Consider the following 72,089-nt stretch of genomic DNA (forward strand, 5'->3'; position numbering starts at 1 on the left):
ACTTGTTTAATTGTTTTCAAAAAAATAGATTGCAGTAGGAATAGAGTACATACATTAAAAACTTCTAAATAAAAGAAAAAATCTCCTTAGTGCCTTCAGTCCTACTGACAAAATGAAAGGAAAAATAACTCTGCAAATTTAAATGTGCAACAGATAAGGTAAGACCTACATCTGAGATGTGATAATGTGTTGAGCCCAGTTCAATGTGTATTAAGGTCAATAAGTTCAGTCAAATAACAATATTTTCCAAACAGGAAAAAAAATCAAAGAGAAAGAGGTTTTTTACAGCTAGCACAATATACAAGCAGATATTTACAGTATATACAGTTATATACAGAAATATACAAGGCAAAAGGTAATACAGAAACACAACTCCCCTCCCAGAAACCTGAGTCCCCAGGAGGGGCTCTCAACCACCCCTGCACCTTCCCCCTGCCCCTTTCAACTTTACCCCAGTCCCAAGGAAGAATAGAGGTTTGGCCAAGAGGTTAAGAAGCAAAGGTGGGTTAGTCCAACTGGAGGGTGTGTTAGAGAGATGCAGCTCAGTCAGCAGCCCAAGCAAGAGCGAGAGAAAATAATCTAATGTTTTTGTTTCTTGTTCCCATACTCCTCAGTGAGACTGTGAGGGAAATAGACATCACCATTGTTTTCCTTTCACAGCCTGTAATCTAGTCCTTCTCACCAAAACATTCTAGCTAGCTTCAAACTAGCACAGACTGGAAAATTTATTGGAGAAAGACAGTAGAAGCTGATTCTGAGATACCTTTCAGATAAGATAATTACATGAAATAAATATTGTGACTGTTATCTGAGTAATTACATGTTTTTTTCTGTATCATTTTAAGAAGCACTAGTTAATGGTTATATACTTCTGGCACCAGACTGGGGCCCTAACATAGTGGCAGAGGGAACTTTTATTGCACATTCTGTCCCAGTCTGCCTGATGTCTTGTTGACATTACTGTGCTCTATGCACAGAGCTAGGGAATAGGAATCTGCTTTCACAGTGCAAAAAGACTATGGAGTTTAACTGCCTTAACAGTTAAGCAACACGCAATTCAGCACCCATCCATGTTAGCAGCTGAACTCATCTACTTTAATGTTACTGTGCTTGATAATTCAGCATGGTCTGTACCATTTTGCTTGTTTCTTTCCAGTGTACTAAATGAGATGAGAATTTTATCTTCCTTTGCACTTTATACACTGTAAAAGGAGAAATTCCATCAATAATACAAATGAATAATGGAAAACTCACTCTCAGTTTGCAGTTTGTTCATACCATTTTTAAAGCACCAGTATTTACAATGTATAATGCACAAATGTAGATAAAATTCTTTAGTCATGTGGTTGAAGCATTATTTTCATTTTGTTACAGACAATAGTAAGCCAAAAACAGAATGTTCAAATAAACAATATTCATTACAACGTTATTTGATGCTACAAAAAGTATGTTCTAATGCCATAGTCATATAAAATACACTCCATTGACTAGCATTTCAAATGATAGAACAAAATATAGGCACTTATACCTCAAAACAAGTTCCTTTCTTACAGACTGAGTAAATCTGGAGCTTCAGAATTGTTCCAAGCGACATCTTGATGAGCAGTGTCAAGAGAAAAGATACAGGATCTATCTGTAATGCAGTAAAGATGGCCGGAGTTTCCTTCCCACTGTGCTTGGAGAAATTATACCAGGCTTATTTTCTACAAACTTAATTGTAGTCCTTGTACTGAATGCTGGAAATGTTGTCATGTGCCAGTAGTGTTCTTTGTGAAGACTGCTATTAGAGCAAGCAGGGGAGATGTACTGATGTAATTATGTAGATATCCACAAATGAGAATGTGTGGAAGGAAAACCTAATCAGTATTTACAATAAACTTATCGCAGTCCTGTCACTACCTGAGATCCTAAAACATCCTTCCCCATCTTTTTTGTAGGCCCCCCTCAGATACTAGAATGCCACAACGAACAGCCCCAAACTCCTTCAGTCTGTCCTCATAGGAGATGTGCTCCAGCCCTCTGATCATCCTTCTCAGGACACACTCCAGCATGTCCATATCCCTCTTGTAATAGCGGCTCCAGAACTGGATGCAGTACTCCAGGTGGGGTCTCACCAGAGCAGAGTAGAGGGGAGAATCACCTCCCTCGACCTGCTGGCCACACTTCTGATGAAGCTCAGAATCTGGTTGGCTTTCTGAGTTGCAAGTGCACACTGCTGGCTCATGTTGAGCTTCTCATCTACCAGTACCCCCAAGTCTCTCTCCTCAGCGTTGCTCTCCAGTCAGTCACTGCTCAGCCTGTATTTGTGCCTAGAATTGCCTTGACCCAGATGCAGGACCTTGTATTTGGTCTTGTTGAACCTCATGAGATTGGCTTGTGCTGACTGCTCCAGCCTGTCCAGGTCCCTCTGTATGGCATCCCTTCCCTCCAGCATGCCTGCTGCACCACACAGCTTGGTGTTGACAGCAAACTTACTGACTCTATGCCTCTGTCCATATCACCAACAAATGTTGGACTGATCCCTGAGGGACTCCACTTGTCACTGGATTCCATTTGGATATGGACCCATTGACAGCCACTCTTTGGGTGCAGCCATTAAGTCAGTTTTTTTATCCATCTAGTGGTCCACCCATCATGCTGGCGTTGCACCCCAGAGTAACAATTCAACCACCAATATGGTTATTCAGAGTAATAATTCGAGCACCAATATGGTTATATCATTGTTCTCCGAAAATCGTTTATTGCAGTGATACAGCAACTTATATGCCAACTTGGAAGAGACATGCATAGCTAGCTTAGTTAAGATTGGTACATGTGGAAGGTACAGATAGGCTTAAGGTTATGTGTGAGGTACAGATAGGTTAAGCTTATACAAACAACTTGTAGGGTCAGCCTCCTGTAGCCAGCAGACCCTGCCTCCTCACAGCTGGACATGGGGGGTTTGAGTCACTGTCTTAGTTCCTGCCTCTGGGATGGACTCAAGAACACTCTGCAGCACAGGTTGCTCATGTTTATAAATTCATGTCCTCTGTTAGCAAGAAATCCATCCACACATTTGTCAAAGTCCTGAGAAGCAGAGATGAACAGTATCTCTGTCCAGAGGAGCAAGACCAGTTCTTATGGATTTACGTGTTGTGAAATTAAGGTGCAAATGAGACCAGATATCACCATGAAACTATTTATTAAAGGATAAGGTTGGGCAAAACAGAGGGAGAGAGGGGAGAAGGGGGAGAGAGAGAGAGATAAAGAGAACGATGGAGAAGAGAAGAAGGAGCAGGGAAGGAAAAGAGCTGTGATCATATTACCCTCAATCACAGATGGAGGGGAGAGAGAGAGAGATGGGTGTGTGGCCCAGGGGTGATCTTCTGTGGAGTCTGTCAGAGGCGCTTCAGGTGATGTGCAGCTCTGGTAGTCTGGTGGTGGTCCACCCTCAGTGGTCCGGTGGAGCTGCCACACTTTGGCAGGCATTCCTCCTGCCTTTTATAGTTTTCTGCTCAGTGTCCAGCTGCAGCTCCCCAGGGGTCCGGCGCCACCGTGGGGAGGGCCTCTGCCCCCTCCCTGGCTACACCTGTCCATACCCTGAATACACATAAACCTTTTCCCTTGGGGGTAGCTGAGACAAGATGTAGGCCTCCTGGGCATTCCAGCCAGGCTGAGGTCCAGGAGTTTCCAAGGCGTTGTCTGTTGTTTTGCATCCCTGAGCTTTAGGCCAAGCACCAAGTCTGAGTCCTGGAAGTTAATAAAGACAATCTGTATCTTTGTTGATTAGGGAGAAACGATGCAATCTTTATCTTTGTTGATGAATGAGAGAGAGGATTTAGACTCTTACAACATCAAACCCATGTTTCACCAGCTTGGAGGCCAGGATGTGGTATAGGACAGTGTCAAAGGGTGCACTCATTGACGCAAACAATGATCCAGACAACATAAAGCAAAGAGTGCAAACAGGAGTAGAAAATCTCTATTCTGCCATTCTGTGATTCTGTAAAGTCATAATGATTTTTTTTTTTTCTGAGTAATACTTTTAGCCATGGTAAATCAAACAGATCAAGTTATGAAGTCTTCTAAATCAAATACTTAGTTTCATGGAACTGCCACATTTCTAGCTAAGCTACATAAACCTTATAAAACAGTATCTTTCAGTTTCTATAAGGATACATGGTTAATGGTTCATATTTAGCACATTGCCTGTATTTGGTTATGTTGCTTGCTTTCTCTTTTGTTACATATGCATGCATACAAGCACACATACACACATAAATGCAGCAATAAAAAGAAACACAGATGTATATAGCAAATTTCACCTTAGAAAAACAATAGTTATCATCTCTCTACTTCCATAAGACATTTTACATCTTATGGAAGTAAGTGATCTTTACAGAGCCACAGTTTGCCATGTACCAATAATAGTAGGACAACTGTTTCAGTCTCAAGGTGTCAATACTTTTTCAAATATCCATCTACTTGCTCATACCAAAGGGTCACAAAAGAAATTCGAGCTGTGCAGGTAATAATGAAAATGTGACAGGATTATTTTTTTTTTCTGGGTGGCATATCTCACATTTGTGGTGTGCATGAGAAAAACAGATTCAAACTGTTGATGATTTTGGTTATTGAATACATTAATTTCCAAAGCATTTTGCTGTTGCTTGTATGAATGATGTACAGGGCTAAGAAGGTGATTAGAGGACTAGGACATCTCTCTTGTGAAAAAGGCTGAGACTTGGGACTTTTTACCCTAGAGAAGAGACAAATGGAGGCGGGGGAGGGAATCTTATCAATGCTTATAAATACTTAAAGGGTGGGTGTCAGGAGGATGGGGCCAGTCTTTTGCAGTGGTGCCCAATGACAAGACAAGATGCAAATGTGAGCACAGGAAGCTCCATCTAAACATGTGGAGGAACTTCCTTACTTTGAGGGTGGTAGAGCACTGGAATGGACTGCCCAAAGAGTGCTGGAGTCTCCACCTTTGGAGCCATGCAAAAGCCACTTGAACACTATCTTGTCCAACTTAGTAGATAAATCTAGCAAGCAGTTTGGACTAGATGATCTCTGGATGTCCCTTCCAACCTCTGTCATTGTGTGATTCTGTCAGATGAGACCTATACAGCTAATTTAACTTTTAAATATTCCAAAAGGAAAGGCATTTCAGCTCACAGTAGTTATTTTGGCTGCAAAATAGGTGATACTTAGATTTGTAGTCCAGATCTTGATTCATTTTGTCTTGACTCTTACCACTTGCCCTACTATTAGAGCAGAGTCAGAGACAAAATTAAATGTAAGAAGCATGCTATAAGCAAGTAGGGGAAATACTGCTTCAGCACAAGTATAAAATCATGTGTTTAAAAATACTGTATTCTTAAAAATTCATTTCAGGATAGTAAGAAATACAGATCAAAATGTGTTTCACATATTGAAAGATAGTTCAGACATTCTGAATGGACTCATTATTAGGCAATAATGCACAGAAGGCTATTGACTTGTCAATCAAAATAAATTCTCTTGATCCTAATATCAGTTATTCTAATGCAGGTATAGTTTATGTAGTAATAAGATCAAATATGCCTGTATTTGCTAATGATGGATGTTGTCCCAGTGCATAGTTATTTCCAGACTGCTTCTAAAAGCAGTGATGTCTGACACACACAGTATATAGAAGAGTAATGATCTGTTAAGGAGAATGTCTGCAACCTGTGACTCAAATCACCTGCCACACCTGGCATGTCATTCATCTCAAATAAATATTTCTCACTTCATTGATAGTAGTTCAAATAACTGCAATGCAGACAGAAAGCTGGTCTATAATCAATAGAGGGGGGAAAAAGGGACTCAAACCTTTTACAGAAACCAAAGGATTGCACAGGTAGGTGAATTGCGTGCTCTCATGCTAGCAGCAGAGCATGGAGCAACGACCATTTACACTGATTCCTACTCCACGTTCAAAGGCACCACTGAGTGGATTTGCCAGTGGGAAGCGAATCAGTGGAAGGTGTCAAATGTGGAAGTTTGGAGAGCTGATGACTGGAAAAGGCTATTGGAGATAGGCCGATCCAGACCCCGTAAAGTAGGTTGGGTTAAAGGGCATTCCAAGCAGCAAACCCCAGATGCAACCTGGAATGATCAGGCAGATTACCTGGCGAAAATAAACATGTGCAATAGTGAGAAAGATGATTGGTGGAGATTAGCTGAATGGCTACATATTAAAAGAGGTCATTCAGGAAAGGCAGACCTCTACTACAAATGTAGATCTAGAGGATGGCCAATTTCTATGACTACCTGTGAGGAAATCATTTCAGCCTGTCCACAGTGCAAAATTAGGCTAAAAGCCAATCACCCCAACCTAGCACCAGCTCAGCACATCAGAGGAGACAAGAAATTATGGAGCACATGGCAAATTGACTATGTGGGCCCATTTAAACCCTCACATGGGAAGAAATACATATTGTTGGGGGTGGAAGTGGTCTCAGGATTAGTCATGGCTACAGCCACTAATGGTGCCACAGGCACTCAAACTATTGAGGCTTTGAGGCAGTGGTTTAGTTTTCTGCCAATGCCAGAATACATCCAAAGTGATAACAGATCTCACTTTACAGCATCATCTGTACAAGACTGGGCTAAGGGTGAGGGAGTTACATGGATATTCCATACTCTCTACTATCCTCAAGCTAATGGTATTGTAGAAAGGACAAATGCTCTAATTAAAAAGCATGCCATCATATCAAAAGGTAACTGGGATAAACGTTTACCACATGCAGTCTTTATTGTGAATAACCGATGGGGTAATTACGGTAGTTCAAAAATCAAAGCATTTTGTCCTGATAAGCCAGTGGAAAATGTTAACCATACACCAGATAAATCTCAACACCCTCAACCATCGTTACATAAGTTACAGGTGGGACAACCAGTAATGGTAAACTTGCCTTTGATTGGAGTTGTGCCTATGACATTACCAAAACCAAATGGGTTTTATGCATGGGAAGCAACTGATGTAAGTGGGAAAACTCATCGCATCAGTGTACGATGGATTCTCCCAGACTTCTGAAATTGCTTTCACATATAACAGGTTTTCTTATTTTGTAAATATTCAATAAAGCTATATGTTATTCAGGGGGTGGATATATGGGATTGATCTGTCTTAATTGGTTTAGGTTATAGTTATGCTTATGTATAATCTGTGTATTTCATCTCATTTTTCGATTTTTGGCTTAATGTGAGCCAGGAGGTGGAATATGTCATGGAAGGTAGCAAGGCCTTTAGCAGGCTTCATTTCTGAACAGTGCGATGGCTCACATGAAGCCATATAATCGCAAAAACCAAAACAATATTTCCAGCAGCTACAAGGCCCCTGGGAAGATTCCTCCCTAGGAAGGGTAAAAGGTAAACATTGGCTATGTTTTGAGCAAAAGGCCTTGATTCCTAGGGCACCGCTGGACACCTGTTGGGGTTGACCCCTGGGTGGTCTTACAGATTGTTTATGGTAAGAATTGTCCAATTATATTAATTGATTATAACTTTGTACCAATCTGTAAAAATAATGTAAAATTGCCTGAACTGGCTGAGCACACCCCTCTTAAACATTATAAAATGGTGTGCTTGCCTTAATCAGGAGCCCTCTCTCACTCCACACTCCCTACTCTTGCACCTCGAAACTTCTCAACCCTGCTCGGCACAAAATCAACAACGCCCGATCCTTGGAGGCCAGGGCTTACCTCAGCCCAAACCTGCAGAAGGCTCAGACAATGCCTTGAACTCAATAATACTTCAAACCCTGTTGAAACTGCTTTGAACAGTGAGTAACCAACAGACTTTTACTTAAAGACTGAGCAACTTATCAAGACTCAAAAGAACTCTCATAAAAAAACACAGACTCTCTTTATTTTAGTCATTCCTGCATTTTAATCTGCACCGTGGACCAAAGAATTTACATGGGATAGTTATAGAGAAGTTTGGGGAAGGGGATTTTCCATATTTTAGCAATAAATTATTTAATCTTTTACAAATTGGCCTCGCATGTTTTCCCCATAAATTCCCCTAAACTGCATTTTGCAACATAAAGTATCATCAAGGTTGGAAGAAACCTCATAGATCATCAAGTCCAACCCTTTATCACAGAGCTCAAGGCTAGACCATGGCACCAAGTGCCATGTCCAATCCTGCCGTGAACAGCTCCAGGGACAACGACTCCACCACCTCTCCGGGCAGCCCATTCCAGTGTCCAATGACTCTCTCAGTGAAGAACTTTCTCCTCACCTCAAGCCTAAATTTCCCCTGGCGCAGCCTGAGGCTTTGTCCTCTCGTTCTGACGCTGGCCACCTGAGAGAAGAGAGCAACCTCCTCCTGGCCACAACCTCCCCTCAGGTAGTTGTAGACAGCAATAAGGTCACCCCTGAGCCTCCTCTTTTCTAGGCTAAACAATTCCAGCTCGTTCAGCCTTTCCTCATAGGGCTTGTGCTCAAGGCCTCTCACCAGCCTCATCGCCCTTCTCTGGACATGCTCAAGCATCTCAATGTCCCTCCTAAACTGGGGGGCCCAGAACTGAACACAGTACTCAAGGTGTGGTCTAACCAGTGCAGAGTACAGGGGCAGAATGAATCATAGAATCATAGAATCATAGAATCAACCAGGTTGGAAGAGACCTCAAAGATCATCCAGTCCAACCTATCACCCTGCCCTATCCAATCAACTAGACCATGGCCCTAAGTGCCTCACCCAGTCTTTTCTTGAAGACCCCCAGGGACGGTGCCTCCACCACCTCCCTGGGGACCTCCCTGTTGCAGCTGACCACACCATTCCTGATGCAGGCCAGTATGCCACCGGCTCTCTTGGTCACCTGGGCACACTGCTGGCTCATGTTCAGGCGGGTATCGATCAGCACCCCCAGATCCCTTTCTGTTTGGCTGCTCTCCAGCCACTCCAACCCCAGCCTGTATCTCTGCATGGGGTTGTTGTGGCCAAAGTGCAGCACCCGGCACTTGGAGTTATTGAACGCCATCCCATTGGACTCTGCCCATCTGTCCAGGTGGTCAATGTCCCGCTGCAGAGCCCTTCTGCCATCCAACCCAGCCACATCTGCCCCCATATATATATGTGCAGGCTTAAATGAGCATTGCAAGAAAGGTACGCAGGCAGGTGAGCTGCGAATGAATCAGAGCATGAGGTCTGGGCCTCTGAGCATCTGAGTGGCTGAGCTATGCAGGGTCCATGCCTGAGGGTCTGAGCTGAGCTGTGCAGGTGAATCAGAGCTGAGCTGCAAGTGAGGGTCAGAGCACGTGTCTGAGCTGAGCTGAGCAGGTGAGTCAGAGCTGAGCACGTTGTTTACCTGTGCACCCCTATTTATTGGATGTGGGCCAAGATTAATGGGCCCTTTGTCCACTAGAATGACCAATCAGTTTGGCAATCAGCCAAACCTTACCATAATAGGCAAAAGGCACTTGCCTGGACTATCCCAAATATGGGGATCACATGGACTTACCTCAGGGAGACTTGATCTGGGTGTGGGGGGGCTTACACAACCTGTTTACAACCAGGGGTCCTGGCAGAAAAACATGACCAGGCAAGTCAAGTAATAAATAAGCCTCCTTTTGGGTCTACAGGCCCTCCACGACAATGTCACTGAATTTTTAAATGATTGACAGTATGTGTGTTTAAGACCAGGTACTTATTGAAATAGACTATTCAGACATTGCTAGCCTTCAGTCTTCTAAGTATTTGTTCCATTTTTTCCCTCTCTTGCCCTTGCAATAGCTATTAGATAATGCTTGCAATGAAACATACCCTATTGTTGCAGAATGGTTAAAGGAAAATGGACATGACTTAGAGGTGGGCAAGCAGGATGAGTATATGGAACTAAATTAAGGCTGTGCTAGGCCACACTGAAACAAAGGCCACATTGAAGTAACAAAGACATATTGAATAAACAAAGGCAGCATTTAATATAGCTAGCTAGGGAGGCGCTGTCCTTGATGAGTCAGCGGACAACTCAAGCAGAGCAGGATACAGCTAACTCTGAATAAGATAAGAAGTAGTTTGCTGCTTGCAGCTGCACATAGCAAGTAGGTGCACCATACAAATGGGGTATTTAGAAATTCAGCCATTTAGCTTCTTACATGTATGCATATATTATCTGTAACACATATAAGCGCGCGTCTATTAAATAAAGTTGTCACTCGCTTTTGATCCACATTGGATTGTGCGGTGTCCTTGCATATTGAGTTCAGCCCTTCTCCGTGAGATCTGCCTCACCACACCCTATAACAGAGACCTTGTGATGTGTGCATTACAAATTAATACATCTGTACCTCTACCACCTGCATCAATTCAGTATCTGCCTTTAAATACTGAAATATATTGATTTTAGCTACAGAATTTAAATCTAAACAGGCATCCTGCTTCAACTTTTCCTTTTCTTATCCCAGCCCTTTTGACTTTCACAGAACCCCAAGTAGAAGTTCATGTACCTTCAACTTCTACATGATGTAATCAGATTCTACTTTGTGGCATTACAGTCTGTAATGAGATCAAACAAAAATTAATCAAATCCAAACCTCAGTTGCTTGTCAATGCAAATCCATAGACTTCTTGTGGATCACCACATGGCCCCTGGCAGGAGCATGGGAATACTGAGTGAGCTGCAATGAGGAGGTTTTCCCTTATTTAATGCAAATATAATTACTTTAAGGAACAAGAGACAAAATGGTTTGCTTTACTTGAAATTCTGTTTAAGAAGAGTTGTGACTGCCCTGTACCCACAACAAATCTTCTGATTACCAGTTGCATGGCTTGATGACAGCAACTTGATGGAACTGAGTATATGACTTAATTATATTAGCAGTCAGAGCTGGAAGCTTGCAGACTGCACAGTGCCACAGAAATCTGTTTTCTCACATGGGAAAAAAAATAAACAACAACAACAAAAAAACCCAACAAACTGAGTGTTTAAGTACAAGCAGAAATGATCATGACAACTGCCTAAAGCCACAGTCTCAGAGGTTAAAAGCTCAGCCACCCAAAATCTCTGTGTGTAAAAATGGTCAAGCAACAAGTAAAACATATCTATATATAGATGAGTGAGGAGGAAAACAACAGAGATTTCTGGAAAATCGAAGAAGTCTAAGATTATTTCTTTGCAGGAATCTATGTGTATATTGGTTTGGGGCAGTTGGTTTGTTTGGGTTTTGGAGTTTGCTGTTGTTTGGGTTTGGGGTAGGTTTTTAGGTCCTCCTGTGTTTGAAGGGGTTTTGTTTGGGTTTTGGGGTTTTGTTTGATTTGTTCTGATTAATTTTCTGTAGATCATGGCTCTTGTTAAGTAAAGTTCTTCATCATTTTGTAAGGTACATTTTGTAAGGCACATTTTGTAAGGCAGACACTCACATCATTCCATCAAAAAGTTAATTTCTGCCTGAAGGAAATGTGCTGTTCCTTGCTTTTCTTGGGATCTGTTCTGGAATTCTTTGAAGATAGTGAAATACAATGATGATGTCTTCAAGCTAATGCAAGAAAGGTGGGCTTTAATTACATTCTCATAGCTAACTTGGTTCCACTTGCTTGGCTTTTTCTTTGACAATTCTGTGTATAGAAGATGAAAATTACCAGTTGATGTTTTGTCAGTAGAGTACCCCTTCTTACATATGGGAGGGATGAGCTTTCCCAGAGGGGATCAACTATGTTTCAAAATATTTAGAAAGTTTATCTGGTATTTTCTGACTGAGCATCAGGACATATTTTCTCTCTTCTGATGAATCCAGCAATAAGTTTTAACAATAAGATGTGTGAAAATTGACCAAAAAAAAGTAACAATCTGAAGGTTGTTAATATTAACCATGTAAATGATAACTACTCATGGATTATATCAGAGTTTGTTAATGATAGCGTGGAACAGGACAATTTTTTTTCTTCAACAAATAGTTTAATAATTTGCAATATTGTGGTCTCACCACTTTGGTAAAAGCCCCAGCTGTTACACTAAACAGCCTAATATTAATTTTCTGATAAATATTTCTGCCACTGCTGATGGCACTATGCAATATTTTTACAAACATTTAGACTAAACCTACCATAAAAATGGGGAAGGGCAGAATAGATATAAATGTTATGGTCAGTGGTTCAGGAACAAAGAAGTAAAAATTGGCAGGCTGCTGTATGACAAGGTTATGAATCTTCCTACATTTTCTGTCAAATCATACTCCTTTTTCTCTTCCAGTATCTTGTATCTTGACTTACAGCTGCTTTCCTTGGATTGCTTATTTGTTTCAGCAAGTCCAGGATAAAGACCACTTTGTAACTTCCACCATGTACAGAGTTAACCATCCTGGACGAGTGGTCTTAACTCTGACCCCAGGTGGTCTTGACCTCTCCCTGGGGATGGGTCTGAACACGACCAGGTTTGGTGGTTAGCCCACTCCCACTTTCTGTCTAAGATCCATAAAATCAGGGGCACTTCCTGTTCTTTCTTGCCCTGCTGCCCTGTCTGCCTGCTCGTCAGCAATCACCATTCCTGTTTCCTGCTGCTCTTTCTTTTACCACATGGCCATAACTCACGAGGTGCACAAAACCCATTACCATCAAATCTGGTTGTATTTTACATATTTTCTGTCTTGTTTTTCTCTTCCCTATACCTTTGTAACTTCCCTATCTCATATACCTTTTATTTATTGCTAAACTTTTCTTCTTTAAACTTCCAAATTGGAGTGAGATTATTTATTTGGGTGTACTTGCCTTTCCTCTCTCTACATCTAATTCCTTTCCTTTGGGAAAGAAGGAGGAGGAGGAAAAGGACATCCTTTAAATTGTTATTGGTTCTATCAACTACATTTGAGGCCCTGGGAAATTTAAATTAGAACTGAGACACACCAAGATGGGGTTGATCATATTTTAGCTTACTTGCACATGATGTGAATGAAACCTAAGCTTATTTTCTGTAAACTGTATAAATCCAGGCCATAGGTGTGCTGGGTTAAAGAACATGCTTCACATCCTGTCTGCACTAAAAAGAATAAATAATTATGCCTGCAACAGACATATTTTTGTTTTTTTAGTTATACCTCAGTCCAGGAAGATACAACTGACAGAACATCTTTGTCACTTCTTAGACTTCTTTTTAAAATACTAGATCCTTAGATTTCTTTCAAAAATAACTTAATGTTTCAAACTCACATTTTACTGAATTCACAACAGCAACATGAGAACAAGTCTTTCTCATATTAATAAAGAGCATTCTTAAATCAGAATTACAACAATGACAATCTAAGGACAACTTAACTTGCAGCAGATTTCCCAACAGTGTGTGTGAAGTTGGCAAAGCCAAACTTGAATTTCTTGTTTGCCATAATAGGCCTAAATAGGCCAGAACATTTCCTGGCTTGCCCAAACATATTTTTCTGTTCTCTCTTCTTCTGCTGATGGGAGAAGCAACCACGAGAATGAGGACAAAGAATCTGGGAGCCACTGAGTCTAAGGACTCTGGCTTGCCCAGAGTTGTTTTACTCCGTTTTACATCTTGTGGTAAACAAGGTACATACACTTGGATTGTGCCTGCCTTGTGCACAGCCTATGTTTTTCCCAAATTTGGGCATAGTAAACCTATGGCTTCACCTAATGGTTAAGCTCAGCTAGCTGTCATTCTGATTGGCTGTTCTGTGTCCAAAGGCCCATTAAATGTTCTGTGGAGAACAGCCTTATGCTACTAGCTTCAGTGGAAAATAAATTAAAGCTTGGGCTGGTCCTATGTTGTAGGGTTGCGAGCTGTGAGCCAGGAACAACTGATAACCTTGAAGGAGTTACACCATAAACCTTGGGCTAGAGCTGCGTAAAATGACACCTACTTAATTGATAAGAAAGAGGAATTTACGACACATTGACCTAATTTTATTGCAGGGTCTGTTGTACTGATAAGGAGTTAGAGCGTATGGTTTCTTGTACTGATAAGAGATCTTAGCTAAGCAGAAATTGTGAAATTTTAGCAAGAAGCTGAGTTGGAATAGCCAATCAGCAGTATACGCAAGAAGCTTAATGAACCAATCACTGAGAGCCTTCTATATGGAGTCAGAACTGTATTAACTATAAAAGATAGTGGATTTGCTACAATAAACGGAACTTTCTTGGCATCCAAGAGTCTCCCCGTCCCTCTGTTGCGACAAATGGTGACCCCTGACGTGATTGCGAAGGGAGCCTGACGTGACGACAGGCTATCAACTGTGAAAATAAGGCAGCCGGTCGCAAGTCTCCGAGGACCGAGGAGGAAGACTGGAAGAAGTCTTAAAGGGTGGCCACCCGTCTTGTCCCCGCCAAGGATTGGCAGGTGAGCTCGGAGAAACCGTTTAATATGGGTAATCATAGTTCCCATGAAGAAAGGGACGTTTATAAAATGATGAAAGAATTAATGAAGAAACATAATAAGGACATATCGGGCCATGAACTGAAATTGATACTAAACTGGGTCCGGGATAAATTTTCAGATGTCACCTCGGTAAACATCTTTGAGCATGATTTTTGGGATCGTGTGGGGGTTCAACTATGGGACCTTGGGACGAGGGGAGACTCTGATGCTCTAAAGCTGCTTTCCCCATGGCGGAAAGTGTACAAAGGAGTTAAACATCAGACTCTAGGAAAGGAGGCGACACCACCGTCAGCTCCTCCTTTAAGCGGTGAAAGTCCGAGTGAGGCTCTAAACCCCCCGGAGAAAAAGAAAGAGACCAAACACATAAATACGACTATTGCCGCTCAATCAACACCTAGTGAGAATCCCTTCGAACCCGATCCCTTTGATCCTGAGCAAGAGCCAGACTTGTTTCCTGATGACTACGACCCAGGCATGATGTGGGCTACGATTAAAAAACAAGCTCTGGAGGCTGGGGACGTGGACATGGCTTCTGCCATTCAGATCCCCCCGCGTCCTCCACGCCATAAGTTTGGCCGAAATAATCCTTTTGTGGCCCCAGTAACATACCCCGCCAGAGGAGACACTGTCTGGGGGCCGCTTAACTTTTCCATCACAAAAGAACTGAGGAGAGTTGCTGCCGAGAACGGCTTGGGCTCGCATTACTTCACGGGACTGTTAGAATCAGTTTGTGAAGAGACAGTCTTTCAGGGACCACTGCCAGAGGGAATGTTCGCCCTCGTAATAGGAAGATCGTCGACTACTTTAACGGGTCTTTTTGTGCTCCCCGGCATTATCGACAGCGATGCCTTGGAAATCAAGATCATGGCATGGACACCTACACCGCCCTGCGAGGTACCGGCAGGCAATAAGATCGCACAACTTATTTTGTTCCCCTTGGACAGTGTTTCTCCATCCACAGGTGTTACCAGACAAGGTGCTTTTGGTTCCACGGGCCAACCCCAGGTTCTATGGACACAAACAATATCAAAAGATCGACCTATGAAACAGTGTATAATGAAGCAGGATGGTCAGCAGGTTTCTGTTACAGGACTTATAGATACTGGAGCAGATGTTACAGTAATATCTCGAGCTAAATGGCCTCGTCAGTGGCCACTTACTCATACCTCTCAGCCATTAGCAGGGGTGGGGGGTGTGGGAAACAGCTATCAAAGTGTGGGGATTGTTCAAATTGTTGGACCTGAGGGTAGAATAGCTAACATTCGACCATATGTAATGCCCATACCACTGGTCTTGTGGGGAAGAGACGTTTTGTCTCAATGGGGAATACAACTGGAATCGCTTTTTTAATAGGGGCCACTGAAGAAGGGCGCGAGACCCCAAAATTAAAATGGAAAAAACAAGACCCAGTGTGGGTTAATCAGTGGCCCTTATCAAAAGAAAAGCTTAGCGCCCTGGAACAACTAGTCCAAATTCAATTGAAAAAAGGACATCTGATTCCTACTTTTAGTCCTTGGAACACCCCTGTTTTTGTAATACAGAAGAAAACAGGAAATTGGCGTTTAATCCAGGACTTGCGAAAAATAAATGAAACAATGGAAACCATGGGACCCTTACAGACGGGTCTCCCTTCTCCAACAATGATCCCCCGAGATTGGCATTTAATGGTGATTGATTTGAAAGATTGCTTTTTTGACATCCCACTGCACCCTGAGGACGCTCCTAGGTTTGCATTCTCAGTGCCAAGCATTAACATGGGAGAACCGCTAAAATGCTATCATTGGACTGTATTACCTCAGGGCATGAAAAATAGTCCCACTATATGTCAATGGTATGTGGCAAAGATACTCACTCCTGTACGTTCGGAGTATCCTACTGTTATATTGTATCATTACATGGATGATTTGCTCATTGCTGCAGCATCAGAAGACGAGTTAAAAAACGCTACACAAGCTACTATGCAGGCGATTCAGGGAGCAGGTCTACATGTTTCTTTAGAAAAGATCCAAAAGAAAGAACCGTACAATTATTTGGGGTGGAGGATCACAAATCAGTCAATTGTGCCACAAAAAATATACATAGATGTCCAAATTAAGACCCTTAATGATGTTCAAAAACTTTTGGGCTCTATAAATTGGATACGACCTCTTTTAGGGATCTCTAATCAGGAATTAGCCCCATTGTTTGACCTATTGAAAGGGGATACTAACTTGTTAGCCCCGAGGAAACTGACGCCTTCTGCAGAAACAGCATTGAGCAAGGTTCATGATGCGATTTCGGAACGAAAAGCTTTTCTGTGGGATACTGATTTAGCTGTTTACTTAATAGTCTTAAAAGACGATGACAAATTTTCAGGGATGATTTTTCAATGGGACGTTAAGGTGAAAGATCCTTTGTTGATAATAGAATGGGTCTTTTTACCCCATCAGTCTTCAAAGACAATTTGGCAACTCCCAGAAATGCTTTCACACATTGTTATGAAAGCCAGGAGCCGAGTGTTATCTCTTTCCGGCCAAGACTTTGCAATTATTTATGTGCCTGTGGTTGACTCATACCTCTCTTTTCTCATGCAGAACTCACTCCCTTTTCAGATTGCAGTTCAAGGATTTTCAGGACAGTTCTCTAATCATCCCTTGCCACATAAACTTTTCCACTTATCTTTTACTTTAGCTGAACATCCGAAAAGAAGTGAAACACCGTTGGAGGCTGTTACCCTTTTTACAGATGGGTCAGGAGCCTCTCATAAAGCAGTTGTCACCTGGAAGTGCTTTACTGATGAGAATTGGCAATCTGACATTACTTTTCATCCAGGCTCTCCACAAATCGTGGAATTGGCTGCAGTTGTTCGAGCCTTTACTTTGTTCCACGATCAGCCTTTTAACCTGGTAACGGACTCTGTGTACGTAGCAGGTATTGTAACAAGGGCGGAGGCTTCTGCCCTTAAAGAAGTCTCTAATTTACAGCTATTCCATCTGCTTAAAGATTTGATCACGCTTATTAACAACCGAAAATGTGCCTTTTTTGTGACGCACATTAGATCTCACACAAACCTTCCAGGATTTATAGCCGAAGGCAACAGAGTTGCTGACTCTTTAGCAATGCCGGTTTTGACAGCCTCTCCCCTACCTGATAGGTTAGGGCAAGCACGAGCGAGTCATACGTTCTTCCATACTAACGCGAAAGGATTAAGGAGGCAATTCGATCTAACCGTGCAACAGGCGGCAGATATCATTTCTGCCTGCCCAGAGTGCCAGCGCTTCAGTGTACAATCTCAAGCCACAGGGATCAACCCCAGAGGTTTGCAAAGCCTTGAGCTATGGCAAACTGATGTTACACATTTTTCTGAATTCGGCCGACTCAAATACATACATTCCTCCATAGATACCTTTTCAGGCGCACTTTTTGCCTCCTGTCATACAGGAGAAAGAGCTAAAGATGCTAAACGGCATTTCTTAAAAGCATTCGCCACTTTAGGTGTACCAAAAATGATAAAAACTGATAATGGTCCAGCTTACTCATCCCAGTTTTTGAAGAACTTTTTTATGGAATGGGGGATACGCCACGTTACCGGCATCCTGCACTCGCCTACAGGGCAATCCATCATTGAGAGATCACACCAAACACTAAAAACACTATTAGGAAAACAGAAAGGGGGAGGGGGTATGATAGACACACCAGAAGAACGGTTACAGAAAGCCATGTACACTTTCAATTTTTTGAATTGCTTTGCAGAAGATACCCCCCCTATTGCACGGCACTTTGCAAGTAATCACCTTTTCAAATTTCAGGAAAAACCCCCCGTCTTGGTAAGAAACATGGAATCAGGAAAAATAGAAGGACCATTCCCTCTAATAACATGGGGAAGGGGTTATGCTTGTGTTTCCACAGATTCAGGACCCAAATGGTTCCCGGCAAAGAACATACGTCCATATATAGAACCCTCATCTGATGCACAGACATCATCGACAAAATGAAAAATGTTACTGTGTTTTTAATTTGTATATGGGGAATTGAGTTAGGAGTTGGTATTTTTACCCTGTCTAAAACTAATGTTTGGATCACACTGGCCAATCTTACTGGATTACAATCGTTGTGTCTGGCTACAGCCACACCTCAGAATCCTTTTTCTACATGTCTAGTAGGGGTACCAGTAGATCAATGGCCAGTCCCTGGGTCACTGAGAGATATAATTCAGGGCAATGATGTTGTAGATAATTGGGATGGATGGGCGCCGTATTTACCTCCGGCATCCCTAGAACCCCAAGAACTTGAATTATTGGGATCAATAAAAGCAGATTATTGTCTTAGGTTTAACTACACAGGACAAAACAAAACTAAAGCTTGGAATGTTATCCCGATTCACGGTATATTTAGGAATGAATCAGCTTGGTGTAATTACACAACAAAAAACATTTCTAAATCTTCCAACAAGCCTCTTAAGTTACCTCCTGGTGTCTTTTTTTATTTGTGGTGATAGAGCTTGGCCATCTATCCCTTCTCGTATTATAGGAGGACCCTGTACAATTGGTAGGTTAACAATTTTAACACCCAATGACACCACTGTTCTGCGGTGGCGGAAACAGTATCAGAGGCACCCGCAAATTAGAGATAAAAGAGCTGCGCACGCTTTTGATCAATCTTGCGATGATAATGTTGATTTTTGGAATAGAGGAGAAATAGTTGCTGCATCAATTTTTGCACCAGGAGTTGCCTCTAGCAAATCATTAGCCACCTTGAATAAATTAGGCTGTTGGCTTGCAAAACAAAGCAATGCAACTAGTGTTGCACTGTCAGGACTATTAGTGGATGTAGATAGTGTTAGGCATGCTACATTACAAAATCGCGCTGCTATAGATTTCTTGCTTTTAGCTCAAGGACATGGTTGTGAAGACTTCGAAGGAATGTGCTGCATGAACTTGTCCGATCACTCTGAATCGATCCACGCCAGTATACAGAAGATACGGGATGGAGTGACGAGACTGCAACAGGAAGATAATTGGGACTGGCTTGACAAACTATTTCTGGGATGGGGTCTTTCAGGACGGATTAGAAGTCTTGTAAAAACATTTTGCTATGTTATTATTGTAGTGTTAGTAATGCTTTTACTATTGCCTTGTATATTCCAATGCATGCAAAGAATGATTAATAGAGCTACTGCTAAGATCTTTGTTGTACAACAGAAAGGGGGAGATGTAGGGTCGCGAGCTGTGAGCCAGGAACAACTGATAACCTTGAAGGAGTTACACCATAAACCTTGGGCTAGAGCTGCGTAAAATGACACCTACTTAATTGATAAGAAAGAGGAATTTACGACACATTGACCTAATTTTATTGCAGGGTCTGTTGTACTGATAAGGAGTTAGAGCGTATGGTTTCTTGTACTGATAAGAGATCTTAGCTAAGCAGAAATTGTGAAATTTTAGCAAGAAGCTGAGTTGGAATAGCCAATCAGCAGTATACGCAAGAAGCTTAATGAACCAATCACTGAGAGCCTTCTGTATGGAGTCAGAACTGTATTAACTATAAAAGATAGTGAATTTGCTACAATAAACGGAACTTTCTTGGCATCCAAGAGTCTCCCCGTCCCTCTGTTGCGACACTATGTCAAAGAGCATTTCACACATCTAGCATCTCTCCCTTGAAAAGTAAGTAGATATTTGTGAGACTTCCGGTTGCATAAAGCAAAGCAGACATCATCCATATATAAGCTGAACAAAGCAGGCTCAGCTTGTCTCCCAGGAAATACTGCCAATGGTTGCTGTGAAACCACATAGCTCATGTCTCCTATTTTATTTTCTACTTATCAGCCAATATGCTTTGATTATACATTCTCTAAAATATTTCAGTGTTTCCTCCTTTCTACTCTGCTACGTGGTTCATTCTCACCAACACTTGCAACTGGCGTTATTAGGACAAATATGGAGTTAGAAGTTCTGTGAGGAAGGATGTCCCTACAGATGACCTGGGGAACAAATTGAGGGGAGGCACAACATTACAGGAGGAGCTTGAGCTGGGAGTTGGTGCTATGCTGGTTGCTCTAGCTGCCTCTTTAAAAATGAGCAAGTTAAGGGTTGGACCAGAAACACAAATCACTACTAAGAAATCAGTGATAGGTCTTCTTTATAGTTAAAAAAAAAAAAAAAAAAAAGGAAACAAGCTAATGCACTCATTTTTTTTGTTGTTTTTTTTTTTTTAATCTTTATAAATAATGAAACACCAAAACAAGCTGTATGCAAATACCCTAAACAAGTGAATATTAGTATTTTCTTACTATATATAATAATTTAACAAGTCATTATGTGGTCTCCAAGGGCATGTTCTTTGCACTAAATAAAACTTCCTGCTTGCATTAACTCTAGAAATCCAGTAACTAGCTAGACAGGAGAGACCTGAGGAAAAGGTAAATCTAAATAAAGGGGGATATATTATAAACTCAATTAAAATGAGGCCTACCCCTATGCTTGGGTCTGCTCCCTCAGCACTATAATCAGCACCCAACAGAAAACAATCACAGGGCCCTGAGGAAAGGCTTCTCCAAGCCCATATGTTCTGTTGTACTGGCTACTCTCATGACAAGTCAAAAAAGGTCTGCTGGAAAATAAGCTCATGTTTAATACTTTTGAATGTATTTACACTGCAAATGCACATGACCTATGTTAAAGGCCTTTGACAACAGCAGTAACACACCAGTCTGAGTACTGTGACTGCCAGCTGCCAGCTGGTGCCTGGGGAAGTGGACCGGGCTAAGTATGATGCCAGCTTGCCTTTGTGGAGCTTGATGGAATAAAAGTTGCATAAGGTTTTAAAAACATAATAACAAGTGAATTAAGGTATTTCAAGAATAAATAGGATTTGCACAGAGAAATCCTACCAGTACATACTTTCTTCACTAGTTATTTGAAAAAAAGCTTTTGTAATATTTTTTTAATGTCTGGAAGATATAAAGTGCTCTGAAATAAAAATAAATAGTACAAACTATTTTTTTCTCATAGGAACTCCTAGTCTTCTTCTTCATCCTTATTTTTCCGTCTCAACAATTATGTAAAATGGACCCTATTCAGTCAATTAACATATTGAGCTGGATTTACTTTGTGTAAAGGTTTGTCTGTTCCCCTGTGAAGCAAGAAAAAGGTTTTATAAAACCTACATTAATTCACACTTGCATGAATACCCTCAAGAATCAGCGTGTGCCTGATTCTTAGCAGCATTTAAATAAGAGAAGTAACAAATTCAGCAGAAGTCTGGAATGACTGCAAAATCCACATCATTTCCTAGTAAACTCCTGAGTGGGCATCAGAGACTTCTTCCCTAAAGACAGATGCTGGGAGTGTTCAGATCTTATGTGGGTGTCCAGTGTATGTGACCTCAAAGTATTTCTGCCAGGGCAGAGACAGAATAATCAGTCTTGAAATGTGCCCCACTGAAACATTTTCAACTCTATTCTTAGTCTCAAGAAACAGCAGGGAAGGTGGTGACAAGTGTCTGTGGTGTCTCCAGGTCTGTAGGGAAAAGCTGATGTAAAATCATCCCATCAGCTCCACTGGGTTCTAGCAGCTTCTAGTGGCTTAACATTCACATGTACAGAACATGCACCACTACTACTGGCCCAGGTCATTCTGCCTCACAGTCCCTTCATCCCATACACCTCCAGGTGCATATGAAAAAGACCGTCCTCTCTCACTTTGCACAGCCTAAACACCTGAAAGCAGTGAGCACACTTGGCCCAGCCATATGAAAATCCTGAATGTTTATAGGAACAACAGTCAGTATTATTTGAATGAATGTGAATCTCAGTGTTTTCTGATCTTCTTACAAATTTCATGAATAGTCAAGTAACTTTCTAGAAAAAAGAGACATGCTAAGTAAGCACAAATATAAATGCACGTACCACGTGCCTACATATAGGTAGATTCAGTGATGAACAAAATTGAAGTGCTGCTTCCACAGCTTGGCTATAGTCAAGTGGTTAGTTCAGATCTCTGTGATTCTCTTAAGAAATTACTCAAGTGCATTCTTAATTCATAGCTTAACTAGGTTTTGAAGAAGTATTTATGAAACTATTTCTTAAAGGAATTTTTTTCAGCCCACTTGTTTAACTACCATGGTTTTGTGGCATGCTATATAACTAAGTATGATATCTAAACTGCATTAATATAAATTCTACTCTCAGAAGCCATATAGCAGTTCTCTTTTTATGAAAGGATGGATACATATTCAGACAAGATTTTTGCTGGAGATGGGTATCTTTTTCATTGACACAGGTGGAGGCCAAATACAACCTTTTTACTTAAGCTCAGACAGAAGTAAAGCAATATGCACATTATTGCCATATAGGATGAAACTGAGAAGAATGCACTGAAATGCCACATCTTCACCCACCAGTTCAGTGTGAGCCAGACACAGAATGAGCCATTTCTAGTCATCAAGGCAAGTTGTATTATGGGTGCACTAGTGGCACTCTCCACTGCCTGTTTGGCTCCTTGACTTGCTTGAGCACCCATGGTCATTCATGGACCCTAAGGTTATTTTTCCTCTCTTCTGAAATTACTTTTCATTTTCTGAGGTCAGTTTTCTAGTTACCCAGTGCACTTGCCCTCCATTGCCTTCTTACAGATTTAAGGATAGGTCATGGTGTTTTTACATTCACCCTTTATCAGTTACACTGCATAGAGCACAGGATACTGATTCTGCTGCTGTAATTGTTTCCAGGTCTGAGAAAACAGCAGGAAATCAAGTAATTGGTCTAAAGCTCAGATAATATGGGAGCAATGGAGCAAAAGAGAGGCAGAATTTAACAGTCAGGAAAATACATACTTGAGAGAAACATTTTATACAAACATTTCTTCCTTACAAATACCTGTGATAGGAAGCAAAAGGAAACAAAGGGTTAAGAACAGAGACTAAGCTTGTCAAGCCAGGCAGGCTAGCTAAAACAAATTGATTCTTTCATGCTAAGATGGATTTACTCAGTGCTATATTTACAGTTTGGCAAAAAATACACAAAAAGCCTTATTTTTTTAAGGAGCTAGAAATATCCTTCAGGCCAAATCAAAGCTGCTTCTTTCTAATCTGAGACTCCAGTGCAAATTGAAGTTCTCTCACATAGATACACAATTTGTTTTTCTGAACCTCAAAATAAGCTTTCAGAAGGTCGTTGCTGAACAGGAGCTCAGCCAAAGACCTTGCAGCATCTCAGGCCTCCCCTGACAGAAAGCATCTCAGGAAGTGCCAGTCCACTATGCATTCATTTGTTGACATGGTGGCAAGAAATTTTTCATCTGAAGCCCTTTTCAAGTGCTTCCTCAGCCATTCTCTGTCTTTACAATGTTGGTTTTACTCAGCTTCAAGAAATAAACAAACCTGTTGTTCATACATATGAGTTGCTGGGCCACTCAGGTTGGAGACCTAAGCACATTCCACTTCTCCATCAGGGAATAGGAAGGTTTGCTTGACAATGTGCCAGACTGGACACATTTTTCTTCCTTGCCTGGAGAGGAAGCCTCAGGCAGCCAAGTTCCAAACAACATTTTAAATAAAAACCTGATGTGGCTGATCTCAACCAGCAGTGTGCCCAGGTGGCCAAGAGAGCCAGTGGCATCCTGGTCTGCATCAGGAATGGTGTGGTCAGCTGCAGCAGGGAGGTTATTCTGCCCCTGTACTCTGCACTGGTTAGACCACACCTTGAGTACTGTGTTCAGTTCTGGGGCCCCCAGTTTAGGAAGGACATTCTGATGCTTGAGCGTGTCCAGAGAAGGTCGACGAGGCTTTTGAGAGGCCTTGAGCACAAGCCCTCCGAGGAAAGGCTGAGGGAGCTGGGATTGTTTAGCCTGGAGAAGAGGAGGCTCAGGGGTGACCTTATTGCTGTCTACAACTACCTGAGGGGAGGTTGTAGCCAGGAGGAGAATGCTCTCTTCTCTCAGGTGGCCAGCGTCAGAACGAGAGGACACAGCCTCAGGCTGCGCCAGGGGAAATTTAGGCTCGAGATGAGGAGAAAGTTCTTCACTGAGAGAGTCATTGGACACTGGAATGGGCTGCCCGGGGAGGTGGTGGAGTCGTTGTTCCTGGAGCTGTTCAAGGCAAGATTGGACGTGGCACTTAGTGCCATGGTCTAGCCTTGAGCTCTGTGGTAAAGGATTGGACTTGATGATCTATGAGGTCTCTCCCAACCTTGATGATACTGTGGTACTGTAACTGTTTAGTCTCCTAAAATTAGAGGTAATGGTATACTGGCAGTATTGAGAACCACCTGCCATACTTTCTCCCCACAAACCACCTGTTGTCTTCTGTTTTGAGACGTATTATTTCAATCAGGGTACTTTAAAGCTGGGATGTAATGATGTGAGTAGCCAAGGCAACCGTATTTTCAGATTTTATTAAGAAAAAAAAAGGAAGAAGATGACATTACATTTACATTTCAGAATAATTTTAAACAAGGCCTTTTTGTTAAAGCTTTAGATATCTAAAAAGTGTCTACATGATTCACACCTGGAGTTCCGCAAATCACACAGTAGTCACCAAGCAGCTATACTGCACGAAGATCCAAACATTACCACACCATTCTTAGCTTAATCTATGCTGTAAAGTGCTATTCCACAGGAAGAAACCTGTTCTGGAAAAATAAGTATCTGGATAGGCCAGTACTGCTGAACTGTATTTTTTTAAAGGTGACACTTCCTTTGTAGTGGAAAAAATATGACAGTGTATTCTCAGTGCCTCAGACAGTGTGGGTTTTATTTAATAAGCTGGAGTAAGCACCATAGAGTACTGCAATGAATCATCCTAGGTATTCAAGTAACACTAAAAGCCAAATCAGTTTTCAAATTCATAATGAGATAAAAAGACGTATCATAAGGTGAATGTTTCAAGTGGTGTCAATATCTGTCCAGTAGAATAAGTGATTGCATAGCAGAGCACATCTTACATGGATGTAAGATAAATTTATAGTAGAAAACCACTATTTTTTTCATTTCTCACTTATATCTTCTCAAATCAGTTTTTTGAGTGTTTTTTTTTTTTTTTTAACATAAACTAAGAGACTTTCTTCATATGTAACACAGAGTGTTCAGTTTATGAATATTTCCATGAAGTATAGAAAGTCCAGTTCCTGGTGATATAGGTTCAGATGCTTCTGAAGAATCCCAGTGTGGAACTATGGAGAGCTAACCATGACCTAACACCCCTAATTTAGACCAGTTTCTGAAACAGAGGAATGAAAAATTATACATTTGTCTATGGAAGAAGATACAGCCTGGGAGCAACAAACTAGAAAGTTCAAGCCTACAATCTATAGTTTTAAGAAGGTTTGATAGGTGAATGAATAGATGAATGGTGATTATGTAATGGAAGAAGTCACAACTACTGAAGAAAGTATCCTGTCTGCTGGGTCTTTCTGACCACTGGGTTCACACAAACAAGAATATGAGTCACCTACGCAATAGAGTGTACTAATATGCAAAAGTTTTCAGTGCTTGACTAACTAATCGTCGTTTAATGACTAACAGAAGAAAAAAAACAACAAACAAACAAAAAAATCAAACCCCAGAAATATCAATAAATTTTAACAGCACAAAGAGATCTGCTGTGCCTCACTACCGCTTCAGTTGCTCCAAGAACCAGAAAAGAAAAGAAGAGAACTATCACATTTGTATTACCTGTGAAGCTACTCTGGAAAACTCAGGTCTAAATGAGGCTTAAAAGCTGCAGGAAGCCATCAGAACTATGTGACTAAGTAAACAATCTGATGAAACTCAACATTAAGAAATGCAAAATAACACATAAGGTGCACAGCTTTGTCACAAGCTTGTTGTGTGGAAAAGACCACAGAAGAAACTTTTAAACATCACCTTAATAATCAGTACTGACCAAAAAGGCAAATATGGTTTTAGGACAATGGAAAAAAGAAATATCCCAACTGTTGTCATCCTTCATCAGAACAGTGTTTGTATGGAGGATTCTTTCACTCAGCCTCAGAAGGCAAAAGAGGAGCTGTGGGATGCTTACCAGTACAGAATGGCTTTCATCCGGTAACAGAAAACCTGAAAGCAGAGGCCATATAGGAAGGGCTATTACATAAAGAAACGGCCTAAAGAGTAACTAGCAAGAGACAATTTGCGATCCCTCCTGCAGGACAAATTTCCAGAACACACCCACAGCTTCACATCTGCTGCTTAGGAAATTAAAATGTTCCTCACACAAGTACATAATGAAGCTGTTTCCACACAAATTTACAAAGGCAGAAACAATGCACACATTGCACACATGACCCAGACAGTAAGTTGACCTTGCTGGGCCTTTCTAGCTCTGAAAGGGCTGCCATGCTTACTATTGTGAAGATGATATTTCTGACAATTACCATTTCTGCAAATTTCTTCCAGCAGTGGCTACCAAAATGTTTAGGAGACAAGACTCCATATCAGATGACAGTTCAGACAGCAAAGACCACAAAGGTTTTGCATTACAACCTACATTCATTTAAGTGTGTTGTGATTTTCAGGTTCCATTTCATAGCTCTACAGCTTTATACATTTACTTAATAAGCATATTTCCAACACATTCATCAAGATACAACACTATCCCCAAATTAGAAAGCATATCCCCAAATCAGAAAGCACCAAATATGTATAAGAACCATCCTTCACTTTAGACTCTTATTTTTTCCACAACACAGGTTAACAGTGCAAGTACCAAATGTTTCTTTTACATAGATTTCTATAAAAAGATGCAATCTACCTCCATGCTCAGTAAGATCATGTAATGGATCCTCCTGGAAGGTCAAAAGATATGGAAAGCAGGGAGATGATTAGATACAGCCATTGTAGGTTCACAAAGGGTAAAATACACCTGACACATCTAAGAGTCTTCTGCAATGGAGTGACTTCATTAATGGACAAGAGAAGAACTATAGATTGTCAGATACCTGCACTTCTGTAAGGCCTTTGATACACTCTCCCCATAGGATTCTTACAATATTCTATACATTTGAGAGATACAGTTTTGACAGATGGAGTGTTCAGTGAGTAAGTATTTGGCTGGATTGCCATGTCCAAAGAGTTGTAGTCAACAGAAACATATCCATGTGGAAACCATTAACAAGTGGTGTCTCTCAAGGGTCTGTGCTGGCACTAATATAATTTAGTATCTTCATTAACAATGTAGACAGTAAGATGACTGCATCCTCAGCAAATTTACACATGACACCAAGTTGAGCAGTTAATTTGCTAGAGGGATGGGATGTTATCCAGAGGGACCTTGACAGGCTTGAGGATTGAGCCCATCTGAGCTCCATGAGGTTTGCCAAGACCAAGCAGAAGGTCCTGCAGCTGGGTCTGGACAATCTCCAGCATCAAGAGGCTGGCAGATGGAAGCCAATCCTAGGGTGAAGGACTTGGGAATCATGACAGATGAAAAATTGGACATAAATGAGCAATGTGTACTTCCAGCCCAGAAGGCCAATTGTACCCTCGACTGCTGAATGGCCAGCAGGGCAAGGCAGTTGATTTTTCCACTCTGCTCTCCCAAGACCCCAGTGGAAGTATTGCATCCAGCTCTGAGGCTCCCAGCCAGGGCAGATCCAGAAGAGGGCCATACAAGCAAAAACAGCTCAAACACCTTTCCTGTGAACACAATCTAAGAGAGTGGAGGTTGTTCAGCCAGGAGAAGTGAAGGGTCTGGGGAGACTTTATTGTGGTGTTCCATTACATAAAGAGGGCATAAATAAAGATGGAGAGACACTTTTAACCAGCACCTATAATAACAGGACAAAGGGCAATGGTTTTAAACTGAAAGAGGGCAGATTTGGACTAATCACAATCAAGAAATTTCTAATAATGATGATATTGACATTCTGGAACAGGTGGCCAAGAGAAATTCTAGCTGCCCCATCCCTGCGAATGTTCAAGGACAGGAGGGCCAGAACTTTAAGCAACTTAGTCTAGCAGAAGATGTCCCTGCTTATGGAAGCAGTGTTGGACTAGTGTTGGATATTTAAAGGTCATGTCCAACACAAATTATTCTGTAGTTCTATGATTCTAATAAAAACTGCTATAGGATACATAGTTTTTATCATGAGAGAAACAGAAACTTGAGGAGAGATATGCTTTAAGGCAGAAATTTGGTCTCAAACATAATTAGTGCATTTTTAACATTCTCACTAAAAAAACCCCCAAGCTACTGGTAGATTAAAAAATTAAGTTATAGAAACAAGTATTACAAGAAATACCTGATTTTTTGTTCTTTAAACATTGACATTAATCATGTCAATAATTTCTTTGCTTTTGCCTACAATACCAGGTACTATTACTCAGACATACAAACACTTCTGATTTTGGACTCTAAGGTCTGATGCTTAAGGTAAAATTGCACTTCATTTATTTTAATAGTAGTCACCTGGAAGAGTAAAGAAACTTACCATTAAGCCACAAATTACATGACACCAGGTGTCAGAATTAATGGTTTAGCTTACAGTCACATTAAAGGTATATGACATGCAATATGCCTTTTCTAATTTATCCTCCTCTTTGCAAATATAACCTAAATGTTCAGCTGCAGTTCTGATTTCTCTGATTTATATTTGGGGTTTGAAAATGTTACTTTATGCTGAAAAACCCAACCCATGGTGCTCAAAAACATTCTTGAAAGGAAAGCTGAGAGATGTCCAAGTCTAGTTCACACGTGTCCCTGCTCATGACAGGGGTGTTGGAGCAGATGATCTCTGAGGGCTCTTCTAACCTAAGCTGTTCTACGATTCAGTGAGAATGGCAATCACGTGCTAGCATATCTGAATTCACTAAATGAAAAACGGACAATGAAAGGATTTAAGTTACAGTAAAAGGCAGAAATCTACCCCTGAAGAGTAATTTTGGTTGCTAGTCAAACTTTCTCCCTTCTTTCCCCTGGGAAAAAAGTCTGTGGAGAACAGCATCACAAGAAAGGCAGGAAAATTTCTGGAAGAACATTTCCCACTGGTGTGGGAAGTAGCTGGACCATTTGTTTACAAAAGCATGGGCCAGAGGCTTGTGAGCAACATGAAGGTAGAATCAGGACCAAACACGAAGGTAAAATTCTTCTGCTCTCATTTTCCATATCAAAACAGCAACACGAAGAGATTACTGCACTAGATATCATCACAGTACTCTCCATACTTAGCTGTGACAGCTTCCTCGAGATGAACTGCTGCGCCACCCATTAAGGCAAATGCTGGGTACATAATACCAGAGCAGTCCACTTCACACTCATATAGGCATTTCATACAGCCTGCATCATAAAATCCCACCTTGCCTTTGTCACAGTCAAGACAAACGCCCAAACACGATGGCAAGGGAAGAATCCTGCTCGCTGGGTCCTTGGGCGCAGCAGGTGTCGTGGGGATAACGAACTTCTTCATGCCTAAAGTGACCAGTGTGAGAGGCTGTGTTGAGTCAAAAAAGGCATCTTCACTTCCGCTGTCATGACCACTGTCTTGCTCGTATCTGGAACAGAAAAATAACCATTTGCTATTGTCAAATTCTGAATTGGGATCAATGATGTGTACTGGAGAAAATATTTTCCTAAGACAAGTATCATCACACAATCACCTGCAAAACTTAAGTGTGATAAAAATACAACTAAGACAGGAGAGAAAGTGCATTTAGTAGGTGGAGAACACTCACCTGGACCACTTCAAACAACTAACAGTTCACCGCAAAACACTAATAAGGATGAGATCACAGAAGGCTTTACTAAAGAGTAGATACACCTAAATGTACTGATGCTAGACAGTCATTAATGAGCATACAAGTACAGTGTATTAGTTAACTTGAGAAGTATTTTAGTGAACATGACTAATCATTACAGACGAGATATGTGTAACTTTATTTACATGCCAAACAGCACCAGTAAATATATTTAACTTTACTGCTGTGCTATGAGTTTTCCATGTCACTGATGTATCATTTTGTCTTTAAAATTCACAACACAAAAAGCAGTGGCTTAAGTTTTGGGGGGTTGGTTTGGTTTTGTTTAAAAGCACTCTACCTGGACGCTTCCCTGAACTCGTTTCAACAGCTGGTTACTGGGGAAAGTCTGCAGCCAGATTTGTTCAGACTACATGATTTCCCTTCTGCTTCTGTCCCTAGATGATGATAGACTGCAGAAATACAGGTTATTCTATCCAGATAATTCCTAGCTAGGTTTGTGTTTTTGGGGTGTGTGAGAGTCTAAATCCTCTCTCTCGTTCATCAACAAAGATAAAGATTGCATTGTCTCTCCCTAATCAACAAAGATAAAGATTGCCTTTGTTAACTTCCGGGACTCAGACTCGGTGCTTGGCTGAAAACTCAGGGATGCAAATCAACAGACAACGCCTTGGAAACTCCTGGACCTCAGCCTGGCTAGAATGCCCAGGATGCTTACATCTTACCTCAGCTACCCCGAAGAGAAAAGGCTTATGTGTATTCGGGGTATGGACAGTGCAGGGAAGGGGCGGAGGCGCTGCCACCAGACCCCTGCGAATGCATGAGAATACACAGGAAGATTTCCTGGGGAGCTGCACCTGGACACCGAGCTAAAAAACTGTATAAAAAGGCAGGAGGAATGCCTGCCAAAATGTGCACTTCTACCAGACTACCAAGGGTGGACCTCCACCAGAATACCAGAGCTGCACCACCACCAGAAGAACCCCTGACGAGCTCCACAGAAGATCACCCCTGGGCCATGCAACTGGCTCTCTCTCTCTTCTCTCCATCTGCGACTGAGGGTGATATGATTCCAGCTCTTTTCCTTCCCTGCTTCTTCTTCTCTGTCGTTCTCTTTATCTCTCTCCCCCTTCTCTCTTTCTCTCCCTCTGTTTTGCCCAACTTTATCCTTTAATAAATAGTTTTGTGGTGATCTGCGGTCTTGTTTGCATCTTAATTTCACAACACAGAAATCCATGAGAACAGATCTTGCTCCTCTGGACAGAGATATTGTTAATCTCTGTTCTCTGGACCTTGACAGGGTGTTCAAGGGGAGTCTGGATATATGTCAGCTAAAGTCTTTAAGTTATTTGTGTGGATAGGAAGAAGAAATAAGAAAATCAGGATCTAGTTTCTCACTTTATAGAAAGGGTCCATCTGCCTTTATGCAACTCTGGCATTTTTACACTTTTTAGTATGTCATACAGTAGGAAGCCAAAACATGTGGTAGATTCTTGACAAAGTTGCAGGAGACAGCCTCCCAGCCTGCTATTCCTCAACATATCCACAGTTACCTGTATACAACTGTAACTGAGGGATAGAAAGCTTTTTGCTGGTTTGTCTACTGTACTTTGCCTTGTGCTCAGTAGTACTCTACTATTGTACAGAAGCACATAGCCTGTGATAATTCACCATGACACAAGTTTCAACAAAGACATGCAGGTAGGCACACTGAACATGGTATCTCTAAACAGTTGCCAAACCCAGTATGCTAAGAAAATTAAAACAGTCTTACTACTGACAATGAAGGATAGCTCAAATATTGCAACTGATGTTTGGTGGTTTTTTTTCAGTTCTTTCTTGCTTTAATTGATATATCTCAACATATACAGGAACCTGATTTCTTTCCCAAAAAAAAAGAAAAAAAAAAATCTGGATTTTAATCTGAATAATTAGAACATCTTTCTACTAATAGTAGCGGATGAACAGAACAACCTGGTTACACTACATCCTTCAAGCTACTTTCCACTGGTTAGGTTCACCTTTATTTTTTTAAAGACACTTCCTTATATAAAACATGTTTTAAACAAGAGTCTGCAATTTACCTTGGGCTGGCCACATCATGGGTGTTATGGAACAATCTCTGTATCTTGTTGCTAGACACTACTCCCACTTTTACCAGATATGAATAGGCTTCCACATGAAAAGCCCAGAAGTGCTTCCCTTTGGCAATCCCAGTGTCACCAATGATGTAATCCAGGGTTGTGTAGCATCCAACCTGCATACGCTCTGATCCCAGCAGTAGAGAAAATCCTGCCCTACTTTCCACAGAGGTTCTTCTTGGATTCAGCAGGAGATGTTCGCTGTTGTAACCACATTTGTCATCAAAAAGAAAACTGAAAACTGAAAAACAAATAAAAACCGAAACAAAATTTTCTCAATTATTTGGATTCATGTGCTTTTAAGTTACCTTGTAAGTCACACTGACATAAAAAATTCTCACATTTAAAGGCTACCAGGAACATAACGCAAGCTAACAGAGTCTCAGCATGATGCCTACTTGATCTTGTTTGTTAACAGTGCTTCTGAACATTTATGCAACCAGTAACAGCACAGTAGAAGTCCGGGAGCTACTGGAACCTGTCTATAGCTTTTACCACTAGCAGGCACAGCTTGAGTACCTTATCGACATAAGAAAACCCAATACCTGGAGCTGGGGGTGTATGCAAAATAACTTCTTGGCTCCAAGGGCTACAGATGGACCCTTTATATGCTCGAACTCTAAAGGCATAGCTGCTGTCATCATCAAGATCAGGTATTACTTTGCTCTTGCTGCAAACTTCAATCTCCTGCCATGTCACATTCTCTTCCTCTCTGTTAAGCTTATGATACTCAAGAACATAGATATCAGCTGAGTCTCTCTTCCCAGGGCATTCCCAACTGATCAGAGCTTTGTTGTACATTCTGCTCTGTTCTTCATTGATTTCTGGTATTTCTACACCTGGAATGCCAAAAATTTGGGAAAGAAAAATAGTTCAAATTTAGATGCATGTTGTTTTAGAATTAACAGTACAAGCCCTTTGATGAGTGGCTATGGCACTGTGTATGTGTGTGTGTGAGTGCATGTAAAATCTGACTCAGAGTGCAGACAAAAATTATTTTGTTCATACACTTAAATCCCTTACTTAATGTTTTTATTTTGAAATTTGCATTACTTATTTTTGATGTCAGCTAAATATACAAATATATAAAAGTATTATTTTCTGTCATGCACAAAGAATTTCTAGGAAGACATACTATCACTTAACCACACTATTTTGTAAGCCAGTGTGCTGAATGAAATGGCATCTTAGCTTCTTTATCAAAGCTGAGGCTGTCATTACAGCCAGGTAATGTCTTGTGGATCACGGAGACAGAAGGGACAGTACCAAGTCTGAGTTCTGTATCTGCAGTCCTGCATAAACTTTGTCTCTTTCCAGAGAAGCAGTTAGAATTGTAAGTCAAAAAAGACCTGGTGCCCTTGTAATTTACCATTGGAATGGAAGGACAAATCAGCAAGGATCTCTTCTTGCTTGGATATGTCCATCACAAAATCTTCAAAAGTCGTTTTAGCTGATGGCCTGAAGCTCTTCAGAGATTCTGTAGCTTTTTGGATTCTGCAAGCACAAAAGTAGAGAGATGGCAAAAGAGAGAAAAGGGAATTTGCAAGTAGGTATTCCTTAAAGTAAAAATATTATGTTTTGTTTTAAAAAAAGTTGTTGCCATGTACTTACTGATGTCCCCCAGAAATTTCTGCCTCTCTAGACAGATTTCAAATGCAAAATTTCAAGACCTTTTGTACATCCATGTGAAAATAAGAAACAGGCAATATGTCAGTTGGCAGAGCACTTCAGCAGTTTAGGAGATTACGTTCAAAGAACAAAACAAGTGTGAACTGCTGATGGAGAGCAACTATTAGGATCAAAGAATTGAAAGCCAGAGAGAGAGAGAGAGAGAGAGAGAGAGACGCAAGATTAACTTGAAAACATTGAATACAATCTCTGAGCAAAGCGTGTGTCAGTGAGCTGGGTAGGCTACCCTTCCACAGCAGCCCTACTGAACAAGGCTTATTGTCACAGGACAGGGCCTCTCATCTCTGCTGTTTAACACAGTGTGACATAGTAATTTCTACTGAACAGTACTAGCACCATCTCCTGAGCCTCTGCAACACAAAGTAGTGTCTTCAGTACCTTGCTAATACATATCAAAAGAATGTACCTGACCCAACATCCTGGAACAATACCTTAAACAGAAGATATTTAAGATACCTGACATGAAGTTGTTTTGCTGTTTGAACAAAGCAAGATGGATCTGTTTCTTTAAGCACTTCTTGAGCATATCCTACAAGGCCATTGTTTTCCAGAAGCCCTTGATATTCTTCTGCTTGTGAATGCAATTTTTCCATTCTTAAATTCTTAGAAGCTTCAATTGCTCTAAGAGTTGCAGATTTCTTCTCCTCCAGGATATGAAATAGCTTATCAAAACTCTGAGATGCTTGTTCTTTAGCTCTTTCACTGTTGCACTAGGAGGAAACAAAAGACATTTTAGACAGATTCCACAACACTCTGACTGAGTACAGAAGCATACTAAAGGTTGTTCAAGGTATCACAGCATTCGAGTCATCTGCTTAAGAGATGTGAGCTTTATTATGCTCTTCTGCACTGACAATCTGATCAGCACTGCACCCAAACTGGTAAGCAATTATGATCTTAACACAAAAGAGCACAATTAAGTCTGAAGTTATGCATAGCATCTGTTCGAATAGGTCTTGGAAAAGCATTGTAAAAGCAGTTCAGTCTCTGAATTCAGTCTCCATAGCCAAGATGCTCTTCAACCTTCCCCAATCACCCTGAACTGGGGTTTCAGCCCAGCTCTCAGATATGCCTTCAGAATTTTAATGCCACAGGATGAAGCACAGAGACAGTCTGTGTCAAGGTATAGGTGCAGCTGGGAGCTCCTGCAATTTCTGTGCACCATGTTAATCTTGTATATGAGCTTACCACTCTTCTGCACGGAGATTTTGGCTGTAGTTCTGACTTCGCTGCCACATCCTTACAGTAAGCAGACAGTGAATTCACTGAATTGTGCTGCACTACTGAAACACAAGAGCTGCAAATTTAACTCACCTGTTTCTGGTTAAGGTATCATTTCAATTAAATTTACAGCAGCACTCAAAATTACTTCCCTCTGTATGTTGCCCAAATTTCCCACACTGTCAGCATTAGGAATTAACTGTGTGTGATTCAAGACTAGCATAAAATGTTCAGAAACTGTATCAATGGCTAACTGAAAAAAAAAAAACAAAGAATTTAAAACATTTTACTAAAAACAGTTCAAGTCCATGCTGTGTTCCTCCATCTCCAGAGAACCCATAAACCATTCACCTCTGTTTCTTTCAGCAGCAAATCCAGCTGTGTGATGTGAGCTTTCACCTGACTCTCCTTACTGATGAGGTACTCGATATCTTTTGAAAGTTTCTCCTGTTAAAACAAAACATCAAGATGGCAGAAAAATGGTATCCCTCTCAAAGTGACAACCAGTGCAGGCAGGTCATTCAGTTCATCTAGTTAAAAGGACAGCAGTCTGCCACCAGCTATGAGCAGCAGGCCTATGGAAAATCACTCAGTGACCTTCAATGACTGCAGAGGGCCATTGGGCCACTGTTGTTAAGCAGGACTAGCAGCACAGCCTCTAAGGGACAGACCTGACAGCTTTAGCTGGCTTATTCTTCTCCACTCACAGAAGTCACCCTCTTTTAGAGTAGGAACACAAGGATTTAGGGTGGTACTGAGACTGAAAAAAACCCAAACCCTTGTTAGTTTTTAATTCACTTGTAGTACCATTTGCTAAAAAAAAAAAAAAAAAAAAGGTTCAAACCATGACCTTATGAGTGCCTGCACTTCCTTAGCTGCCAGAGTTAACTGCTGTATAGGGAAAGCCTTGCAAACAAGGCATGAGGCCAAAGGGTCAAAGAGCCCAACGCAGGCTGGTGGGAGGGGTTTTGGTTTGTTTTTGGTTTTAGTTTTGTTTTTTTATTCCTTTTTTTTTTCCTGTGAGCAAGAGAATAAAAGGAAGCAGAGGTAGAAGCAATCATTCTTTAATCACAGCATAAAGTTTTCAAGTCTTCCCTGTAGTACTGTGTTTAGAGAATTAACAACTATGCAGTTTCAGAACACAGAATCACAAAATGGTAGGGGTTGGTATGGACCTCTGAAGATCCTCTAGTACCACCCCACCAGTAGATCAGAAGTAAATCTCACAGGAACACATCCAGGCAGATTTTTAATGGCTCTGGAGACAGAGTCTCCTCAAAGTCTGTGGGACATTTCAGATGCAAATTTTTCAGGATTCCTTATGAAGTGTCAGTTACTGAAGCCAGAAAGACAGGTGTCCTTAAAAATCTAGATTGTGAAGTATTAACTGCTTAAGCCTTCTCTACTGCTCAGTACTGCTGTAAAGTTGGCTAAAATAAAGTGGAAGCACTTTTCAGGGGTTGCAAACTTCACAGAAAATAAGTTCAGTTGCTCAGACATGCACCATGTCACACTAAAATACATATATTAACAGATGTTGCACAACAGCACGCCTCATGACCAGTTCAGTGTCCTCTAAACACACCCTGGCTTCCTGCCAGAAGGAATTAACCCTTATACCAATAGCTCAGCATTCTTCCCCTTCTTAAGGCCAGGCCCAAAAGTACTTGTTTATTACCTTAAGGGTTTTGTAGGCACTGCTCATCATAGTCACTCTGTGGTTTGCATGACATCCACCGAGTTTACAAAGATGACAAACAGGCCTTCTGCAGATTTCACAGTACATGTTTACCCTCTCCATTTCATGTTCTGGACACATCAAAATCTGAGGGAAAAAAACAAACAAACAAAAAAAACCAAACAGCAGAAAGAATGCAGGTGTACTTCCAAAAAACTGAATAGATCAAGAAACCATTAAAACACTTGCTCATCCCACAGCAGTGTTTGGTTTCATCAGTGGATTTTTTTAGATTCAGTTTATCTTCCACCTTTTATATTTGTCCACGCCAGAGAAGGCCAACAGAAGAACACAAACACTTTCACAACGTTTACAGTGAATGAACCTGCATCAATGTCTGTGTACATATCACATAGTCTCCACACTCAATCTACCGTTTTGCTAATCCCTGAAGTTGTTAGCTTGATGCCAGATGTCCACAATTCTGCTCAGAGACGTAAATGCAATATACAAGAGACACACCTTATCAAACTGAACTTGCCTTGAAACAGCTATGAAATGCTTCTCAAAGCAAGAGTTGACATAATACAAGGTAGATTTTCATCAGATGCATAACTACTGCTTTAAGAGCAACAAATGAAATGCAGCCACCACCACTAGTCGCTGTCATTTTAACAACAAAAGGCTCCAGTGTTTCAATTTTTCTGCCTGACTCCAATTACAAGTTGTTTATGCTGTGCAGTAATTCTAGTGTAGTCTAAAACAGCACTGCAAAAACGTTGCTATTCACTATAAAACTGAACATGCTGAAAGAACTACTCAAAGAGAACAAAAAAAACCCATGCTCAACTCAAAGCTCAAGCAGTAAGTAAAGTCATCTAAATGGAAGGTGAAGTGTTAGATAAAGCTTTCCAGACAACATTTGGGTCTGTCTACTCTATGTTGCCCAAGAGCTCAAGAAAGCTCCTCAGTTTCACGCCAAGGTGAAAACAAGATAGCAGTGCCAACAGTCAGGCTTCAAAAGCATTAGCTTTTAATACACAATGTACAAAACAAACATCAGGAAAAGGCATAAAAAATGGAAAACTGTGAGTAGCATAAATATAGACACACTAAATTAAAACTAAAGATCAACGCTGAAACCAGCTCTCAGGCCTTAAATATTATCTTAGGCTGTTATGAAAAGCCCAAAGACACCAGCTGTACTAGCACACTGGTAAGACTGTCATTAAGCAGAATATGCAATAAACTATATCACTCTCATTGATAGATTTAAAAAAACAAACAAACAAACAAACCAAACACCACAGATTTTTTCTAGAAATTCATCTATGCAGGCAGATATCTCAAAAAAAAAAAAAATGCAGTCACACAGGTAGTCTGTGAAAGTAATTTTTCCATAGCAGTGCATGGTCATGCCTAACAGAAACCACGTTTTGTATTATTATTAATCTAGGCAAGAATTACAACCTGCAAGCTAGAAACAGAAGAGATCAACAGATTACCTTGTCTAGCTCTCTCAAAATTTCAGAACAATCAACCCAGTATGTGCTTCTCCCATCCCAAAGTGCTTTGAAGTCTGGATGTAAATTGATACAGTAACTGGTAATACTTTTTAGGAGATTAGCAGACATGTCATGCATCCAGTTCAGGTCTTAACAATGCAGTGCAACGAAAAGTGCACTTTTCTTTATTTGTACTAAGTCCTCAAAAAGAATCATAGAATTAACTAGGCTGGAAGAGACCTCCAAGATCATCCAGTCCAACCTAGCACCCAGCCCTATCCAGTCATCTAGATCATGGCACTAAATGCCCCATCCAGTCTTCTCTTGAACATCCCCAGGGACGGTGACTCCATCACCTCCCTAGGTGGGTTTAGAGAATATTCGAGTGAGAGTAAAGGGCACAATAAAGATCAGTTTACTGTTGTTGGAAAGTTTTTCTACAAAACAGATATATCTACAGTTGATTTAACTAAACTATAGTCTCTTCTTTGCTTTTTTTGGTTGTTTTTTTTTTTTGTTTTTTTTTTTTTTTGTTTGTTTCTTTTATCTTTTAAACAGTACGAATGTCTTAACACATGTAATTTTATAAAGTTTAATCCCACACACATCAAGGTTGGGATGTAAACCACTTTTCCCTTTTTCCCTCTTCTGCAACAAATTCAGTCTGTATGTACTATAAGAATATATGGTACTCCTAAGAGAATACAAGGATCACAAGATTCTTTTGGTATTTTTAAGTATCAGTGTTGCACCAGTGAGGGTTTCAGGGATCTGTACAGCATTTTATGTCAAGAGCTGGAACACAGCATGTAAACTTTTACCTTATTTGTTTATCCCATAAAGGGACATATCACAGAGGCAGCTGTGTGCCAGTATAATTTAAATCACATCAAACAGATACTTGCTCTTAACTGGAATGACTGTGTTAAGACACAAAAAAATAGCACTAAGGGGACATCTGGATATTCAGTATCTGCTAGCTCGCTAACTTCTGATGCTTGAATTTTTACAGTTTCAGAAAGAATTACACCAGTGGTCAAGTGATTCTTATATATTACAGATTCAACTGTAATCGACTTTAATCAAAATTAATCAGGACTCCTTGAACACCAACTCTTCCACTATCTATAGGACCTCCAGTGAAGTTACAAGCCACAGGCATGATGCAAATGCTGAGACATTAAGACCTATTGGGGTGCCTTGTTAGAGAGATAGCAGCTGTGACAATTCCTTCCATTATGTAACACAGAGTCACTAAGACACTGTCATGTTCTGCACTTTTTAAGCATTCTGTTTTGTCTGAAAGCAGTGGCATCATCTGAAGTAGAAAACTTGCCATTACATTTTTCTCTTCTCCTATACCTAAATAAATAAGAATGTGTAATAACAATGAAGACCTGAACTTCACCCTTTGCTATTGCTCGATGTGAGGAGGGAGAGAAAGAAGACAGTTTGTGACCGATTTAGTTCACGCAGAAAACAACCACAGGAAACCTTCCTTAAGTCGGGGGGGAAGGCATGGCAGTTTTGTTGGGTTGGATCTGGGCTTTTTACTGCACATAGGCACCTTTTTTAACCCAACTTTTAGAGAAAAACACTGTCATACTAGGTATTTATTAAGTCTTCCAAAAAGAGAAAAAATAAGACTGAAAACACAAACAACACAATCCATTCCTCAAAGTAAAAAATTCCTTATTTTCAGAATCCTCTTCAACTACAGACACTTCAGAAGCAATAGAAACAAAAGATTATGCTTCACTCGGTAACATCAGTAGTCCATAAAGCAACGATGGTCCTAAAAAGCAACTACTTTTACAAAGCTACATCTGAAGCTGTATGTGAATGCTGCAACCCAAATTCCTGTAACATACAGTATGCTTACCTTAGGTCTGAAGTTGGTGGTTGGTCCTACATATTCATGCTGGGCTTTCACAGTTCCCCAAGGATGGTGTACTTTGAAACACTCATTGCAAAAGCTTGCACTGCAGTCCATGCAGCTCTTTGTGGATTCCTGAGGTGGAGGTTTGCAGAAATCACACATAATAGCGATAGCTGCCCTGGCTGCCTGTCTGTATCTTTCCACAATGGTTTCCAAAGTGAAGTTGCGAAATAAGCCATTGATGCCACGCTCTCCAAGATCAATATCCCTCTGGCAACCCGGGCAAGGAAACAGAGTAGATCTAGGAGTCAGTGAATTGCGTTTTCTACCTGTGCAGACACCAAATCCTGATTTAGGAGGAGTATAAACAGTAAAGTATCCACTCATATAAAGTCTGCCAAGCCAAAGAAAATACACTGACACGGTAGCGTAATGTCAGAATCCAGGGGACATTACAAACTACTACACTAAAACTTAATTTCATGCTAAAATGTGTTAATCTGTTCCAATCCCATCTTCTTCATGTATTTTTGGATGCACTCAAGATGCAGATTTTTAATAGAAAATCTTATGGAAACCAGATGGTTTTAGGCTTTGTAACTCACCAGAGAGAGCAACAGCTTCACAACATACTGAACTGAAAGATGCTTATTCCCAGAGTAAGACTAGCTATTCCTAGACAAATATAGCTAGTTTCAAACTCCCTGAAGTTTACCGTGGCTGAATCAGCCTTGTCTGGTTCATTTCAAGGGGCATCAAAAAAAAAAAAAAAAAACCCAAACCCCAACAACAACAAACAACCACACAGAAATAAGAGAGAGACCACCAGGTATTACCAGTACAAAATTGATAAAGGAGGGCTGCTAAGCAACACAAACCAAAGGGTATGTCCAGATGGTTGCGATGTCTGAGAAATTCCTCTGAACTGGGGAACCATAGACCTTTATGGTTATACATGGTTCATCTATCTCCTTTTGTTTTGAAAGGGGATAGCAGAGAAGCTGCACTCCTAGAAAACAGCTGTGCACAAATTTTCCCACCTCTCCAAAATAAAGTGATCAAATACTCGGGTAAAGCCACAAGCCTAATGAGCCTTTGGATCCTGTTCAAGAGGATAGCTCACACAAACCCAAAAGATATTGACAGGGTAACATTCTTGAGGCTATCAAAGACAGAATGGATCCCCATGTCTCACTCACTGACTTACTGGGCACAAGTATCAAAAAGAGTTCATTATCTGTCTCTGAAGCAGGCTACATCAGTGTTTAGTCTTAATATATTATCTTCTCCACTTCCCCTTATAAACAAATGAAAAAGTCTCTTCTATAGCTGGAATATGTTTTCTAGATTCCTTTGAGAGGACACATGTTGGTATAAACAACAAATTTGTAAATGGAGGTGTGACTGAAAGCTGAATTCTTAATGTTGAAATTGTTTCTTCAGGATAGGAAATTTGTTCTCAATTGTATTTAGTCAGGATCTTCCCATCATGAATGTTCATACTTTATTTATTTTTGAAGTGTCATTTGAGAGTATCTGAAAGACAGTTGCTTTGTATCACTGCCTTGTGGCTACCTCATCCAACAACCTCCCTTCCCATGGTACCCTTTCCAGTCTCTTTTAATAAAAGCATACCAACACTGCCATAAGGAAAGCGTTCCCTTAAAAAGCTTTCAATTGTGCTCTATGGTGGTTATGTATGACTGTCAGCTAAGAAGCAAGAACTAGAGCATGAACAAGTGTGTATAAACTGATAGTCTCAAATTCAACCAGTCTCATGTCTTTCTGCAGGTTCTGAGCAGAACAGCTAGTCTGCATGACTGTATTTACAACACAGTACAGGTGGCACAAGGTACCAGCACACAGCTATGAATAAACGAAGCACAGATTTTGTTTTCGTTTGTGGAAGATTTTTTTTGTGTAGTACTTACTTGACATGAATTATTTACCCAAACTCCATGTTCTGCAGCACCTGTAACTTGGCATACACAGCAACACACACATGCAGTGCAAAACGTCAGCAGTGAATCGTGAACTGTTCTTCTCTATTGTACACTCCAAGTACACACACTCCTGCACACAGAATACTGCATCTTCCACACAGACTTCTACCGAAGTAAAAAGATGATTTCACATGCAGTGTCATGCAGTCAATGTCTACAGAAGGGGCTGGAGTACTTACATTTGCTAAACCTAGGAAAACAATGTAGTGTTGTACGCACAGGGACTGCCTATTGGCTGTATGCTACAGCAGACAGCAAGTAATGCAAAAGTAAGATAAGAAAAAAAGAGGAAAAAAAACCCAACCAACCAAACAAAAAACACCATGGTGCAGTGGTCAAGTTTAAAAATATGATTTGAATTCATATCCAATATCGTGCTTTTGAACTCTGGCCCAAGCAGCTCCATATGAAAATGGTGTTCATTTAACTCAAAGGCCAGTTCAGCTGCATCCAAATGGAGGCCTTTTATTCTGCCCGTGGTGGACCAAAACAACTGTCATCATGAGGTGTCCTCTGTGAAGACTGGTGATGCTCTGCTTGCAGAAAGCAATTCAGTATCAAAGAAGTCCTCTGCACCTTCAGATGTCTCATCCCTTTCAACTGACAGCACTCTTACGTGTCTAGGGTTGTGGAGTCTTTCTCGCATCTTAAACACTGGAAGATGACTTGCAAAGTTTCTTGGCATATTCCACCACTTCAATAGCTAAGATATGGAAACATTCACTTTTCGCATAGCAAGTGTTAAAATATTAACATGCAGGAAGAATTAGTCTGTTTTCTACTTACAGTATTTCTACATTCCTAATTCAAAAAGAAAGCACTGATGATGTGATAAATTACTTTGAGCACTCTCATTCCTATTTATCTTGTGTCCAGTTTGCTAAAATTGAATTCTACTTATAAACACACACACAAAAATCCCACAAAACCCACAGAGAAGCAGCAGCAAAACACATGGATTAGATGTACAGCTCAGAGAACCACAGGTCCTCCTCATATTCTCTTCTTGTATCTGCCAATCTGATTTAGAACAAAGAAGTATGGCTTTTGTGAAGTACTACAGGTTATCACAAGAAACAGTGTCACAGTATCACAGTATCACCAAGGTTGGAAGAGACCTCATAGATCATCAAGTCCACCCTTTACCACAGAGCTCAAGGCTAGACCATGGCACCAAGTGCCACGTCCAACCTTGCCTTGAACTGCCCCAGGGACGGCGAGTCCACTACCTCCCCAGGCAGCCCATTCCAGTGTCCAATGACTCTCTCAGTGAAGAACTTTCTCCTCACCTCGAGCCTAAATTTCCCCTGGCGCAGCCTGAGGCTGTGTCCTCTTGTTCTGGCACTGGACACCTGAGAGAAGAGAGCAACCTCCCCCTGGCCACAACCACCCTTCAGATAGTTGTAGACAGCAATAAGGTCACCCCTGAGCCTCCTCTTCTCCAGGCTAAACAATCCTAGCTCCCTCAGCCTCTCCTCGTAGGGCTTGTGCTCAAGGCCTCTCACCAGCCTCGTTGCCCTTCTCTGGACATGCTCAAGCATCTCAGTGTCCTTCCTAAACTGGGGGGCCCAGAACTGAACAGAGTACTCAAGGTGTGGTCTAACCAGTGCAGAGTACAGGGGCAGTATGACCTCCCTGCTCCTGCTGACCACACCATTCCTGATGCAGGCCAGGATGCCATTGGCTCTCTTGGTCACCTGGGCACACTGCTGGCTCATGTTCAGGCAGGTATCAATCAGCACCTCCAGATCCCTCTCTGTCTGGCTGCTCTCCAGCCACTCCGACCCCAGCCTGTATCTCTGTATGGGGTTGTTGTGGCCAAAGTGCAGCACCCTGCACTTGGAGCTATTGAATGCCATCCCATTGGACTCTGCCCATCTGTCCAGGCGGTCAAGGTCCCACTGCAGAGTCCTTCTGCCCTCCAACTCAGTCACATCTGTCCCCAGCTTAGTGTCATCTGCAAACTTGCTGATGACTTACTCGATGCCCTCATCCAGATCATCTATGAAGACGTTAAAGAGGATGGGGCCCAGCACTGATCCCTGAGGGACACCACTAGTGACTGGCCGCCAGCTGGATGTGGCACCATTCACCACCACTCTCTGGGTCCGGCCCTCCAGCCAGTTCCTAACCCAGCATTGAGTGTTACCATCCAAGCCGTGGGCTGACAGCTTAGCCAGCAGTTTGCTGTGGGGGACAGTGTCAAAGGCCTTGCTGAAGTGCAGATAGACCACATCCACAGGCCTCCCCACATCCACCAAGCGAGTCACCCGATCATAGAAGGAGATCAGGTTGGAGAGGCAGGATCTGCCCTTCCTAAACCCATGCTGGCTGGACCTGAGCTCTTTGCCATCCCTCAGGTGCGCTCTTAGACTTCTCCACTTGCATACTATCACAACATCACGCTCATATGCAGACTCCAGTTACAACTAGGATACAAACTGCAAAGACTCAAGTCATAGAACAATCTTAAGTATATCTTTAAAAGACATTTACATATCCTCTTCTGTAAGAGAGGTACAATACTTAAAATGGTGAAAAGCCCAATCTTCAGCTGATCGCATGCAAAGTGTGATGGTTTGGATGTTACCCGCACCCCTACTCTTATGAAATCACCCACACTAGACTCAGCTGGCTGGAAATTAAGGAATAAAACTTTATATTTGCAGCTTAGCGCAAAATACAAATAGATTATTTACAATATATACAGCTATATACAGAAATATACAAGTTAAAGGTAATACAGAAACACAACATCCCTCCCAGGAATCAGTCCCCAGGATGTGTTCCCAACCACTCCTCCACCTTCTTTCCACCCCTCTACCTTATCCCAGAGTTTGCCTTAGGTGCAAGGTGAGCTTGGAGGATCGGCAAGGGTGGGTTACAAAACACAAGGTTTAGTTACACAGCAAAACTCCAGGAAGAAAGCACAGACTCCAACAGAGACCCACACACACTGTCTTTTCTATGTTTTGTGTTCTTGTTTTTATAATCTCAGCAAGCCTATGAGTGAAGGAGGCATCACCATTGTTGCCTTTTCACAGCCTATAATCTAATTCATCCCACTAAAATATTCCAGTTAGCCTCAAACTAGCACACAAAGGGATAAGACATCTTAAAGATACAATCATGTTTTCCAAGCAAACAGTATCACCAGAATTCTACAGTTATGGAAGATATGGAAGTTAAATGTGTGAGAGTTTTAAAAAATAAAGATTTTAAAAGTCAACTGGATTCTCATTAAGGTTTGGTTTGGGTTTTTTTTTTTTTAATATAAATGTATATTGCACCTCACTCCCACACTCAAATGGTTTCTTAGGAAGCAAAGAAAAATGGAGTAAAAATGAGACCAGTCAGTAGCTGCCAAAATGTCAATTTCCAATACTTTAATCTTCCTCAAAGTTTTTTTTCTTCAAAAAGATCTTTCCAGGAGTGATGATGGTGTCCTACAGTATTTTTGGTTTATGACATTGTCTTCAACTTCAATTGTCTCAATGAGACAATTTAAACTTCTTCCAATTAGCAGCTTTGTCCTTCACTGAGTGGGAAATTCAGATCGTGCCTTTCTTGAAGGACACAGTATTTCCATGGATTGCTCATGTGCCTGTCCGTATTACGGCAACATGGACCTCTGGGATTTTTTTTTTTTTCATTTTTGACAGAACATCACATCAGAAGAAAAAGAAATATTTACATTAACAAGTGTACACTGTGGCTGAGATGCTCTGATTAGCTCAGTTTGGGAAATAAAATGTACTTAAAAAAACAGTTCAACCCGACTGTGTCATCAAGCATGCCAAACATTACAAATATATCAGTTTAAAATATTTTTCTTCATACATTCATGTGTTAAACTGCCAGATCTGGAATTGGCTACTCAGATTAACATTGTGCAAATGTCAGATGCTTCTTTATCCAATTAAACAGGATCAGATGCAATGAAGAATGTGTATTACCTTCCATTTAAAAGTGATGGCCAACCATGACTTCTCCATGTACCACAGATCAAGCCAATAATTACACTTCAGTACCAGTAAGACAACTTGAGCATGTAAACTCCTGACAACAAAAAAGTGGAGGGGTGGAGGAGTTGACTGTGTTTTTTGTTTTAAAGAGATAAAAGAATGTGCATCTGTTGATGCATGTTCAGGCATACATATCCACGAGAAAAACAAATATAATCTAGCCCTTAACTGAATGCCAGTCCAGTTGACTTTTAAGTCAGTGTTAAATAGAAATAAAAGGTTTCCTTATAGAAGTCCTCTGATGAATGTTTGCTCACTGCAAAAAGCATTTTGTGAACTTGACCACTGACAAAAAGCTAATGAACAATATTTAACTTGAGATCTAAATGCTAGGCTACCTCTAGACAATACAAGAAGTGAAGTATCTCTACCTCTCCACCCAAAAGACTTCCTCTGCGAGGCTGCAAACAATGAACAGAAAGCTGTTTAGAATCCAAAAAATTATATACTATTGGTTTTCAATGGTTCAAATGAAAAACATCATCTATCTTCTCTCCTGTCGCTGTTAAATTACTGCAGGGCTGAAACACAATAATATTTATTTTCCTAGCACATGAAACAAATATAGTATTTAAGAACAGAGAAAAGGAGAAGGAGGAGATTTGGGGGGGGACTCAGGGAGAGATATTTGAAACATTCAGTTTCTGCATCATCCCTTGGGGCTGCACAAGTGTCAACATAATCACATTATATGCTTTACTCTAAGTAACATTGTAACTACATTAACATTATGGAAAACAGATTAGCAACAAGAAATATGCCTTACTTTTATTTTACATGCAACAGAGTTTATTAAAAAAGCTGCTTTACCCAGAATATTAGCAGCATGGGGTTTAAAACAATGCATTAGATTTTAAGAACATGCACTCTATATCAACTGAAAAATAAAGAGTTCTACCAGTTTGGGCCCTTTTTACAGTACAATAAATTGTATTTGCAAATGCAAGCTTTCTCTGCAAAACAAATATTGAATGTGGATCAGCTCTCTGGCATCTCAATAACCTAAATGCCAAAAAAAAAATGCCAAAATAGTTCAAAATAGATGACATTCCTTATAGAGATATTAGGAAAGGGGAAAAAAAGCACACAGTGGAAGGTGTCAAATGCATTTTCAAATTTAACAAAAATGTCTGGAAAATTACATATCTTGCACCAGCTTAACAGAAATTCTAGTGTCTAGTTGTTTGTGATATATGTGAGGCCCCACTTCAAGACATTTTCTTGCATGTTCTTTCTCTTATGAAGCTGTTCTATTACAAATTCCCCTAAGGATGACAAACCAAATTAACCAAGGTAAGGCACAGTATGGGTATCTCAGATGCAGGGCAAATCCTGCACAAGTGTGAGCTGCAAGCTGGTGAAACAGTGGTACCAAAATGTCTGAGAGCAAATCTCACAACCCACATTGAAATGAAACTGTAATGCCTGTAACAGTAGAAGATAGCATAACGTTAATGCCCAAATGTATTCTCTCATTTCCATAGTCTTTTCATTTTGCAAACTTGAACTGTCAGGTATGATAACTCCCCTGCATTGTATATTTGCCCAGTGCTCTTTGGGAGAAAGAAGGGGTAGACCATTATTTCCAGGTCTCATAGAATCACAGGATCACAGAATGTTAGGAGTTGGAAGGGACCCAAGCTGATCATCGAGTCCATAGCAGGACAATACTATCTAACACAGATCACAGAGGAGCATATCCAGACAGGCCTTGAAAGACTCCAGAGAAGAAGATCCCACAACCTCTCTGGGAAGCCTATTTCAGTGCTCTGTGACCCTTACAGTGAAGAAGTTCCTCCTTGTGTCTCAACCCTCTCTTACTCATCAAACAGGTATTTTAGGAAAGCATTTATAACCCTGTTATTATCAGGACAGATGAGAAGATAGATAACATGCCTAACTTTCCATCATTTTCCTGGGATGCTGGAGGCCTACTGTGGATTTAAAGATTACAATTCCTGCAACAAGTTGATGCATATATCTCAGGGAGGGCAGGAACACCAAGAAAAGGTCATTCTAGGTATTTAAATGTATCATGGAAAAGTAACACCAGAAGTTGTGAAAAAAGTAGTCTACAATGATGGCAGCACTGCTATCTGAAGTCTGTAAATCTAGTAGTAATCAAATGTCAAATTTCCAGGAGAACTCTGCTTCCTCTGAGTATAGGGTAGACTGTGCCACAGATCCGCATGCTAGATTACAATTTCTACTGTCTGATGGAGAGCTAGGGTAGGCGAGCTTTTGTGACATGTAGTGCATGTCCAGAAAGTAGAATTGTAATGAAGATAACCAGTCATTTGGTTTGGGGATTCTCTCAAATCATGTAAGCCTCAATCATCCAAGTTACAGTAAACACAGCATTTGCTTACTAAACTAAATTGAAAGAGCACCAGTACAAGGGAACTCAGAAATTGGGTGAAATAAAACATCTGAACTTTGAAAACTGTGGAGAATGAATGTAACATGAAATATGAGATACAGCCCACGTTGCAGTATATGATTTTAAAGAGGATGATGTCAGAAGTGTCCTAGAAGGCTAACAGGCCTATTAGATGTTCTGGCTTGCCCCACCCTTCTGCTGATGGGGGAAGCAAGGGTGGGAGGAAAACAGAGGACTGGGCCATTAAATCCCCTCCCAAAGTGACAATCAGGTACCCATAGGAACTTGTTGGGTGTCTTGCCCAAATAAGGGTGAGCAAGCCCTGGTTTCACCTAATATGGTCAGTTTTGCAAATGCTATTTTGATTGGTGAATCTGTGGCCAAAAGAGCCATTATACTCAGGCAAGTAATATAAATTGAGCTAAGTTGCAAGCAGTTGAGCTACTTCTGTCTTGCTGCCTCTGCCTCACAGAGCTGCCCCTGCTTCACTGCTCTTGGACAACGTGTTCTGCCCTGCCTTGTGTTTCAGACCAGCTTATGCCTGATGTTTTGGGCTTGAACAACCTGGAAACCTAAGTGCCTAAAGCTTCCCAGGAGAAAGCATTTAAGTGCCTCACGACATGGCAAGAAGTGCCACAGACATTGTGCTCTCTGTGCATCTGCAAGAGATCCTGCCTGCACTTCTGCAACCTTCATGCCAAGAGGAACCAGGATCAGGTCAGAGATCCTCTGCCTCTTTCACAGCACCCTGGGAAGATCTAGAAGCTTCTTAATGGCTGAGCAGTTCAAACACTGCCATAAAGGCGACAGGGACTATCTTGAAACTTCTACTCCACTGCAGTCAGTAGAACACACTTTCTAGGGCTCTGGGCTGCCTTTTATTTTTAAGTGGAGCAAAGCTATTTTGCGGCTAAACTTTTCCAAATTTTCTGGTTCTCCTAAATGAATGAATTGCCCATAAGCATCCTTGTGAACGAATTAGAACCCAAATTCAACTAATTTCTATATAGTTGTGGGCAGGGCTTTCCGGAAATAAAAATAACTACATATTTTATAATTCCTGCCTTGTTAACTGCCCCAATGAAATCAAGAAGGAAGCCTAAAAGCCACGACAAGGTTTCTTTCAGGATGTACAACACGCACCAAGTACTTTCAATTAACCTGATCTGTAAAAGCAGATCATCTCATCTGTGGATTACAGAGACAGATGTAAGAATCTTTCTAGTGATACCACAAAGACCATAAGGAGTCCTACAGCAAAGCATTCCTTAAAGCTTTGAACAGACCACACTGAAAGAGAGGGTCAAAGCAGTTTTCTTAAAGTCATCTGTCTTTCAATTTCACAATCATCCTATATCAAAAATTATTTATTGGAAACAAAATTAAATGGGTAGTAAAAAACTAATATTTTCAAGCTCTGAAGAGACTCAGAAGGAAGTTTGGACTACTGAATTTAGGCTGCACAAAATGTATGAAAACTGCCTTAACAGTACTACAGGCAATAAAATTACCGAAATCTGCATGTTGACACTATTTAACATGATGTTATTGCATCTCAATGTAACTCAAATGCAGGAATAAACAAACACAATGGTTACAAGATGCCACAAAGACAAACCCATTATATAAAAAAAGTGTCGTCCTTAAAAATATTATCATTGTTCTTGCCACAGAATGAACAAGACTTGTACTATCCCTAAGTCATCTCTTTAACCACATCAGGAGTACTGGGAAGACATTTTTACCAATGCAGATTCCATCCAGTTCAAGCTAGTTTAATATGAAAATTTAGAAAAATGCATAAATTCCGATACGTACCTGATCTGCTAATCCTGTCAATTCTGTCCATGCTAGAAGAAGAGATTCTAATTCGAGGACTACTCTGATTAGAGGATTCAGAGCCTCCATCGGCTAAAGAGTCTTCAAATGCAAAGAGTATTTCTTTCACACATTTGTGACAGATATTGTGCTGGCAAGGAAGGATCAGTGGATGAGTAAATAGTTCCTTGCATGCTGGGCAGATGAGCTCTCTTTCAATACCCTTAATGGTAACCTTCATGACAAAAAGAGGGAGAAACAAGTGTAAGCACAGAAAACGTGAGCCACCAAGTCCTAACCACACAGCTGCATGTCTGTCATCAAATCCCAGAACTGTAGTATAATTGTTGCACACAGTTTTAGCCGTTTTGAAGCACTCTTCTGGTTAAGACTGCAAACAAATCTGAGTCAATATTTATGAAAGCACTCACAACATTTCTTTCAACTGAAATGAACACTGCCACTAGGCAAACTCAGTTCATCTTTAGGTCCCGTCTGCATTGCAGAGGAAGGATGGAGGGGAGTAGTCTTAACACCATTCAAGGACCTCGGGAAACGAAAGCAACCATACTTCTGAACAATAGGGATCCATACATTTGACTCTGCTTGCACGTTCGCTTTTCAAGAAGGAATAAAAATTGTCATGCTGGTTAAACAACAGGCCTTCCTGCCCCGTAATTTAAGGGCTGAAACTGCTTTGACTTACTGAGGCTAACAGTTCGCGACAGAAAAACGGTATTTTTAAAATTATTTATCTGCTGCACAAAGACAGATGGTGAATGCGTGCTGCTCCTCAGTCACTTAGTGGCCCGCAGCCATCTGGCACTGCGCTCCGAGGGCTGCTGTGGAAGCCCAAGGAGAGCGGAACCTCAGCAGGGCATCAAGTTGCGGGCGCAGACACCGGCTGCCCAGTATCCGCTCACTGCCTCCGGGGTTTCCACCGTTCTGCAAGCCACGAAATGTTAGCGCAAGTTCATTTATGTGCCTCCAGGAGCACATTATATTCCCTGCTACGCGCACCGAACTCTGCAGAGCCTCGTCTGCAGAGCCCCGCACGAGCGCTACCCGCCACCACGACACCGTGGAGCTTCCGCCGGTGCCGCTTCGTGCCTCTGAATGGTTAGGGCCACGGGCGGACACCGAGGGGGTGGTCAAACACTACGTCTCCCCCGCCTCCCGAAATCTACCGCTCCCCCCCAACAGCATAAGACACAACGGCCGAAGGGACAAAAAACCTCAATCCAGCGGCCGCGACCCCCAGCTCCTTGTCGCGCTCACCGCGCTCTCCAGCCGATCAGCCTCCATTCCCCCAGCAGTGGCTTCCAAGCCGGCGGGGCGTCACCTGGCAGGGCACAGAGGGACGGCAAGGGTGGGGGTTATGCTGTCCGACGGGCGGGGCCAGCGGCACCACCCAGCGAAAAATGGCGAGCGGGCGCGGCACCGGGCACCGGCGACGCGGTGCGGGGGTGGCCACGCCCGCGATGGAGGTGGGGTGGGTCCGGCAGGGGGCAACGCGGCGCGCGTCCCGCCGGAGCTGTCCAGCCTCCGCCCCTGCGCATGTTCTGCGGGGTGCGGCCTCGCTTTTCCTTATTTGTTGTTGCATTTTCTTCTTTTCCTAGGCGGCACCGGGACTGCCGCCCTGGACAGTAGCCGGGAGCCCGTAGTGTTCCCCGCTCAGCGCCCTGCCGTTGGCAACAGCGTATATCGCACAGGCATTATGTCGGTCGCCGGGGACCGCCATCATCGCGACACACTGAGCAGGGCAGTTTAGGGGCATGGCAGGCACTCAGCAGGAGGCATTTCTGGCAGCTGGGATGAGCTAGCGGTGAGGAAGTGGTTGTACATTTCTGCTCCTCCTACCCTTCCTTTACAGCTTGTTTCTTTTGGAAGAGGTGCCTCAAAACCACTTTTCACTACTGTCAAGAGTGAACGGAAATACTTTTACATCTGCAGCTTCTTCAGGTTCTAGCAAGGCTGCAGGTACAACCATTTTAGACACAAGGCTGTCTGTAGTTAGCAGCAGACTAAAGAAGAAAATCCCTAGTTAGTAAACTCAGAGTGAGAGCATACTGTGTCTGTACATCACACAACAGAAAATGGTTTCATTCATCAGAACAGGTGGAACCTGGACTACTGAAATGCTGTCAGTTTGACAAAGACATAGCCAAAATCTGACATACTTGTCTATTCAGAAGAGTAACATCAGGATAAGAAGTTCATTTTCCCCCTCACAATTGCCCTTCCTATGAGTCAATAAAATAAGCAGTTTGAAATAATCTTGTTTGCGTTTGGTTGTCATTTACACCTGGGCTTCAGTGGCCTGGACACGAAATTTGGAAAATTATACTCAAAAGTCATGAAAACAAAGGTGACTTTTTTGCCTACTACCACAAAGATGTTACTTCTTTTTTACTTTGGAAACCACCCTCATAAAAATACAAGCTATCATGCTTGATATTATTCCAATAATGCAAATATTGCATAGTGTATATATTCTAATTTAAATATATAATTTATCTAAAGCAAGGAGAGAGAATAGCTTGGTAAGGACATGAGTTGTCAAGCTATCCAACCATTCTGGTAATGATTTGCAGGTATCGGAATAACTATATTATCCCTTAACCACCTCTAATATCCACAAATTTCCAGACTTCAATGAATGTAGCTCTAAATAAGCCCTCGTCTTCATTACCTGTCTACACCACCCTTTGTTGACACTGGATGTGGTTGATCTGGAGCCAAATAAAATATCAGCTGCAGGAAAGAGCAAGGACCTTTTGGCTCTGCCACCAGCTTTGAAACAGTATGAGGAGATACTGTTTCCAATGGTAGAGCAAAGGAAACCATACTCTGCTTTATGCCAGACGTGTAGGTGCCAGCAGGAGTATTTTTGCTATCATGGGCAAACCTGGAGCACACATTTTCTGCCCATCCTCCCAAAGTTGTCAGATGAACTACAATGACAACTACTGGTATCTACAGGACTTAGGAGTGACTCTTTGTCCAATCCCTTAATGGATTATTAAGGTGTTAGCTTGTTTGTATGCCTGTTTGCACTGGCTTCAGGGTACTTTAAAGAAGGATTTTAATTATTGTCTTTTCCTCCCCCACATTAAGATGTTACATGGATGAAAAACTCCTCCAATGCCTCCAAACAGCAAAAGGCTCCTTTTCTGTACTCACACCTTTTTACTAGCCTTTTGATCCTTCTACAGCCTGGGACTACTGTGTTTGCAATGCCAAACTCACGTTTTCTTTAAGGTACTGGAAGATTAAAGCAACAGTTAAGAATCACAGGTACATTAAAAAGGTAAGAGCACAGACCACTGTCAGAAGAGACTCCTGTCTTTAGCCTCCACAGAAGGGATTAGTCAGAGCAGTATGGCCACATGACCTACCCTTCTGCTTTGTTTCCAGCCGTGTGTGCATCAATTTGACAATTGTTCTGCTAAGGAGAGACTCCTTTTACATTAAGTATTACTTGGAAAGAGACAAGATAGTTTAATGTATCCTTCAGAATTTGCTTCTGCCCCTTCAGCAGATAGTGTTTGACCATGTGTTGCTGGCCTGTCTTGCATCCCCAAAAACAGCAGCACAAGAATTGTGGGTGGGAATTGTCATCCCGTTTCCCTTCCAACCTGAGGTTAAATGTGCTTTTAAATTTGACCATTGCTGTGAAGCAGTCTACCAAACACTCACTTGCACTACCATTTCATGCTCCTTTTGTAACCTGCTGATCTGCACTTCTCTGACTGAACTGCTTCTGTCTGCTTTGCATTAGACTTGCAATGCATCCACAGTGGAAGTACGCAGGATGAAGAGTAAGATTTGTTCCTGAGCTAATATGACTGTCTTGGGGACTGAGCTATCAGGGAGACACTTTCTCTCCTCTGCAATAGATGTATTTTCTGCTAGGATGGGTAAATGCAATGGGCTTTCAGCCTGCATCCCACCCTCTGTAAGTGAGGCAATTTGCTTCTCTACTTGGCCCTGAGAATTTAAACCTTGAAGGTTTTTCTCCAGGATTTTCTCAATCATGTGGACTGAAAGATGTATTATTCACTCAGCAATGTGGAAGAAATTTGTGCTGCCTGAGATAAATGTGCCTATTTTGGCTCAGAAATACATGATCATCTTTGTCTTCTTGATGGTTATGCTTCAGCTGTATCACCTTGAACACCCAGAAAAGAACTATAGACCTTGGGTGTTTCAAAGCAAATATAACAATGACTTGAGGATCTCTTGTCATAAAAGGAAAATATGAATCCCTAATCCTTTGATTCTGTTTGTCTATCTGCTCTGCAGAGATGTGTCACAGACTCATAACTCTCATGTCTGGGTGAGTTTCCTAATAGATTTGATAATCTGATCATCATAACCAAACAAGTTTGGAAGGTCACACATGCCACTGCAACACACAGAATACTGAGCCAATAAAGACAACACCCATACAACTGGGACTGCAATCAGCTTTGGACAGGATTTGTAGCTATCACATATGAAAGTGTGCTAAGCTGTCTCAGTACATCTTTACTTTTTCATTTACTGCCATGTGTATGATGGCATCCTGCTACATGCCCAGGACACTTGCAAAATAGAAGTCTCAAGGGAATCCAAAGAGCAGCTACAGACAACAGTCCACGCAGAGGACTCCGGTGTTTCACTCCATACATTGTAAATGCTTGGCAAGTAAATGAAATAATTATTATAGAAAAAATTTCTCAAAATGCATAACACTCAAGCAAAATACTCTCCAGCTCTGAGTTAGGAAATAGTCATATCTGGAAACAATTTTTTAGTGTTTTGAAAAAAGGAATTGTAATGGTTATAGACCCACAGAATTATTCTGGGTAGAAAAACCCTTTAAGATCATTGAGTCCAACCATTATCTAACTCTGTCAAGTATGCTGCTAAACCATGTCACTCAGGACCACATCCATGTGTCTTTCAAACATCTCTAAGGATGAGGATGCAAAGACCTGCCTGGGAAGCTTATTTCAGTACTTGATAACCCTTTCCATAGAACCTAACCCTCCCCTGATGCAACTTGAGGCCATTTTCTCTCATTCTACCACTTTTTACTAGGGAGACGAGATCAAAACCCACCTTGTTACAATCCCCTTTCACTTAGTTGTAGAGAGCAAAGTCTCCCCTGAACCTCCTTTCCTTCAGCTTAAACACTCCCAGTTCCTACAGCTTCTCTCGAGACTTGTTCTCCAAACCCTTCAGCAGCTGTCTTTCCTTTCTCTGAGTATGCTCCAGCACCTCCATGTTTTTTTCTTGTAGGAAGGGCCCTAAAAGTGAGCATAATTTTAGAGGTGCAGCCTCACCACTGATGGGTACAGGGGGACAATTATTTCCTTGGTGCTCCTATTCACACTGCTCCTGATACAGACTAGGATGCTGTTGGCTTTCTTGGCTACCTGGGCTCACTGCTGGCTTAGACCCCCATCTTTCTCTGGCACAGAGCTTTCTAGCCACTCTTCCCCAAGCCTGTAGTGTTGCATGCCATTGTAGTCACTAAAGTGCAGGACACAGCACTTGGCCTTTTTTAATTTCATACAGTTTGCTTTGGCCCATCAATCCGGCCTGTCCAGACCCCTCTCAAGAAACTCCCTACCCTCAAGCAGATCAGTGCTCCATCCCAGTTTAGTGTCATCTGAAAACTTACCAAGGGTGCACTCAGGCCACTTGTTCATATCACTGACAAAGATATGAAACACAACTGGCCCCAGTACTGAGCCCTGGAGAACACCACAAGCGACTGGCCACCACATGAATTTAACTCCATTCACCACAACTTTTTGAGCCTGATCATCCAGAGAGTTTTTTACCCATTCAAGACATAAGCAGACAGTTTCTTTTGGAGTAAGCTGTGGGAGACAGTGTCAAAGGTTTTACTAAAGTCCATGTAAACAACAATCACAGTCTTTCCCTCCTTGTCATAGAAGACCAGTTTTGTCAAGCAGGACTTTCATGAACCCGTGCTGACTGGCCTGGATCACTTAGTTACCATACACGTGCTGCATAATGGCACACGAGATGATCTGCTACATGACCTTCCCCAGCATCGAGGTCAGACTGACAGGTCTGTAGTTCTCTGGATCCTCCTTCCAGCTCTTCTCATCAATAAGCACCACATTTGCGAATCTCCAGCCAGCTGGAACTTCCATGGTTAGCCAGGACTGCTGGTAAATGACGAAAAGTGGCTTGTGGAGCACTTCCACTAGTTCTTCAATACTCTACCGTATATACCATCTCGCATCACAGACTTGTGTATGTGTAAGTGGTGTTGCAGGTAACTAATCATCTCCTCTTGGACTGTGGGGGCTTCATTCTGCTCCCTATCCTTACCTTCTAGCTCAGAGAGATAGTTATATGACAAACAACTAGTCTTCCTACTAAAGACCAAAGCAAAGAAGCTATTGACTATCTCAGCCTTTACCTCATCCTTTACCACTGTGTCCCCCCCCTGCATCTAACAAAGGGCAGAGATTCTCCTTAGTCCTCCTTTTGTCGCTAATTTACTTGTAAAATCATTTCCTGTTGTCTTTATCAGCTGAAGCCAGATTACCTTATAGTTGGGCTTTTCTCCTTCTAATTTTCTCCATGCCTAGCCTCACAGCATCTTTGTAGTCCTCCTGAGTGGCCTGCCTCTTCTTTCAAAGATCTCTGTATTCAGCCCGAAATTCTTCTTGCCTACAGTCTGGTCTTTCAGCGCATGGGGTGTTTGACTGCACCCTTAAGGCTTCCCTCTTGAAGAGTGTTCAGCCTTCGTGCACTCCCTGGCCCTTCAGTACTGACTTTGTCAGTCAATATCCAAAATAGATCAACATCTGCCTGCTGAAAGTGTCTTTACTTCTCCAACAACTGAGAACTCTGTCATTTCATGATTGTTGTGCCCATGACAGACCCCACCTATTACAACATCCACATGTCCTCTGTTTGACAGCAGGACCAGCAGGGCATCTGCAGTAGCTAGCTCACTCACCAAGTGTGTTATCCTCCACACAGTCTAGGAACCTCTGGGACTACTTCCTCTCTACTTTATTGTATTTACAGCAGATGTTGAGAAAGTCAGAGTCCCCCACAAGAACAACATTCCCTGACATAGTATGCAAGTAAACCAATTTTGAGCAGAGTGAGAATCAGTAATTGTAAAGGTGTCCACACATTCAACTGCTGAAAAAAGCAAACTTACAGATAGCAAAGCAGAGGCGGGGGGAACTCTGAAAACATGTCTGGAATACTATGTTGTTTTGAGACAGTTCAGTGTCCGTCTTCATTGTGATTTGAACTGGGATTTCACAGTCCTGAAAAAAGGTCATACAATCTCCTTCTGCCTCAATGCCTCTGATGCAAAATGAAATTAATTGTTGATAATGAATTGATAATTGAATATGCCAAAGGGACAGGATACCATCTAGAGGGACCTGGACAAGCTGGAGAGGTGAGACCAGCTGAACCTCATGAGGTTCAACAAGAGCAAGTACAGGGTTCTATACCTGTGCCCAAACAATCCTCACTATCAATACAGACGCAGCTCTGCGGTAAAGGACTGGAGTGCCGATGAACAAGAAGCTGGACATGAGCAGACAGTGTGCACTTGCAGCCCAGAAGGCCAGTTGCATGCTGGGCTGAATCAAAAGAATCACAGCCAGCCAATTCAGAGAGGTGATTCTGCCACTGTACGCTGCTCTGGTGAGACCTCACCTGGAGTACTGTGTACAGGTCTCAAGATCTCAATATAGGAAGGACATGGACCTGATGGAGTGGGTCCAGAGCAGGGCCACAAAAATGATCAGGGGGTTGGAGCACCTCTGCTACAAAGACAGTCTGAAGGAGATGGAGTTGTTCAGCCCAGAGAAGAGGAGGCTCCAGGGAGACCTAATAGCAGCCTTCCAGTACCTCAATGGGGCCCACAAGAAGGATGGAGAGAGATTGTTTACAATGGCCTGTGGCGATAGGATGAGGGGCAATAGCTTCAAACTAGAGAAATGCAGGTTTAGATTGAATATTAAGAACATGTTCTTTACCACAAGGGCAGTGGAACACTGAGACAGGTTGCCCAGGGAGGTGTCTGGCACCTCACCCCTGGAGATATTCAAAGTGAGGCTTGACAAGGCTCTGGGCAACCTAGTCTAGTTGAGGATGTCCCTGCAGACTGCAGAGAGGGTTGGACTAGATGACCTTTGGAGGTCACTCCCAACCCAGACCATTCTATGATTCTAAACAGATGTTTTGGATACATGCATTACACAAGGACTGTTTTGTTTGGGCTTAAAGTTTTACACATGCATCCTTCTGTTCCAGGTACATGTGCAAGTTGTATGTGTGAAACAGTCACAAGAGAATAATCAACACAAATCACTAAAAGAGATCACATGTTTTTGAAGTGACATTCCCTCAGGGAAAAGCAATATGTAATGATTTGCCCTATTTGAGAGGCCTGACAGAGGCTGCAAGCTGAGTGGAAAAACAGCACGGGTGCCAAAAGAGATCATGTACCCAGGATCTCAGGGCTAATGTATGTCACCTGTTGGGTAGGAGGTGAGTGTGCCAGTGTAAAGTATTATTGTCATGTTCTGTTTCTTTGAAAATTTTTTGTTCAGTGAAAGCCTGATGCTTGCTAGTAAATTCAGAGCATGTTAAGCTCTCAGGATTTCTTGCAAAAGCTTTATTAAGGAGGGAGAATAGGAAAGGGAAAATATGAATGCTGGGATCTGGAGTGATCCCTATCCCTAAGTTTACCATGCAGAAAAGTCCTTATATTGGCATGATTCCTGGCACCTGAGAAAACAGCAGATCTATCCTAGCAGAATAGATCCAAGCTGCTGGATAACAACTATATATTACAAAAGGTCCATAATAATCTAAAGTTTCAGTCTGGAAGTATAGAAATACAAAAGGAAAATATGAAAATGTGGAGAACAGGAGGTCTCAGAGAGCCTCAAGTACTGATCCCCACTATGGAAAGTCTGTGATACTGCTCTCCCTTTAAGTACATCAAAGGCCTCTGAGGATCAGAATTGGATTGCAAAGCTCTATGTATAAACAATGGCACTGTTTGCAATAAACAAGCATATTTCACACTACTGTGCTAGCTCAGTGTCTACCAGACCATATGCTCTTAGAGAGTGCTGCTGATTGAAACTATCAGCACAGACTGTTTAACTGTTAAAGAAAAGGACAGACGTAGCACCTTTCTACAGAGAAATCACTGGCAAGAGCTGTTTCTTGCCTGAAACCCTTTATGATTTTGAGTATGTGTAAAATGGAGAGAAGCAAGACTTTTGCTATCTGTATTTTCCTTTGGAGACCCAAGCATGGATATTCCCAGCCAAGGAGAAGCAGAAAACCACACAAGAAATTCCCGTCACCTACTCTAAAGGTTTATCCATGGTTTTTAGATATGGGAATCAAGAATTGGGCACAAAATGGTGGTTTGAAGGTTGCCTCTGGAGATGAGCTGAAAAGTCTTCAGGATGTGTCCATAAACAGCAATCTTCATTAACAGCATTGTTTGACACACTTTTAAGTTTAAAATAACACGAGTACTTTTTTTTTTTTTTTTTAACATGCCATCGTAAAATCTTTATAGGGAAGGCAGATGAAGTGTTCTTTTTTTCATGTGTAAGCAGTTCACAAATACAAGAAGTTTGAATTCCCTCACACATGCTCGTTTCTCTCAAAATATTTACGCATTCTGAGTCATTTCCTGCAGGCGACACTTTTCACTCCAACTGTGCCTACAGGCAGTCCAGCTGCGGATAACATAAAAATCCCCTCGGTAACAGAGCAAAGGGATGCAAAAACACCAGATACTTAACTGTGCCAGACTGAGTGACACTGCCTTTTTTTTTTTTTTTTTTTTTTTTTTTAATTTTCATCCCGCAGCCTCGGTAGCATGCTGCTAAATGTTCAGTGGGTCTTCGAAGTACATCAGCCCTAAAAATGAGTCAAGTTCCACCCCCTCGCCGCAAATATTTAAGGAAGCAACCGACTCTACCCCCCAGATGCCTGCCCAGCAGCACATTAGTGTCGGTGCTGCAGCTTCCCCATGCTTCTCCAGGGTTCCCGGCGACGGCTGCGAGGCCGGCGCCCCAGCATGCCGCCGCCGGGGACCTCTGCACGGGCGAGCCCGTGGCCTCGCCTCCCTTACCTTGTCCCGCTTCAGCAGGTCCAAGATGTAGCCGAAGCGGCTGCCGTTCGCGGCCATGACCCCACCCTCGAGGTGAGGCAGCTGCTCCACCAGCGCGCAGCCCCGACCACCTCCCCGCCACTCTCCGCGGGGGAGCCGCCGTGGTGCAAGATGTTCTGCCCGCCTCCGCTCTCCACCTACTACCGGCCCACCGCGTGGAGGATGCTGACGGGGTAGAGGATTGCCCATGAAAACCTTTCACTTCAGCAGCAGTGCAGGCAGGTAGGAAGGGCACATCGAGATGCCTATAAGTATCATCTCTGCAGCAATGCTGCGGTCAGAAGGGCTGTGTCATACCTATGTGGTATTGCCAAATCTGAGTGCTGCTGTTTAAATCGCTCCTGTTCTTTACTGAGCCCACGGCATGGGGCTGTTGCACAGTAGGTCTGCTTGGGGAAGCACCCAAGGTAGACATGGTACATTTTAAAGAGACTTGAAAGCATAGCTCAAAACAGGATACATATTGAGGTTAAGTACGATGCACCTGTCTCCCGGTTCTATCCGATTTTCTTAAATTTCAAGCTTTGTTTAGACAAATACCGTGTCTCAACAAATGGCCAGAGCAACTAATGTAATGTACGTAATTTCACGTATGGTCTGTCTCATGTGTTTGCACTTGGCTGATGGCAGGTCTGTGGGTTAACTCAAAGAAGAGAACTTCTTATAATCTATTTTCCAGCATTCCAGAACTGATTCAGCTGTGCAAGATGAGATGGATACAACATAACTGTATACGACTGTGGCAGAACTGGAACCAGCAACTCAAGGAAGACCTCTGTGTTACTTGAGGAGGAGAGCCCTCAGGGCCTGCCGAAATGTTCACATCAAGAGGGACAGCTACCAGGAGAGACATTGTAAAACAACAAGTCACGGTGGGTGAGGGGTCCCTGAAGGAAGGCTGGATAATGGTGTTTGAGACCTTGCAGGCATCATGCTCCTGCTATGTGCTTGTCTCCACTCCATGCTGCTGTGTTAGCTTACTTCTGGTGGAGGCACAAAATGTCACTTCAGACAGCAGCTGTCTCCTTTCTTCCTCCTCTGATCTTGAACTGCCCCAAACCCAGCCACCTCCAAGATGCTGGAAGAGAGGGGCAGCTGAGTGAATGGCTAGTGTACTCCTCTTTCACCAGCTCTCTCCCAAACTGAGAGGTGGAAAAGGACAAACCACACTTATGGTACAGCTATCAGGTAGCCCATGAAGCACATCACCTCTGTGTGCTGAAAACATACCAAAGGGTGTTTAATAACAGTATAGTGTATCCCCTCAGAGGCTGTTATTTCCTAAGCATACTGATACGGTAGTAATGTTATCCCAGATTCTCTCTACAGGTTACTTTCTGAAACAATATACCTTTTCTTTCCCAGGAAATGGGACTCATGAATAGCTACCAGACTTTTCTGTTACTAGATACTGTACAGTTATATGTATCAGATGGCTCATTAATCAAATAGCTCATTATCAGTATATAGACAGGCTTTCAGCATTTCATGTATTGCTTTTGTTTATTCCTGTGCCCAGGAATAAACAATGGGCAGTAATGCAGGGGACAGTCACCTTTCTTCACCCATGCAGATGAAAGGTCCTTCATACATAATTTAACTCAATATGAGATATTTTGCCTCTCCAATCTAATTCCAGCTCACCAAATGGAACTCATGTAGGAAATTTTTGCTACTGTAATTTCTTTGATATTATTGATATATCATCTTTAATATTATTCACACATCATATAATCAGTGCTGAGCACTGTCAGAGAGTAGGCATGGCCAAGACTGGGACAAGAAACTGCCTGAAGGAATGCCTCAATTCTCTCAGGTTGCTCAAGTTCACTAGCCATTGCAGGGCATGGTAATGATGGTTGCAGCCTCAACAACAGTGGTACTCCTTCAAGGAAGTTTGTATTATGTTATCAGTGCTAGTCTCCAAACAGTAACCAGCACTGAGCAGCAAATATACCTTTAACCTCACTGCTCAGTAATGACAGGCTTTGTGAAAAGGCAAGAAAGTTGCAACCCTTTCTGCTCCACAGTGCAAATAGACAACATGCAGTGGTTTACTTCATAGCATCGCAGAATCACAGGATGTTAGGAACCTCTGGAGATCTTCGAGTCCAACACTACCACCCCACACCCCCACCAAAGCAGGACCATATAATCTAGTGCAGATCACACAGGAACACATCCAGATAGGTCTTGAAAGTCCCCAGAGAAGGAAACTTCACAACCTCTCTGGAAAGCCTGTTCCAGTGCTCTATAACCCTTACAGTAAGTAAGTTCTTCCTTGTGATGAGATGGATTTTCCTGTGCTGTACTTTACTTCCACTGCTCTTTGTCCTATCACAGGGTGCAGAGACTGTCCTTTCCTTCCTGACACCCAGCCCTCATATATTTATATATATTTAATGGCCCCCTTCTCGGCCTTCTGTCCAGACCAAAAAGCCCCAGATCCCTCAGCCTTTCTTCATAAGGCAGTGCTCCAGTCCCTTAATCATCCTTTTAGCTCTCTGTTGTACTCTCTCTGTCCCCATTGAACTGGGAATCCTGGAAGTGGATGCAGTATTCCAGGTGTGGCCGGTTGGAGGCATGGCTTCACCTGAATCTCACTGCAGCTTTGTTATGTTCATAGAAAAAGACACCCAACGACCATCTCCCAAAGCCTGTGAGACAAGGGGCTGCCCTGATGGCCTCATCATGTGCTTGATCCAAACTGATCCTCGTGTCTTGTGTGTTCTGTTTGGTGGGGATTTTTGTTTGTCTGTTTGTTTTTTCCTTTGCTTTGCTTTGTGCAACACGCTGTAGGTTATGCCCAGTCTGGGTTGAAATTCAAAGGCTTGAGTCAGAGATGATGATTGCTGGTTCCTCTCCCACCATCTCCTCATGCCCTGCTTCCATATTTGATCAACACACCAATTACATCTGAGTTGTTGTATAGGGTTAACCCTCCAGGGGGAGTAACCTTGAACCTGACCCTAGGTGGTCTTGACCCCTCCCCAGGGGGATGGGTCTGAACAGTACCAGGTGATGGTTAGCCCACTTCCCCTTCCTGTCTAAAGATCCAAAAAAGCAGGGGGACTTCCTATCTCTCTCTCTGCACTCCCTGCCTCCGTACTTACCAGCATCACCATCTATGCTAGTTAGAAGCAAGCTGGAATGTTTTGGTAAAAGAACTAGATAACGGGCAGTGGAATGAAAAACAATTGTGTCAACTTCTCTCACAGTCACGCTGAGAACTCTGGGAAGAAGAAAGACTCTTTCTCCATTTTGTCTTTTCCTTCTGCCTTTGCCTTCAGACCTGGTCACATCTCATTAACCTTGCTCCTACTAACCTTGCTCCCTAACCTCTTGGCCGCACGTCTCTTCTTCCTGAGAACTGGGGTAAGGTTGAGAGGGCCGGGGAAGGTGTTGGGGTGGTTTGAAAGCCCCTCCTGGGGACTCAGGTTTCTGGGAGGGGAGTTGTGCTTCTGTATTGTTTATCCTTTATATATTTCTGTATATAATTGTATATAACTGTATATATTGTAAATAGCTGCTTGTAAATTCTGCTAGCTGTAAATAAATTGCTTCATCTATATTCCCAGGGTCCGTCTGAGTTAGCTGGGGCAAATTCAAAAGTGTGGGGGGGGCAGGTAAGAGCCCAAATCATCACATTTTTAATTGGCTTTCCCAATGTGGGGCTAGATAGATTTGAGTGATTGGAAATTAGCTCTGGGAATTAAGATGAAGCTAATCATGCAGCTATTGTACTTGGTGGGGATTTTTGTGTGGCCTGTTTTCTGGGTTTTTTGTGTACAACTGGATCAAAGATCAAATTGGTTATTTCTTGCTTCATGTAGTTTTTAAGAAGGCTAAAGTTAAGCTTTCAAACATGTTCTGGAGCTGGGGTGATTCTATTCTTGGTTATGCTGGTTTTAGTGTCACTGAGAATATTACTAGTGATATTACAAGAGTTTTTGTCAATAATGTGATGATCAGTCAAAATTCTGCTTTATCTACAGCTCTCATGAGGGTCATCCAGCCACAAACTGAAATGCCAAATCCCTGCAAGGATTTCTACTCGAAACAGAGCATGGCAGGGTTGCTGGGCATTATACTGGCTCTTGTAGTTTTAAATTTCATATAAATTTTGGCATTATTGGTAAAAAATTCAAAACCAGCTTCTGTAAGAGCTAGGAAAAATTCTGTGTCTCAGAAGCAGTCTCTTTCACAGCAAAACAAGGGAACACAGATATCAGCTTCCCCCTTGCCAGCCTCTGCCCCTCCTTCTCCAAGTGCTGGGAACACGGCCAATGTTCCCGCCGCTAACATAAACAATGATAAGGATAGCAAAAACAATGGGCAGAGTTTAGCAGGAGTCCTAGGAGGACAGGCAAATACCCAAAATCAGAATGTTCCTAGCAAAAATGACAACAATGCCACAGGAGTCTGGACAGGAATCGAACTTGAGACTTTTTGCACAGCATGCAAGCACTCTACCACAGAGCTACCGAGACATTACAGAGGATGGTTCCAATGAGTTTAGGAATGCTATGAGGAAGGTTCTGTTAGGCCCGGTACCACCAGATCAACAGGTGGAAGAGGAGGTGGAAGATGACATCCAGGGCTCCAAGGATCCACTCAGAGAGGTCAGGGAAGTTAGGAAGGAATACTCAAGGGAATCAGGTGAGCCAATCCTAAGCTGGCTAGTGAGATGCCGTGGCATTGGTGCTAATGCTCTGCAGGTAGGAGACAAGTCTGCCAAGCAGCTGGGACCACTCACTAAGGAGAGTGGAGTAGACAAACACCTGGCAAGTCCTCTTGGTAGGGTTAGCTTGTGGACACGCCTTTTGTTGGCTGTGGCAATGAGATATCCTTCCCAAGATGATTTGCCATGGGATGCCAAGAAGTGGAACACCGTTGAGCAGGGAATTAAGCTTCTGAAGGAGTTTGCTGTGAAGGAAGTGCTTTATGGAGAACATGGTACTCATGAGCCTGATGATATTCCTTTGGGAACAGGTCTCATGAAGAAGCTGATTAAGCTTGCTCCTTCATCCTATGCTAACATCTTGGCCAGTAAATTTCTAGCAAGGAGTGATAATGGAAGGTCTTTCACTGTTGGTGAATTCACTGACCAGCTCAGGCAGATAGAGGACAGCTTGTCACATTCTGGTTTAGTTTGTGACACACAAACTATGACTTCTAAAATAAAGGGCATGAAAGATGGTTTTGAGGATACCATGAAAGAACTGAAGGAGAATCTCAAAAACATTACCAATCTGGTAAGGGATACCATTCCAGCATCATCTGAATGGGTGCATGTTTCTGCAGTCAGGAACAGACGCCCACCTCCTCCAAGGCAATTCCAACCCAGGAGGAGACAAATTCCACCCAGACAGCAGCAATCACGTGCGTCACTGTGGATACTTCTGCATGACACATACGGTGAGAACATGAACAAATGGGATGGTAAAACTACTTCAGCTCTTTCAAAGAGAGTCAGGGAACTGCAAAGTGGCAGAAACAGAGGCAACAATGCCAGGAAAGTAGCTGTCACTTCTTCAGCTCCCCAGAGCAACTGCAATTGTTCCAATAGGTGCAGTTCCTCTCACAACAACATCAATCATTGTGTACACCCTACATGCCATGTTCAGCATTAGGGGTTGCCCTGCCGCCAGCCAGGAGGAGGAAAGGGATAGTGGAGAGAACCGAATCTATTGGAATGTATTCATTAGGTGGCCTGGAAGTTCAAGAGTTTGGAAAAACAGGGCTTTAGTTGACACAGGTGCTCAGTGTACTTTATTGCCATCTAATTGCAAAGGGACAGAGTCCATTTCTATCTTTGGAATCACTGGTGGATCTCAAGAGTTAACTAAGATACAGGCTGAGATCAGTTTAACTGGTAAAGAGTGGAAGACACATACTATTGTAACTGGTCCTGATGCACCTTGCATTTTGGGAATTGACTTTTTGAGACAAGGTTGTTTCAAAGATCCTAAGGGTCACAAATGGGCTTTTGGAATAGCATCTGTAGAGATTGAGGATGATAAATTTAAATTGTCCATTAGACCTGAACTTTCTGATGAATCTGCAGTTGTGGGACATCATGACATAGAGGATCTGGAAGTGCCAATTGCAACTCAAACTGTTCATCATAGGCAGTACAGAACTAACCGTGACTCTTTGTTGCCCATTCATCAGCTGATTCGTCAATTGGAGAGTCAGGCTGTCATCGAGAAAGCTCATTCACCTTTCAACAGTCCCATCTGGCCTCATTGACATTCTGTTGCAAGCAGGTTTTGCCATTAAGAGAGACAAGGTCAAAGGACCTGCCAGAGAAATTCAGTTTCTGGGAGTGCGGTGGCAAGATGGTCGCCATTACATTCCTCAGGATGTGATCAACAAAGTCTCCACCATGGCAGTTCCCACCAGTAAGAAGGACACACTTTCTTTCCTTGGTGTGGTGGGATTTTGGAGAGTACACATTCCTGGTTTCAGTCAGATTGTCAAACCTCTGCATGATGTGACTCGTAAGAGAAACAATTTCGAGTGGGGACCTGAACAACAAACAGCCTTTGATGAAATTAAGCGAGAAATAGTCCATGCAGTGGGCTTGGGACCTGTGAGATCTGGTTCGGACATTAAAAACATTCTGTACACAGCTGCCAGTGAAAATGGTCCAACTTGGAGTCTTTGGCAGAGAGCTCCAAATGAGAAACGTGGTCATCCACTTGGTTTCTGGGGACGTTGCTACAGAGGTTCAGAGACAAATTACACTGCAACTGAGAATGAGATTCTAGCAGCCTATGAGGGAGTGAAAGCAGCTTCTGAAGTGATTGGAACTGAGTCACAACTGCTGTTAGCTCCGTGACTGCCAGTTCTTAACTGGATGTTCAAGGGCAAAGGTTCATCACCACATCATGCCACAGATGCAACCTGGTCTAAATGGATGGCTTTGATAACCCAACGAGCACGAATAGGTAATCTTGATCGACCTGGTCTGGTGGAGGTGATCACCAACTGGCCGGAAGGCACAGACTGTTCCAAACCTCCAGAGGAGAAAATAACCCGTGTTGAGGAAGCTCCTCCCTATGGTGATCTCTCTGATCAGGAGAAGAACTATGCTTTATTCACAGATGGTTCCTGTCGTCTTGTTGGGAACAAGCGAAGATGGAAGTCTGCAGTTTGGAGTCCAACCAGGAGAGATACCGAAGCGAGAGATGGAGAAGGAGAATCCAGTGAGTTCGCTGAGGTAAAAGCTGTTCAACTTGCTCTTGATGTGGCTGAACGTGAAAATTGGCCTACCTCTACACCGACTCGTGGATGGTAGCCAATGCTCTATGGGGTTGGCTGAAGGACTGGAAGAAGAATGGTTGGCAGAGGAAAGGAAAGCCTATTTGGTGTGCTGATCTATGGCAGGACATTGATGCACGGCTGGAGAGAATTCCAGTGAAGGTGCGGCACGTAGATGCACACATGCCTAAGAGCAGAGCCACTGAGGAACATCAACATAACCAGAAGGCAGACCAAGCTGCTAAGATTGCTCAAGTTGATACCAACTCTGATCTTGACATTGACCTTGATTGGAAACACCGAGATGAGCTGTTCTTAGCTCGGTGGGCCCATGACTCATCTGGACATCAAGGCAGAGATACAACATACCGATGGGCTCGTGATAGGTCAATTGACTTGTCCATGGACACTATCACCCAAGTCGTCTATGACTGTGACATTTGTGCTTCTACTAAGCAGGCTAAGCGAATCAAGCCCTTATGGTATGGTGAGAGATGGTCAAAGTACAAGTATGGTGAAGCCTGGCAGATTGACTACATCACTTTACCTCGATCTCGTTCTGGCAAGCAGTATGTGCTAACGATGGTAGAAGCCAGCACTGGATGGTTGGAAACCTATCCAGTTCCACATGCTACTGCACGTAACACCATTGTTGGTTTGGAGAGACAAATCATGTGGAGGCATGGAACTCCAGAGAGGATCGAGTCAGACAATGGTACTCATTTCAAGAACAATCTTGTGAAAAACTGGGCCAAAGAGCATGGTATTGAATGGATCTATCACATACCCTACTATGCACCAGCTTCAGGGAAGATTGAGCGCTACAATGGTTTGTTGAAAACCACCCTAAAAGCCATGGGGGGTGGAACTCTAAAAAACTGGGACAAACATTTAGCACAAGCTACTTGGTTGGTAAATAGTAGAGGTTCAGTAAACAGAGCAGTAAACAGAGCAGGACCTACACAATCAGATTTGGTCCAAACAGTAGACGGTGATAAAGTTCCTGTTGTACGTGAAAAGCATCTGTTAGGGAAAACTGTTTGGGTATTTTCTCCTTCGGGCGAAGGGAAACCTGTCTGAGGGGTGGTTTCTGCTGAAGGTCCTGGTCATACATATTGGGTAATGCAGGAGAATGGTGAAATCCAATGTATTCCACAGAGAAATTTAACCTTAGCTGAGAGAGTTTAAATTCAAGCTGTTAGGAGTTTTCTGTTCTAGGTAACATCGGCGCCCAACACTGAGGGAGTCTACAATAGAATCTACAGTACGGGAGCACGAACCCAATATCACCTGAGAGTCCCTGTTCTGAGCTTTTGAATCACCTACATCCGATTGAAGTGTGAACTGAACTTGTATATATTGTTTTAGTGTAAATATTGGTTTAGATTAGATTGGATAATTCTCAGCGATACTCTGAGCGAAGTAGACAAGGGGTGGATTGTGCTAGTTAGAAGCAAGCTGGAATGTTTTGGTAAAAGAACTAGATAATGGGCAGTGGAATGAAAAACAATTGTGTCAACTTCTCTCACAGTCACGCTGAGAACTCTGGGAAGAAGAAAGACTCTTTCTCCATTTTGTCTTTTCCTTCTGCCTTTGCCTTCAGACCTGGTCACATCTCATTAACCTTGCTCCTACTAACCTTGCTCCCTAACCTCTTGGCCGCACCTCTCTTCTTCCTGAGAACTGGGGTAAGGTTGAGAGGGCCGGGGAAGGTGTTGGGGTGGTTTGAAAGCCCCTCCTGGGGACTCAGGTTTCTGGGAGGGGAGTTGTGCATCTGTATTGTTTATCCTTTGTATATTTCTGTATATAATTGTATATAACTGTATATATTGTAAATAGCTGCTTGTAAATTCTGCTAGCTGTAAATAAATTGCTTCATCTATATTCCCAGGGTCCGTCTGAGTTAGCTGGGGCAAATTCAAAAGTGTGGGGGGGGCGGGTAAGAGCCCAAACCATCACACCATCCTATTCCTGGTTCTCTTTTGTTTTACCACGTGGCCATCACCATCAAAATCGGGTTGTATTTATACATTTTGTATTTGCTTTTCCCTTCCCTGTACCTTTGTAACTTCCCTACATCAGATACCTTTTTAAGTTATTGTTAAGCTTTTCTTTTTAACTTCCAAATCGAGTGAGATTCATTTATTTGGCTGTGCTTACCTTTTCTCTCTCTCCATCTAATCCCTTTCTTTTGGGAAAGAAGGGGGAAGAGGGAAGGGTACTCTATAAAATTTGTTATTGGTTCTGTCAAATTTATTTGAGTCTCTGGAAATTTAAATTAGAACCAAGACAGTTGTCATGTTCGGCAGAGGAGAGGTGTGCTGTGGTTCTGATGAGAGTGCTCAATAAATGTGAAGAGATGTAAATGTATCTTACATCACGAAGTCAATCAGGGCAAGAAGGATATGGGAGAAGATGGAAGTAGATGATGGTTCTTCCACAGTCATTTCTTATAGTTGTTTTTTTTCAGCCTTAGGTCTATTAGCATTCCAGGTTTCAGTGGCTGCCAGTGATAGGGAAGTGAGAGGATGCCACAAACTGCTTTTGCATTGATTTCACAGCATTGGCAATGGCATCCTAGCAAGCAATTTCTGCTTGAATGATTCTGGCTTCTGTATGACAGTACTCTCTGCCATTGGCCTTGCTGAAGTGCGTATTTCTGAAGAGTCCTACAAGCCTGGGCAGAGATCCAGACTAGCTAGCAATTTAGGAGTATTCTCTGTACCAGATATCAAGCCATTATGAGGACTCCCATTTATGTCCTCTCAGATGGAAGATACTTTATGCTAACCTTTGTCTTGAGTGGCTGCAGGCTGACAGGGGACTTGGGCACTTGGAAGGCCAAAGACAGATGGAGAAACTTTGTGTGGCAGCTGGTGGCCCAGGGACTTTAACCACTCTTGGTAACTGGTTGCTGTGTTTTATACAAACTTTACTGAGATAGACTGTGTGTCAGAAGTAGCTAGGAGCATCTTCATCAGGGATCCATATTGGGAACAGTATTGTTCAGTATCTTCATCAATGACATAGACAGTATGTTTTTTTAAAAAAACTATATAGAGAGAAATTCTTCAGAACTAAGGATTCAAGGCACATAGAGATTGAGTTATGTTTGGTTTAATCCTTCAGGTTTTGCCTTCCCAAGGCAGTCTGCAAACTCTCCTGCTCTGACAAGCAGGACTAAAGGGACTCTCTATAGATTTACATTTACATTTCCTTTGTGCATTAATCTTGCCAATCTCAGTTACCCTACATTTCTGCTGAATTACATCAAAATAATGTTTTTCTGGTGGGCTTTTTTTTTTTTTTTTTGGTTGGTTGGTTTTGTTTGTTTGTTTTTAATTACTGAGTAGTTGTGGAGGTTGGAGTTGATGATCTCTGAGATCCTTTTCAAGCTAGGCCATTTTGTGTAAACATAGAAGTAGATAGATGATATAGGTTATGACATATAAATGATGATATAGTAGGATCAAATGCACCCTCAGCAAGCTTGCAGATGACACCAAACTGAGTGTGGTGTGGTCAGTATTGCAGAGGGATGTGATGTTATGTAGAGAGACTTGGCCAAACTGGTGGAGTAGCCCAGGTGAAGCTCATGAGGTTCAACAAGGCCAGATGCAGGTTCCTGCACCTGGGTTGGGACAATCCTCATTATCAATACATACTAGGAAATGAAGCATCCCTACAGAGGAGTTGGGCATACTGGTGGACAAAAAGCTGGATATGAGTCAGCAATATGCACTTGCAGCACAGAGGACAAGCACATCCTGGGCTGCATCATAAGAAGTGTGGGCAGCTGTTTGGAAGAGGTGATTCTGTCTCTCTGTCCTGCTATGGTGAGATCTTACATGGAGTATTGAGTACAGCTCTGGGGCCCTCAATCCAAGAAGGACGTGAACCTGACAGAGAGGGGCCAGAGGAGGGCCAACAAAATTATCAGAGGGCTGGAACACCTCTGTCAGGCTGAGGCAATTGGGTCTGTTCAGCCTGGGGAAGAGAAGGCTTCAAACGGACCTTGCTTCCAAAAAGCAAGTATCCCAGTCTGTTATAGTTAGCAATGAAATATTAATTATTATTTTTAATAAACAGATTAATTATTATTTATTAACACAACAAGTATTTTATTCACTTATTTGCAGAGTCTTTTGTGTTCAGTTGTGCAAATAGGTTACAGAATGTGTACAGTTTATAAAGCAGTACCAAACAATTTCAAACAATTTAGCAAAACTATAAAATACGAACAGTAAGCTTTTGTAGAGGTTCTTGTGGTGCAATGT

General features: G+C 42.1%; 1 protein-coding gene across 1 annotated transcript; it reads right to left on the minus strand.

The window, feature by feature from the left end:
- Positions 1-28,540: 28,540 nt before the first annotated feature.
- TRIM36 (tripartite motif containing 36) lies at positions 28,541-51,680 on the minus strand. The gene is made up of 10 exons (XM_064140147.1): positions 51,624-51,680; positions 50,346-50,580; positions 40,123-40,448; positions 36,736-36,882; positions 35,409-35,504; positions 34,293-34,546; positions 33,517-33,641; positions 32,693-32,986; positions 32,091-32,388; positions 28,541-29,802 (listed from the first exon to the last, which is right to left on the minus strand). The coding sequence occupies exons 1-10, from the start codon at positions 51,648-51,650 to the stop codon at positions 29,448-29,450; spliced, it is 2,157 nt and encodes a 718-aa protein (XP_063996217.1). The 5' UTR covers positions 51,651-51,680; the 3' UTR covers positions 28,541-29,447.
- Between the last annotated feature and the right edge of the window lie 20,409 nt (positions 51,681-72,089).

The sequence above is a fragment of the Pogoniulus pusillus genome, chromosome Z, assembly GCF_015220805.1.
Source record: "Pogoniulus pusillus isolate bPogPus1 chromosome Z, bPogPus1.pri, whole genome shotgun sequence".
NCBI classification, from domain to species: Eukaryota; Metazoa; Chordata; class Aves; order Piciformes; family Lybiidae; genus Pogoniulus; species Pogoniulus pusillus.

Bases quoted from the DNA above. Each gene is read 5' to 3' on its own strand.
- TRIM36 (XM_064140147.1), bottom strand. From the start codon at position 51,650: ATGGAGGCTGATCGGCTGGAGAGCGCG. The intron at 40,449-50,345 runs GTACGTATCGGA...GTGTCTGCACAG, and splicing joins TGACAGGATTAGCAGATCAG to GTAGAAAACGCAATTCACTG. The intron at 34,547-35,408 runs GTGAATGGTTTA...GTTTCCTCCTAG, and splicing joins TGCTGCTGAAAGAAACAGAG to TGCAACAGTGAAAGAGCTAA.